Source organism: Salvia splendens, chromosome 14 (genome assembly GCF_004379255.2).
Source record: "Salvia splendens isolate huo1 chromosome 14, SspV2, whole genome shotgun sequence".
Classification (NCBI taxonomy): Eukaryota; Viridiplantae; Streptophyta; class Magnoliopsida; order Lamiales; family Lamiaceae; genus Salvia; species Salvia splendens.
Window position 1 is genome coordinate 23,470,791 of NC_056045.1, and position 70,979 is coordinate 23,541,769.

General features: G+C 36.5%; 6 protein-coding genes, 1 long non-coding RNA gene and 1 pseudogene across 28 annotated transcripts in view; 4 read left to right on the forward strand and 4 right to left on the reverse strand.

The window, feature by feature from the left end:
- Positions 1–2,149: 2,149 nt before the first annotated feature.
- Positions 2,150–4,384, forward strand: LOC121763844. The gene is made up of 3 exons (XR_006042507.1): positions 2,150–2,497; positions 3,179–3,259; positions 4,209–4,384. It is a non-coding gene; the product is annotated as an uncharacterized LOC121763844 (long non-coding RNA).
- An 8,498-nt stretch (positions 4,385–12,882) lies between these two features.
- Positions 12,883–16,307, reverse strand: LOC121764659. 13 transcript variants are annotated; one of them, XR_006042587.1, is made up of 9 exons: positions 15,988–16,307; positions 15,242–15,516; positions 14,827–15,009; positions 14,647–14,747; positions 14,507–14,562; positions 14,291–14,358; positions 14,096–14,215; positions 13,686–13,756; positions 12,883–13,208 (listed from the first exon to the last, which is right to left on the reverse strand). XR_006042587.1 is itself a non-coding variant. In XM_042160680.1 (8 exons), coding segments are annotated over exons 3-8 (339 nt in total). In that variant the 5' UTR covers positions 14,829–15,009; positions 15,242–15,516; positions 15,988–16,307; the 3' UTR covers positions 12,883–13,714. The 13 variants fall into 13 exon arrangements, 3 of the variants coding, with proteins under 3 accessions (XP_042016614.1, XP_042016615.1, XP_042016613.1); XR_006042586.1 differs by having other exon boundaries at positions 13,652–13,756; XR_006042590.1 differs by adding an exon at positions 15,081–15,138 and having other exon boundaries at positions 12,883–13,756.
- A 3,765-nt stretch (positions 16,308–20,072) lies between these two features.
- On the reverse strand, positions 20,073–24,358 carry LOC121765701 (cell division control protein 48 homolog E-like). Its single transcript, XM_042161904.1, has 9 exons — positions 24,199–24,358; positions 23,921–24,083; positions 23,082–23,310; positions 21,939–22,705; positions 21,622–21,843; positions 21,448–21,519; positions 21,058–21,339; positions 20,617–20,976; positions 20,073–20,504 (listed from the first exon to the last, which is right to left on the reverse strand). The coding sequence occupies exons 1-9, from the start codon at positions 24,225–24,227 to the stop codon at positions 20,208–20,210; spliced, it is 2,421 nt and encodes an 806-aa protein (XP_042017838.1). The 5' UTR covers positions 24,228–24,358; the 3' UTR covers positions 20,073–20,207.
- Positions 24,359–24,596: 238 nt separating this feature from the next.
- Positions 24,597–28,490, forward strand: LOC121764377 (ribosome biogenesis regulatory protein homolog). The gene is made up of 9 exons (XM_042160412.1): positions 24,597–24,602; positions 24,943–25,142; positions 25,271–25,421; positions 26,148–26,199; positions 26,314–26,442; positions 26,693–26,810; positions 27,682–27,865; positions 27,958–28,071; positions 28,150–28,490. Exons 1-9 carry the CDS (start codon positions 24,597–24,599, stop codon positions 28,300–28,302), a joined length of 1,107 nt encoding a protein of 368 aa, XP_042016346.1. The 3' UTR covers positions 28,303–28,490.
- A 14,123-nt stretch (positions 28,491–42,613) lies between these two features.
- LOC121765332 (probable sodium/metabolite cotransporter BASS4, chloroplastic) lies at positions 42,614–47,775 on the forward strand. Of its 6 annotated transcripts, none has more exons than XM_042161439.1 (14): positions 42,636–42,892; positions 42,970–43,072; positions 43,308–43,415; positions 43,793–43,860; positions 44,219–44,297; positions 44,706–44,764; positions 44,851–44,940; positions 45,021–45,134; positions 45,517–45,538; positions 45,647–45,714; positions 46,291–46,376; positions 46,941–47,070; positions 47,268–47,369; positions 47,443–47,775. In XM_042161439.1, the coding sequence occupies exons 1-14, from the start codon at positions 42,698–42,700 to the stop codon at positions 47,515–47,517; spliced, it is 1,299 nt and encodes a 432-aa protein (XP_042017373.1). In that variant the 5' UTR covers positions 42,636–42,697; the 3' UTR covers positions 47,518–47,775. The 6 variants fall into 6 exon arrangements, 4 of the variants coding, with proteins under 4 accessions (XP_042017376.1, XP_042017375.1, XP_042017373.1 ...); XM_042161440.1 differs by having other exon boundaries at positions 44,872–44,940; XR_006042819.1 differs by lacking the exon at positions 47,443–47,775 and having other exon boundaries at positions 42,614–42,892; positions 46,549–47,070; positions 47,268–47,286.
- A 1,711-nt stretch (positions 47,776–49,486) lies between these two features.
- On the forward strand, positions 49,487–54,315 carry LOC121763726 (SUPPRESSOR OF GAMMA RESPONSE 1-like). Of its 2 annotated transcripts, none has more exons than XM_042159791.1 (6): positions 49,487–49,680; positions 50,298–50,430; positions 50,976–51,162; positions 51,536–52,026; positions 53,597–53,851; positions 53,942–54,315. In XM_042159791.1, exons 1-6 carry the CDS (start codon positions 49,673–49,675, stop codon positions 54,002–54,004), a joined length of 1,137 nt encoding a protein of 378 aa, XP_042015725.1. In that variant the 5' UTR covers positions 49,487–49,672; the 3' UTR covers positions 54,005–54,315. The 2 variants fall into 2 exon arrangements, with proteins under 2 accessions (XP_042015725.1, XP_042015726.1); XM_042159792.1 differs by having other exon boundaries at positions 53,948–54,315.
- Positions 54,316–57,585: 3,270 nt separating this feature from the next.
- LOC121764582 lies at positions 57,586–58,297 on the reverse strand (annotated as a pseudogene).
- An 8,112-nt stretch (positions 58,298–66,409) lies between these two features.
- The window catches only part of LOC121763601 (TSL-kinase interacting protein 1-like), a 5,341-nt gene continuing 771 nt past the window's right edge, over positions 66,410–70,979 (reverse strand). For all 4 annotated transcript variants that reach the window (XM_042159657.1, XM_042159656.1, XM_042159655.1 and 1 more), the window contains 13 exons: positions 70,791–70,979; positions 70,626–70,708; positions 70,481–70,528; positions 70,292–70,401; positions 69,718–69,802; positions 69,339–69,615; positions 68,860–68,991; positions 68,611–68,762; positions 68,252–68,496; positions 67,782–68,091; positions 67,235–67,630; positions 67,007–67,135; positions 66,410–66,841 (listed from right to left, as the gene is read on the reverse strand). The exon at positions 70,791–70,979 is cut by the window's right edge. In XM_042159657.1, coding sequence (XP_042015591.1) covers positions 66,614–66,841; positions 67,007–67,135; positions 67,235–67,630; positions 67,782–68,091; positions 68,252–68,496; positions 68,611–68,762; positions 68,860–68,991; positions 69,339–69,615; positions 69,718–69,802; positions 70,292–70,401; positions 70,481–70,528; positions 70,626–70,708; positions 70,791–70,911 — 2,316 coding nt within the window. In that variant the 5' untranslated portion in view covers positions 70,912–70,979 and the 3' untranslated portion in view covers positions 66,410–66,613. The remainder of the gene's footprint in view (positions 66,842–67,006; positions 67,136–67,234; positions 67,631–67,781; positions 68,092–68,251; positions 68,497–68,610; positions 68,763–68,859; positions 68,992–69,338; positions 69,616–69,717; positions 69,803–70,291; positions 70,402–70,480; positions 70,529–70,625; positions 70,709–70,790) is intronic.

A 70,979-nucleotide genomic window follows, 5' to 3' on the forward strand; every position in this document is an offset into this window, starting at 1 on the left:
GAATGCGCCGACGCGGTCACGACGGCGATTCCATTTCAGTTTACTCATTGCTATTGTTATGTGTGACATGTTTTCTGAAGCCATGGTTAGAGGTTGAGACCAATTTTTTGTTGAATAAAGTTAAATTAACAAAGCAATGCGGGATTAATTTTGAGGTAATGGGAAAGTTTTTCGACAAAAATAGGGTTGTGATTGGTACCATTTAGCTGAGGTGGCGTGGAGCTCGGTTCTGCAGGTTTCTTTGGGACTGAATCTCATATACTTGACGCCGCTGAGATTGGTGGCATTGACGAGTTTTGAGATGGAATTGCAGCGTTGGGGTTTTGTATCGGCGGCCGCGCCTCGATCGGTACTGATTTTTGAACTTGCAACTTCAAATCAGTGACCGTTTTATGTGAACTTGCAAACGGCACCGTTTTGCAAAAGAGAGAGTGGAAACTGCAAGTAACAATTTTGAGAAGGGCAGGCAAGGGATGACAATTTCGAAGAGAAGTTGATGAGAGAGATTTGAAACAAGAATGATTATTGATTTTGTATGACATTTTTAGCATGATTTTACTTCACTCTTATTAACAAAACACATCACTCTTAGCATGATTTTACTTCACTCTTGTTTACAAAACACATCACTCTTATTCTGATTTTACTTCACTCTTATTCTGATTTTACTTCACTCTCGTTTACAAAACACATCATTCTTATTCTGATTTTACTTCACTCTTGTTTACAAAACACATCACTCTTATTCAGATTTTACTTCACTCTTGTTTACAAAACACATCACTCTTATTCTGATTTTACTTCCCTCTTGTTTACAAAACACATCACTCTTTTACTTCACTCTTGTTTACAAAACACATCACTCTTATTGTGATTTTACTTCACTCTTGTTTACAAAACACATCACTCTTATTCTGATTTTACTTCACTCTTGTTTACAAAACACATCACTCTTAGCATGATTGTACTTCACTCTTGTTTACAAAACACATCACTCTTAGCATGATTTTACTTCACTCTTGTTTACAAAACACATTACTCTTAGCATGATTTTATTTCACTCTTGTTAACAAAACACATCACTATTAGCATGATTTTACTTCACTCTTGTTAACAAAACAAATCACTATTAGCATGATTTTTGTTTACAAAACACATCACTATTAATAATCCATACATACACATAATTCCAAACATAGAATTGAATCAAGAATAAACCAAATACATATATATAAAATTAATTAAATTAATTTTCATGTACTGGGGAGTGAAAAATACTACTACCATCCTTTGTGAAATTAATTATCCAACATACTCAAGAAATCCCTAATGATCACGAAAATCCTCAGCGGATTGGACTCATCCTTGCTCACATCTCCATGAAAATACTCCGTAATCTCCCTGACAAGCCGCAACACTCTGTCTTCATCCCCCTGCAGCTCCCTCAGCTTCCTCTCCCCCTCCTTGAGGAACGCCTTGTTAAAGCGCCGGATGAACGTCTTCCACTTCGGCCCCGCCACTAGCTCCGACCATTCTCTCACCTTCTTAAACGCCTCCACTCCGTCGCTCCACCAGCTCCGGTCGCCGTCGTGGTGTTTGGTCTCCGAAGTGGAAATTCGCTCCCAATTTTTGGTTTTAGGGTGCCGTAGCAAGGGAAAGTCCAGACGCAGCAGCAACGGCGCGGGAAGAATGTAGATTCGTCGAAAGCGTCGGCTGAAACGTCGGATTTCCAGTCCGATTCCGGCGTGGTTGCCTGCAATTGCGACGCCATGAGAATAGAGAGAAGTCGATTCTTCTCTACAGCTTTTACAAAATTACCATAATACCCCCGTCTTGTTATTATGGAGTAAATTTGTGATTGAGGGAACTAATTTCTCCTTAAATTAGAAAATTACATGTATTAATACTAGCCCTTGATTTTCTTGATCTTGTGGCTATGATTTGTTCTCTAGTTATTTGGTTAAGGAGTGTTTGTGTAACGCCCCGAATTTAAAAAAATAAATAAATTAAATTAAATTAGTTCAAATGCGTCGGAAGTCGTAAATAAATTAAATTCTAGAAGTGTGTAGATAGTTTCTTATTATGTGAATTATTTGTTTGTGTGGTGTTTATTAGAGAAAGAATAAAAGAAAAGAAAGAAAGATAATAAAGAATAAGAAAAAGATTTTGGAAATGTGATTAAGATTTGTTAACCATTCTCCCTTCTAGAACTTACGTGACTCTTCCCTTCCACACCAATTTCTTTACATTCAACTCCCACTATTACACACTACACCATAGACCACTCCCTGCGACAAATCACACACCGCCATTTTCAAACACACACACATACTTAGAGACGCACCGTCGCCTCCCTCTGGTGATCGCCCCAGCAACTCTTCTTCCTCTCTGCCGGTCTCCTCCACCCTGCTGCCGCCCTCTCTGCATTGCTGCTGCCCTTCCGGCGACGTCATCGCCGTTTTCCGGCAGCTTTAGGCTAGGCTTGTCTTCCCTTTGTGTAAGCAAGTCCCTCACATTACCAATTTATTCAATTTCTGCTTCAAAATTAAAAGCTAGGGTTCTTAAGTTAGTTTTTCCCCAATTTGGATATTAAGTAATTTTGGCTACGAATTCAATAATACAATTGTTATATAATTGTTTGCTAGTTTTTCCTAAGTCTTTTTTGAGTGAATGGAATATAATTGATGGGTATGATGTTTAAATGTTGAGATAACATGGAATCGTGATTTAGATTGGAACCTTGCTCCACAAACTTGATTTACCTTAGAGAAATTACTTTTCTTACAAAAGATAAATAATGACTTTGAGAAATATGTAAATTTCTGTAAAGTACATCCTGGGGCAGCCTATAGCTAAAAGTGTAAGATGACGATTTTGATGAAGTTTGTTGAAAGATGTTTATGCTCAATTAGTTATGCATATGTAGGATTTTATTCCTACTGTTTGGGCAATGTTAATGGATAAAGGGAGTTCTTATGCTCAACTATTGTAGTTAAGTAAGAACATAAGTTTATAATATTTTGTCTAAATTGGTTACAAATTATTTGTATGGCTTTTAGAATAAAGATAAAAAAATTTACATAAGCTATATGCATTAGCAGATAAAGTTGACTATAAGAGAATGCTTTATGCTTACATTATTGTTGGTGTTTGTGTTGATAAGAATTATTATTGAAAGGTAATCCTCGCCCGAGGGATAGCACGGGCAAGGAGAAGGCAAAGGAGTAAAGTGACCTAGCACGGCATTTTAGATTTTGAGGTAGTATATTCTACATTAAGTCTTAATTCCTGAATTAAGTTTACGTGATTTCATATAGAATATTGTGTGTTAATCGGTGATACATTATGTGATCTATATATTTTGCTTTTGACGTGAATTATGTGAATATTGAATATGGAAGTGTGCATTAAGGTAAATGTGGTATCTGATATATGTTGAAGAGGTGTAAACAAATATGATTACTTGTAATGATGTGTGATCTATCTGTGACGATATCTGATGTGTTGTGTTCTATTGAGAATTGTCTGAAGTAAAGTATATGTATGCGTGACTATGCTTCCCCCCCTTGCTTGAGTGTATTCGGTGGGTACAATTGGCATGCCATAGGACAGCAGCGCTGCATTATCTGTGATCACTCGTCTTCTGGATAACCGAAGCGAGGATCGTCTGTTATCTGATGGGCCCTATCTGATCTGTCTGATCTGCACCCTAATGGGTGGTCTGGGCGGCGTCCCATTGAGGACCATGGCCGCGTCTGTATCTGATTCTGCTTCTGATTCTGGTCCGCGTACCCTAGTCTGTCACTAAGCACTTAAGAGGGCTATATGTGTTTGAATATGTAAAAATGTTGGTAATCTGCATATGTGTTGCATATGTGTTCGTGACTTGGATATTATTATTATTTACTCTGTGTTTTAAATAATTGACGTTATGCAATTTATTTTGTATTCTCATTTTGTGATTCTGAGTACATGACTTGTAAACCTTTTGGGTAAACTCCATGAGATCGAAGATTGACAAATAATTGTTCGTTTCTAATATGAAATATATGTGCATGGATATAATGATGTAGTTTCTGTATCGTTTTCATAATTAATCATGTAAATTTATTGGTTGTACAACATTTACTTAACTCCGGGAATTTAGGCTCTAATGTTGAGTATACTATTGGGTTTATTGAAGCTCACTCCTTTCTTTCCCCCTGCAGATTAGGTGATCAGACTTTCTTTTGCTGTACAGCTGCTCAAGTCGGGTCACTAGCCAAGCTTTTGCGTTGGGTAATTCTTTTGGATTTTATAAATGTGGCATGTATTAGAAGTGTAATGTACCTTGGACGTTATATTACTTCATAAACTTTTGCTAAGCACGTATATTTTGTGAGGAGTGTCCAGGTTGTATGTATGTATATATATATATATATATATATATATATATATATATAGACTTTTGGAGACAGGTTTATGATTTAATTCTAGACGTTATATAACAGTTTTTCCGTTTGCCAAGTAAATGAAAAAAATTCATCTATAAATAAATAAAGAATCAAGGATTTTTTTTTGTTAAGTCGGGATTTGTACCAAAAATGTGACATCACTTATTCGATTATTAAATTAATCGGGTGAGGGGTGTTACAGTTTGTCATAGATCACTACCCTATATATATATATATATATATTTATATATATTTAGTAGTAAATAATAAAATTTAATTAAATATTTTATCAATAAATATTATAGTATTATACATTTAATAGTATTATTATAGAAAACAAGTCTTGTACTAGTATATTAGAATATTTAATGACGTTAAGTTTAAATACAATAATAAATTATAATACACAATATTAAAAACTAGTATTAAACTCTATGTATAATTATAAACTCCAAACTCCTATATTATAAAACATTAGTGATTGTAAAATTATAATTAAAATATAAGAAATATATTATAATTAACAATTTCTTAAAAGAATATATAAAATTAAAATGAATTATCTTAAAAGAATATAAAATTAAAAAGAATATATTTTTAGTGAATGATAGAATTTTATTAACTTTTTATCAACAAATATAATTAAATATATAAATTATGCTAGTAGTAAGTTATTGTTAATAAAAAATTTAATATTTATGTATAAAAATAAATAAGTTCATAGTATTATTTTCAAAAAATAATGCTGCAAAATAATATTATACACAAAGATATATGAATAAACATAAATTTAAAACATATATTTAGTAAATACTCCTAGTATATAATCAAATAGTAGTAAACTTTTAATATAAGTAATCACATATTCTTAATATACATATATACGTATTAAACACGGATTATTAGTTTATATAGATAAAATATTTCGTGTTTAACATATGAAAATAACTTATGTTCATATTGCTACCAATAAGTCCTTGTGGTGTAGTGGTAGAATTGTTGGTAAATTCACCGGGAGGTCTTGAGTTTGACCCCTATCAAGGCCAAAATTTTAGAATAAAATTTTGAAAAGCATTTGAACCGGTTTCCGGTTCCCTGCCAGACCGGTCAGGTCGGCCGGTTTCGGCGGTTCATGGCGGTTGAACATGTCACTGGTTTTATAGTGCTAACCGGATAGGACCACCGACCAGTTCGCGGTTGAACCGGTCGAACCGGCCGGTCCGGTCCGATTTTTAAAACATTGGTTTCATGTTTATCGAGTCAAATATTCTCAACGGAAGAAACACATACTCCCTTCGTCCCAACTTAGTTGAGCAGTTCTATTATTTTTTAGATGTCCAACTTAGTAGTTAACTCATTTCTCCTTTTATGACTATAAAATAAAACATTTTGTTCCTACTTTATTCTCTATCTTGCTTTAGTTCTATCTTTTATCTCTATATTTTATTCTTTCTCTTGTTTTGCTTTATTTTTGTTGCATTTAAATTATTTTTTAGTTTTCGTGCTTAGAGCATCAGCAATGGCGTCCGTCTCGGTAGACGTCCGCCATTGTGCAAGGTCGCGACGGATACGGACGTCCGCTGCGGACACCGGAGTTCCGCGGACGTCCGTAGCGACGTCCGTGCGGACGTCCGCCATTGCGGAGACACGACGGATGCCCACGCGGACGTCCCAATTTATTTAATGGATTTTTTTCCCTATTTGTGTCGAAATTTTAATTCCGGAAATTGTTTAATTTGTGAATTTGTGAATTTTTATTATTGTGGGGAGTCCGTCGGGATGTCATTGGGGATGTCCGCCATTGTGCAGTGGAATGTCCGTATGATGCGGCATCTGCAGTGGAATGTGCGTATGACGTGGCAGAAGGTGTTTTTGGGATGTCAGCGGGGATGTCCACCGGGACATCCGCACCATTGCTTATGCTCTTAATGCTGCAATTAAGTTGGAATAGAATGAGTACATTTTTTTAAGTTATTAGCATTAATTAAGCTAAACTCTTCTTTAAAAGTGAGGCAATAAAAGGCCCAAAAATGCACCCAGCCACGTGGGCACTACATTCTGGTTAAGATATGAGACGTATAAGGTTATCCGCAACGCTGTTACTTATCCGTCCCTTAAATTACTATTCATGGGTCTCACTATACTTTTTTAATCCATCTCTTAAGGGACGGAACCTGCAACCCTCCATCTCTTATCCGTCCCTTAAATTATTATTCATTCAATTTCATTTTTATTTTTATTTCCAACCAAATTCAATTAATAAAAACACACTTCATTAAATAAAATAAATTACAACATAAAATTCGTAAAAAAAAACATAATTTAATAATTTCCTACAAAAATTAAAAATACATAATTTAATAATTTCCTCCGCCAAATTTTGCCCAAATGTGCTCCATTAGATCATCTTGGGGTTGGGCGTGGGCGGAAAAGTCACGTGTCCTTGCCCGAATAGACAACCGTTCTTGTATAGACGGACGCACTCCACTGCGTGGCGGACTACTTGCGGTAGAGCTTCCGGGGGCTTCAGGGTCGAACCAATTTCCCGCCTTGGGTCATTCGTCTTGGACAATCATGTTGTGCAAGATTATGCATGTATACATGATGTCGACCATGCTCTCCATGAACCACGTACGAGCCAGGGCTTTGATAATGTTGAAGCACGCTTGGAGAACCCCGAATGCCCGCTCTACATCCTTCCAAGCAGCCTCCTGCTTATGCGCAAAAAGCGCCTGCTTTGGGTTCACAGGCCTGGTGCACGTCTTCACGAAGGTTGGCCACTTCGGGTAGATGTCGTCGCCAAGATAGTACCCCATTTTATAGCGTCGGTTGTTAGCGGTGAAGTTGATGGTCGACGCTTTAACATCCAAAACTTCGGCGAGGAGGTCGGATTGGTGGAGCACGTTTATGTCGTTGTTCGAGCCGGGGACCCCGAAGTACGCATGCCAGATCCATAGCCGGTAGTCGGCAACGGCCTCGAGTATAACAGTGGGGTGGGTGCCTTTGTGGCCGCTCATGTGCGACCCCCTCCACGCCACCGGGCAATTCTTCCATTGCCAGTGCATGCAATCGACGCTGCCAAGCATCCCAGGGAATCCGTGCACTTCTTCGTGAAGGCAGAACAGGAATTGGCAATCTGTCGTGCTTGGCTTCCGGAGAAATTCGTTGGTGAAGGCTGCCCGGACGCCTTTGCAGAATTGGATCAAACACATTGTCCTAGTGCTTTCTCCAATGTGGAGGTATTCGTCGAACACATCCGCCGTTTGTCCAGTCGCAAGCTGACGGATTGGTGCAGTACATTTCTGCAACGTCGTGGGCTGGGACGGCCGACGACGTCGAACCTTTCTTGGAAGAACTCTTCCCGGGCTGCCAATGTATTTGCGATGTGGAGAAATAGCGGTCGCCGCATGCGGAAACGGCGACGGAAGTAGGTATCTCCCCACACCAGGTTATTGCAGAAGTAGTCGCGGACTAACCTTGCGGCGGCTTCCTCCCGGTTAAGATGGATGTAAGTCCGGGAGCGTCTTTGGGGCGGCGCGGCTTCCTCCGCCTTCCGGCGTCGATCTTCTTCAAGTGATTCTTCCATTATTCGACGCATTTGCTCATATGAATCCATTAGATCGATTAAATTTTGGGGAAGAATAAAAGAGATGATTTGAGATGAAAATTGGAGAGGAAATAGAGATGATTAGATGCGTGTTTGTGTGTGAAATGAGGATGAAATAAGAGTATTTATAGAGTAAAAAAATAAACAAAAAAAGGAAAATGGTCGAAAACGGTAATATTAATATTACCGTTTTCGAATTTTTAATTTTTTTATTTATTAAATTCGATTTTAAAAAAAAATGAATTATTGCGTCAGCGTGACGAAATCCACTCGCGGGCCGGCGAGTGGGCGTCACGCATGGCCCCAGCCCGCGCCACGTCACGGGAGCGCGTGGCGAAACGTCTCGCGCGGCGTCTCGGCGTGACGGGTGATTCGGCGAGCTGGTGATGGGACGGGACGCTGCAACGCGTCCCGCGCCCGTCTCGTCACGGAGGAACGGGACTCGTGCCACCCGCGTAACGCGTTGCGGGTGGCCTAATGGACGATTTCAATTCATTATTAAATGTTGAAAATATGTATTAGATGTCATAATAATGGAATACTGACTAATTTCATGTGATGCTTTTATCAACAGGGCAATTGTTTTCTAACTTTTAGCTTTCACAGTTAAAGAGAGAAATATATGTTCAATTCTCTAATGAATTTTATCATATATTATATTCATACTCCATAATATTGCAATAGATGACGAAACAATGTCCAAATCGGGAATTGCAATTGCAATACTGCTATTAAAATGAATGACGAAACAATTGTGCTTTGTCAAAGGTTTGTTATCATATGTCAAACACTACACTTTTCTAGTCTTTGCAATGTTTGGATCTAATAACAACCTTTCTACATTTTATTTGTCCAGAGCCTTTGTCCTAATGGTAAGAAACTTAGACATTATTGTATGAGGTGCCGAGTTCGAGCCCTTTTGACATTAGTTGTAATTTTGGCAAGAAACTTAGACATTATTGTATGAGGTGCTGAGTTCGAGCCTTTTTGACATTAGTTGTAATTTTCTCTTTTCTATAGTATAGGAGTTTGTAATTTTTTTTGACTTTATTTGTAAATTAAAAAAAAAAACCTTTCTACGCTTTGCATATCTTCCCATTTCATTTCCTTTCTCATACACATTTTATTTGATAGGTACGTGCATCAATGGAAATTGCCTTGTTACATTATCATTTTTAATTTTTTTACTATGAACCTGATTGCTTGATCGAATCCACCAATCCGAAACTAGCTTTCAAAACCATGAAAGGCTAGACTTAAGTGGAAAATTTCTGCTCACATCAAAGTTGTTTGCTTTTACTGGACAACTTTTAAATTCACGTAGTTAAATACTTCATTCGTCTTCTATTATGTGTTCCAATTTTTTATTTTGAGCGGTCTATTAGTTTTCTCATTTCATTTTTTATATTTTTAGTAATGTATCACATATTCCACTAATTCAATTCACTCACATTTAATCATAAAACTAATGTACAAATACAGAACTCATATTTCACTATTTTTTTTCCATTCATTTTCCTTTCGTAAAACTCTTATATAAGGTCAAAATGTGACACATAAGAAAAAGAAAGCTCAGATCGTCTGCGCGTGGCAAAATGCACATCATCCTCCGCTAAGCAGCATGACAGCATCACAAACCGCTATTAATTTTTATCAAGTTAGATTATACTTATTGTTTTATTAGCAATTAGGTGGTGGTAACAAGCACAACATCCGTTCGTTGCTGTGCATTTTCCAACATAAGTGTGTCCAAGCTTAAGGTGAAAGGGAATAATTTTTTTATAGAGAAAAAAAAGCTCCAACCGCTCTAAGATCAGTGAGCAAAGGAACCAAAGTTCATAAAAAAAAACTAGTCCAATAAAGACAAGAACACAAAACAGCTCAAAATCAAAACAAGCAAGCAAAACAAGAAGCAACCGAGTGAAGACTAAGAAGTGCATCCTCCAAACAAAACAAGAAATCCAAAGGTAAAACATTCATCAACCAAAACCACCAAGCAAAAACTGACCAGGAAGTAAGGCGAGCTACATTGCACCTTTATGTTCACCAGAGTTGCTTCTGCGATTATGCCACATCCATCTTCTAGCTTTAAGTAAGTCATTATACATTCGGCCTGGTGAAAAAGGAATTTCTGGACATCATCCTTTAGTCCATGCTCCGAACCTCCAAAGAATGAGTCTCTTTCAATTTCTTAATTCGATTGCATCTTTTGAAAATTACTTTATTTCCAAGCTACTAAATTGACCATATGATCACATAGAATAAGAAACTCCAAAGAGACCATGTGATCCCATAAGAGTATCCACAATAGTTCGGCACAACCACGCCACAACCACATAAACTTGTTCAGCCCAATAAACAGCCACGACACAACCATAAATCACATTATTTTATCAATTGTTGGTATATTTTAATTGGACTAGAATAAAAATAATTGGAATGGAAAAAATGAATTGGGAATAGGTTGTATTTATATACCTAAATAAATTGGGTCGGCGGCGTGCAATAGGTCACCGCGGCTGCGCACCGTCAACCTCCGCCACCGCCACCGCCGCCGCCGCCGCCGCCCCGTCCACGCTGCAAATGCGGCTCCGCCCCCCTTTACAGCTCTACCTCGTCCAACAATAGACCGATGTGCTGCCGCCGCTAGCACGACGACCGCCGCAACTGAGTTACTGTGGACACTCCAAAATAGTGAAATGGAATGACAATAGGAGATCGTATAGAATAGTATAAAATGGAATGACGATAAGGTAAAAAGGTGAGAAACAAAAATGATAATGGTGACACGTGCAACTCTGACAACACTTCGAAACAATTGTTTTGGTAGTCATAGATTCATGTAAGATTCATACAAATGATGTCTTACCCTTTGAAATTTGAAGCTTTCCACACACGTGTGGGGGGGCTGGCGCTACACCCATTCTCTTTCCCAGCTCTATGACAATGCCATTAATTATTTTACATAAGAAAAAATGGAAACAAAAAAAATCACAAAATGTATCTCAATTCATTATGTATTCATACGACCATAATTGTCAAAAAATTCCTTCGCTATGATGGCCGCGGGACTAGTTGATTTATTCAACTATTTCATGATTTGTGTTGGGTAGAAAACAAGTTTACACGATAAATATTGAATGTTATGTTTAGGTAGGAGATGATATCTAAATTTAATTGTATACCATCGAGAAGCTAGCTTATTCAGTTGGGGGAGCGACAGAATAATGATTTAAAAAGAAAAGATTAGCACTTAAAATCTTATTAATTTTGTGTTACCCCTAACATATACTTCGTATTTAGTTGGGGGAGGGACGGAGGAGTATTATTAATTAAGTATGTGATAATTTGATGTAACCCTTAACATATACTCTGTATTTAGTTAACTCGGATCTAGTTTTCACAGCTCGTATCATCTGTAATGTAACAAAAGATATTCTAAAAGTTGTGTGTGAGTTGGCCAAGCGGTAGAGAGAAAAATACTTGATGCCAAGGGTTTCAAGTTCTAATCCTCCGTAGCGCGATCTTTAAATTTATCTTCATTTACATAAAGAAAAAAGATATACTGAAAAAAGATGGAGCAACAACTTAGGGTAACGTTGGTTATACTTAATACTCCATAATTCTCATTTCATGTAAGTGGTGACAAACTCCAATTCTCCTTCTAGACAAGCATGTGCTCAATGTTCAAAGCTTGCCCAACTATTTATGAGTCCTATAAATAAATTATTTTGATCCTAATTTCTGTCACAATTCATGTTGCTCGCTTATAAAAATGGAGGGCCTCAAAACAAACACATATATAGACTTCTCCAAAGTATATACTACTATAAATATTTAAAATGATATTAAATAGTCATAGATCAAGATTTCCACGACCATGGACATGGGCCCTGGACCCTGCTTGTTCATTGGTATTTTATATTTTCACATCATCAGAAATGTGAAGTTTTCTGTCGGTAAGATATGTTTGCTTGTTGAACTTATTCATCCTGCATGTGCGAACGTATTCATTTTTAGAATAATTTTAGGTTTAAGCTATTTTTCAATAAATATCAAGCGAAAATTAATTATCCTTAGCATTACATAAAAATGGTCTATTAATTATAATAAAATTTTGTTAATAAGACTTTGTTTAAATGACAAAGCCGAGGTACCACAAACACTACAAAAAACTCGCCATTTAGTGACGGAAATATCCGTCGCTAATCATCAAATTTCCGTCACTAAACAACGTTAGTGACAGATTACTGACGAAAGGACTCCGTAATTAAAAAGCTTGTCGATAAAAAATTTAGGTAGTGTTCGGTTTCCAAAATAAAATAATACCAAGATATAATCTAGGATTGAGCTGTGAGATTATTTTAGTCATATGTGGTTAGCTATGACTAATTATCCCATGATTATCCATCTATGATTGAGTTTTGGAATTCAATCTCATGAACCAAATACCCTATAAATTTAATTTCGAATACAATCTTGCAAACCGAACACTCACTTAATGATTGATTTTGTCCGCCACTAAATTTAACAACACTACCAACGGAATATGTTGTCACAAAACTGAGTGGGCGTGCCTTTAGATGTCCTAATTAGTGACGGCCTAGTCCGTCACTACAACTGTGCTCCCTAGTCTCATAGTAGTGACCGAATAATCCGTCGCTGGTTAGAGACCGACTACCTCCATCACTAGTATTGTGTTGCATATTTACACATTAGTGACTGCATAATCCGTCACTAATCTAGCATTTGGATCAGAATTTTTATTTAATTAATATTCACCTGAATATTAAAAAAAACCTAAAATCAATAACCAATAAAATTAAATATACAAAATAAACATTAAATTCAAAATTATGATGAATAAGTATAAATGTTAGTAGTTAAAACAAGCCACAAAAGTATGAAATGTATGATGTTCAAAAGAAAAGACAACGTATCAAGTTTGTGATACATGGTTCATATCCCCACAGAACCGTCAGGAGTGTTGCTGGACTGGTGGAACGTCGTCATGAACTGCTTCATCATCTCTTGCATCATCGCATCATCATTTTCCAACTTTGTTCTTTGCTCACGATCAGCATCAAGTTCCTGACTCATTTCTTGTCGTAATTCTTCCCACAATTCTTGGCGCAATTGCTCTCGTATTTCAGCTCGCACAGAAGGATCTAAGCCGGTCGGGGCATGAGCATTCAAGTTAATATAATACTAGTATCAGTAACTAAAATAACATCAGCTCTAAACAACTAGCTAATTCTAACTGCAACAGATCATAAAACTCAACATTATTCTTTTTTTTTCAGATTCCATCCCATGATACATACATTCAACAAAGAGGGATGCAAGGTAGAAATTGTCCTTTGTCATAAAGCTGCAGTTAAAGCCATGGATGACCATGTAGTACTTCTTACACACCATATCTAAGCAATGTAGCTAGTTATTCCCAATTAATTTACTCTTACAAATTGAATAAAAAATAATTTCTTCCAAGAGATCATAATTGATGCACCTAGTAAACAATGCAAATCTTGGACAGGTACAACACATAATCATTTAAGAAAACCAAAGAAAAACAAAGAAAACCACCCTGATAAAATAATAGCCAACTCACCAATATATTGACAAATACAAAATTGAGGCTATACCAATTATGAGGACTTCAGGTGTGCACCATTTAAATCTCTCTCCGATGTATCATAACTACCGATGTGTGAACCTGCACAAACACCCATATCTGATGGTAAGATATAAATCCATAACAACTAAAAACAAAACAACAAATTTCAGCAGCATTACAACATTAAGAATGACAATTCACAAGCATCACCAGCAAACAACATAGCAATTCAGTAGAGCATTTGCTGTATCATTAAATAAATATTAAACACAAATATCATCATCATTAGCCACATCATTAAAACAATTAGCAAATTTTTCCAAGCAAAACTGACTGAAAAATCAACACCATTAACAAATTGTTACAATTCAAAGCAAAGCTACAGAAAAGTTCTATTAAAACGAGTTTTGATTAGAGAGGGTATATTTATATATATACCTGGTGGCAATAATTCCAGTAACCACTGGAATAGCCAACAGGATAGCCCAACCCAACTAGTGCCTCCTACATCGTTGTCGAAGGAGAAGACAGATGGGATAATGCCAAATAACAAATTATCTGTGATAATGAGGTTCCTAAGGAATGGCAAATTATCTTCTTGATTTTTAAGAACAATATAACAACAATACCAACCAAGTGATTTGCACCAAGCTGTAAATTTATGAGGGAAGTGAGGTTTCCAAGTTCCTCTGGTTTGCTACCTGTTTTATCGAACCAAACTATTAAATTAAAAATTTTCAAACAACTAAATTACTGAACATGAGACATAGATTTGTAGAACATATATACCAGTCGACTGATTAGTAGAAAGGATTAGATTTGTCGGGGAAGCGAGTATATCCGACGTACCTGTCAAGTTATTAGATATAATGGTTTTCACTTTATCTTGATGGATATAAGATTTTCTGGAGGGAAGTTAAAAAATGAAAAGAAAGTCATGATATAAACCAACTAATAAGTGGATATTCAATCTGGAAATTGCAACAAACCTTTCAGCAGAAGATTTACTATTCTTCGTTGATTCAAATTGAGGCGTATCATTTGGCAGTTGAGATGCTTTATGAATCGGACATAGCATAACAAAGTTTTCCTGTCATGTGTTAAAAACCACAACATTAATCACATTGTTTTCTCCATTTTTTAGGAAATTGTTGTTAGTTTATACTTACATAATCCCACAGGCATTATGGAGTCAACCTAGCACAAGGAACATGAAAGCTCTTGCCACAACTCTTGTCATAACTCCCGAGAGCAGCTCTATTGATGCCACAACAACAACATATTCTTCGACTTCTAGACAACTTATTTTCAAGGTTGACAATATATCTTCTTCAAAATACACATTGGGTGCCCTACAAAAGATGCACAACCTTATTTTGCTATATATATCAGGAAAATAACAAATTGAACTCTATCAATCTACCTCAATAACTTCCATGACTAATGACTACCCTAACAAAGATGAACAAGTAGATAGTAGCCTGATACAACAAGTTGATGAAGCACATTAGATAAATTTTATCAATCCAACACCATTGTTTCGCAAACTAGACAATTGTGCAGAAATTGTTCTAAATGTCATACCATTCCACACAGTTCTTGTGAGCGTGTATAGCATTCTTTCTTGGATCATCCATTGCCAACGTAGTGAACCATGATAGAAGAAGCAGCACAATGATGATGCTCCAAACGAACTTCAAGTCCAGCACCTTGTCTTCGAAGAGGTTTAGCGTCTGCTTCTTTGATGACGGTGGGAAGTTGAGGTCTGGTAACTTGGTCTGCCTTGCTCTGTTGAGGTTTGTTTTCTGTTGTTGATGATGAGTTCGAGGAATTGCATCTCTGTAGAACACTTTTCCTGACTGGAAATAGACATGAATTAAACAACTGATCAATGCCAGAATCACTAATTTCACTCATAAACAGGTAATTGGACGATCAATTGAACTTTAATTGCAAAGCAAGGGAGAGAGGAAGGTAATGAATGTGCAATTTTAAACCTAAGAGCTTCAATCATGGCAGAAATGCCTCCACAATCCCAAGAAAAATAACGACACATATATTCATCATTACGCCTTCAAAAACACACATAAACGGGAATTGACAGAAATTAAACTCATCTAATGCCTCCATTAATTAGCTCATGAACGATCAAAATCGCAATTGCTCATCAACTCCATAGTTGAGATAATCCAAAACAAAATCACTCTATTCTCCACAAAAATTCAACATACACCAATCGATTACAGTAAAAACAACAATCAATCAAATAATTTCAATCCTCGTAATCCTCCAGCTTAGTAGCGAAAAAACAACGCATAATTAGATTGTACCTTCAGGTCAAGGCGCTTCTCCCAGCCGAGTGAGAAAATAATAGAGAGAGAGAGAGAGAGAGTAATAGAGGCAGAGGTCGAGAGTTCGCCTTTTTGAACTTCTTTCGGCGTTCTTCGTCACAAGCTTCGCACAGGATTGTCGGCGGGTAGCTCAGCGGCGCTAAGCAATGGTCGAGCTCGAGGCGCTGCCGTGCTGGAGGGAGGAAGAAGTGGTGGTGGTGGTGGTGGTGGCGTCCCAATTTTGGAATCTCGGGAGCTCAGCTACAATGGTCGAGAGTTTGGCTGGAATTCAATTTTGAATAGAGCTTGTCAAGGAAGAACGCGCTGCGTTGGGGATGTAATTAATCTTAAATCTAATTCTGTAAATTAATAAAAATTAATTACTAAGAAAATTCAGTGTCAGACTATATCCGCCACAAACTGAATTAAAAAAATCAAATATATTTAATGACGAAATAATTTGACACAAATTAAAATTTTCAAAAAAAAAACTTAAAATACAATAAATTAGTGTCAGAATTATATCCGTCTCTAAATTGATATTATAAAAAATTTGAAATATATTTAATTACAAAAAAATCTGCAAATAATTTAACAATTACAAAAATAAACTAAAAAATAAAATAAATTTTAGTGTCGGACCGAAATACGTCACTAAATCAAAATTTAAAAAGTTTCAAATATATTTATTGACGAAATAGTCGGTCACCAATTAAAAATCACAAAAACAAAAGTAAAAACAAAATAAAATAATTTACTGACGGTATCATCCGTCACTATCATAAAAATAAAATGTTATTATTTTCAGAAACTCATTCTGTCACTAATTCCGCCAATAATTAAAGAAGGATAACTGTCCGTCACTAATTCCGTCAATATATCACGTTTTTTTGGTAGTGAAAACTCTCTCCTACGAGAGGTCTTGAGTTTAATCATGCATGCATACGTGCAATGTAGATTTTGTTAGTATCATCAGCTGCACATTAGTTTGATATTGTCTGATTAAGGTTAAATTCACACAGATTTGTTTTTTTAGTTACTCTTAAATTAATTAGGATTTTGAGAAATACTTATATATTACTTCATCCGTCCTACAAAAGATGTCTCATTTTCTTTTTTAGTTTGTCTTGTTAAAGATGTCACATTTTTATCTATGAAAAAAGTTCTCTCACACTGATATATTAAATTATATTTTCTCTCCCCACTTAAAACAATCAACAAAATCTCCTAACACCATGTGTCATCTGACATCTTTTGTGACGGGTGAAGTATTTTCAACTTCTCTTGTTGTCAGATTTGGTATGAGTTTGCACCCAACAAATATCCTCTTCGATTGAGAACACATTAGAAACTTATCAAGCAGTTGTGTCGACTTCGAGTCATTATGGGGCTGGTCTGAACTTGAGCTCTGATATCAATTGTTATGATTGTCAGGTGCACATATTTTGTCTTTTGGGTCACTTCCAAAATAAGTCCAACTAATTAGAGTTGAGAAATTCTTATATTCCCTCGGTCCTGCAAGAATATGCACTCTTTTTTTTTGGTCCGTCTCAGAGGAATATGTACTTTTAAATTTTTGGAAACTATGTACTCTTGTCCACGAAGGGAGTATATTATATTGTTTCCGAATTCTCATGCTCTCCGATGTAGAATGGATTTGCAACAAAAAAACATCCCTTTAAACCTAGACTACATTAAAAACTTGTCATGGAGTGCAGTTGACACTTCGGGTCATTCCGGAATCGATTGTAACCTGGGTAATTTAGGACTTCATGATCCAAACCTGGGTCATCATATCCTACGGAAAAGAGGTGTTGTCTTCCACAACTTGATTATATGGCTTTGTTTCAGATTTCTGTGTATTTCTTTTTGTAGCTTTTTTCGTGTGATTCTCTTAGATTTTGGTTTTTAGTTGTATTATGTCTGAAAGGTCTTATATTGTACCCGTAATTTTCACATTTTAAGTGGTTTCCTCAATTATTTGACATCACCAATATACATTACGTTTATGTATTAAATAAACTTACACTAACATTAGACTATCAAATAAAAAATTATAGTGATGAACAAGTCGTCTCCAAAAACAAAATGATTATGTCTAGTATGTCGCTGACAGAACGAGCTTTGACGAATTAGAAGAGGCCGAGTGGCCGACACTTCGGGTAATTCCGGATCCGATTCTAATCGGAGTTATTATAGGTTTTAATACCATTTTTTAGTATCATGGACGGTATATATATTAGTTTGTTATTATCCGATTTGAACTAAATCTACACAAATTTGATTTTGAACCATTTCATAAAACTTCAAACTAATTAGGACTGAAAAACAGTAGTATTATGTATGCACCCAACATTTTTACATATTATGTATGCACCCAACATTTTTACATATTATGTAGTGCAAAATTGAAATTGAAAGGATGCAATAACCAAATTTCATAAAGCTGGTGGCCTTATATCTTGCTATTGTACCATAATTTGTCTAATGCATCGTGATTTGATTTGAAATGTTGTAGTTTCGATTGATGCACACACACCACACAGTTGCCACCGTGCCACATCATCCAATTTAACTATCATTTGGTGGACATTGACACGGACAAACATAGTAGATGAGGTGTTTAACTCTTTACCAAACAAAAAGATTTCTTTTTTTAATATCCATTCATCATCATCATCATTTTTTTTATATTTTGTGTGAATCGTTGTTCATAAGTCCCTATCATCACAATGAGACATAGGAAAATATTGTCTCAAATTTAAAATATAGTCTCTAACTAAACAAATTTCTACGTGCACCCTAAATTTTGATAGTATTTGGCGCCACCTAAATTAGGGTTGGCTTAAGTGAAATATTAATTTGTACGTCTGCCCAAAATCTTTTTAATTTATTAAACCACGATATTTTAGTTGATTAGTCTAAGTAGTATTAGTTGGTTTATTCATAATAATTAGAAAGGATATAATACTTTTACTTACCTAATTCTGTAATTAACTACATTGTTCACCTGCGATTTAAATGTAGTTAAATTAAGAATGCATCACTCCGTCATTGTAATTGTAGAGTGCACTATATTTTTTATAGGAAATTCTCTAGTGAAATATTTCTGACTTGTCAACACCTCAATACATAGTATCGAATAGACACGTAGTGAGTAATCAATTCTCTTATGCTATGTATTGCTTTTTTTCGTGATTGTGTGTATGTCACTATCCTATAGAATAGAAGCCAAAAAAGAATAAAATAGTACACACCAAATGAACATATGAAATAACCAAAGTTGACAAGTTGGTGGTATTTCATGTTATTGTACTGTAAATTGTTTAATGTCTGATTTGAACTTGAAGTTGAATTGATGTATATATGTACCACACAATATTGTGGTTGCCAGCTCGCCAAGCCCTTTAACTATCGACCTTAATCAAACCTAAACTAAAATCAATTGACATGGGGTTGGATTAAGCACATACATACAAGAACTAAAATTATTCATATTATTAGCCACATGATTAGTTTATAGAGATACGATCCAAAAATATAGTGATACATTTCTGGTGAATGATGGAAAAGAAAATCGTAAGGTATTTTTGGCTAATAGAGATAGTGATATACTCTCTCCATCCCTCAAGAATATGCACTCTTTCATTTTTTGTCCAACCCGCAAGAATATACACTTTCTAATTTTAGAAAGAATATGCACTCTTTCATTTTTTGTCCACCCCACAAGAATATACACTTTCTAATTTTAGAAAGTCTTTTCTCTCTAATGAAGTGAGACCTATTCTCCACTAATAATATTTTATTTACTACTTCTCTCTTACTTCATTAATTTTACATTAAAACTCGTACTGACCCCAAGTGCATATTCTTTAGGGACGGATGGAGTAATAATCAAATGGCATGACTTAGACAATTGACACTGACTTGGCTGTCTTCAGTTGAGGAACAACCTTCGTTTTTCCAACATTATCTCATTTTACAACACATGTAAATAGGGCAAAGATTAAATGTTGGAATATCATCAAACACATCATGTCAAACTTGTATGTAAAAAGGGCAAAGATTAAATAAGTATTCATATCTACAGAAAGTAAATATTAATTAAATTTGCATACCAGAATATCCCATGATATGAAACAGTGTACTTTAGTAACACAGTTTAACATAGAAAATAAATAACAAAGCGATAGAATAAAAACTTCCAACACAATATAGCTTTAACTGTAAAGATCATCGTCATCAGCTGCAACAGAGCCTGCTGCAAAAGGGTCGGCAGCCCCTGCAGAGACGCTCCTGCTCTGCTCCTCAAATCGGAATTCTGCTCCGAATCCCCTCGACTGCTGCAGGGTCTGAGCAAATGCCTGGTACTTGCGTATGTCGGCGTCACTCACACTCCTCCTAGCAAACTTCATCGATTCCTCGAAGTGTGCAGGTTTGATCTCTGCCACCTCGTCCTCGACATCTTCCTCCATAGCCTCGGGGTTCTCACCTCTCCGTTTCTCCCTCTCGATATCCTGGGAGAAATAAATAGTTGTATTCATAAAAACTTACTTGAGTGATAAATAAGATCTGACAAATTTTTATACTCCTATTTATCATAATCTAAGCATCTCGAGCCAGCCATACCTTTTCGATGTTTTCTCTGATGGCATACTTGACTGCACGCTGACATATCTCAGTGATATCAGCGCCACTGAATCCTTGGGTGTACTTAGCAAGGGCTCTTAGGTCGATGTCTTTGGAGATAGGCGACTTTCTCAAACACGACTTGAAGATTTGGTAGCGCGATTCCTCATCAGGAAGAGGTATGTAGATGAGCTGATCAAGACGTCCAGGGCGGAGGAGGGCAGGATCGATGATGTCGGGCCTGTTGGTGGCACCAATGATGAAGACAGTCTTCTTAGCATTCATTCCGTCCATTTCTGTTAGGAGTTGATTTAACACACGATCAGCAGCGCCACCAGCATCTCCTACACTGCTTCCTCTCTGCAAAAGGCGAGCCGTGTGAGTCACTGAAAAACATCATTATTTAAAGTATGAATACAAAGAACTGCGTAAAACACACACCTGAGTAGCAATGGAGTCCAATTCATCAAAAAATAAGACGCAAGGAGCAGACTGGCGAGCCTTGTCGAAAATCTCTCTCACATTGGCCTCACTCTCTCCAAACCACATAGTGAGCAGTTCAGGCCCCTTGACACTGATGAAGTTTGCCTGGCATTCGTTCGCAATAGCCTTGGCTAGCAAAGTTTTTCCACATCCAGGAGGACCATAGAAAAGAACTCCTTTCGAGGGTGACATTCCAAATTTCTCAAACTTCTCGGGATGCTCAACCGGATATTGAACAGTCTAAATTCACAAGACCATATTAAAAGATTAGTATGGAAGACAATAGTCAAATTGGAATATAGGTTTTGCAAGATCAGAATTATCAATTGTCTTATGAAGAAGACATACCTCTTGTAGCTCCCGCTTGACATTCTCAAGGCCTCCAATGTCTTCCCAGCTAACATTCGGCACTTCAACAACCTATAACATTCAATTCGACAAATTAGTAGAAGAAGAATCACACGACCATTTGAATCAATATTTTGAAAATGCAAACGGGAAGAACCAAAATAAAACCCCTACCGTTTCACGCAGAGCAGAGGGGTTGCTTGTTCCAAGAGCAGTCTGGAAGTGCTCATTGCTGACAGCCATGGAGTTCAGTATCTCGGCATCAATGGAGTCGTCTTCTAAGTCGATAACATCCATCTTTTCCCTAATGCATTGAAGGGCAGCCTCAGTGCACAAAGCAGCTAAATCGGCACCAACGTAGCCATGTGTATTCTTGGAAATTCTTTCCAAATCAACCTGCAATATTAAACAGATGTTACAGATTCATACAAAGTCTATTAAATTAGGAGGTTGTATGAACTCCTATTAAAACTAAAGTTGTCTGAGCTTACATCTTCAGCAAGTTTCATGTTCTTTGTGTGGATACGAAGAACCTCAAGGCGCCCTACTTCATCAGGAACGCCTATGTCTATTTCCCTATCAAACCTCCCAAACCTTCTCAGAGCAGGGTCTATGCTGTTGGGACGGTTAGTAGCACCCATCACAATAACATGAGCGCGAGCCTTGAGTCCATCCATTAACGTCAGGAGTTGGGATACGATTCTCCTTTCTACTTCTCCATGGGTTTTCTCTCTCTTGGGAGCAATGGAGTCGATTTCATCAATAAATATAATAGAAGGTGCATTCTTCTCAGCTTCCTCAAAGGCCTTCCTGAGATTGCTTTCACTTTCTCCTGCCATTTTTGACATAATTTCTGGTCCATTAATACAGAAGAAGAAAGCACCAGTCTCATTGGCCACAGCTCGGGCAATCAAGGTTTTCCCGGATCCAGGAGGGCCATAAAGCAGAATTCCTTTCGGAGGCTTCACTCCAATTGACTTGAAAAGCTGTGGGTGCCTCAGCGGCAGTTCTACCAATTCACGAATCTGAGCCATCTGTTTACGAACACCGCCAACATCATCGTAACCAACCTCATCCAACCTATCCTCATCCTCCCTTTTTACAGGCTCTCCCTCACAAAAGATTTCCGTATCAGGGGCAACAACACAGTATTCCGAAGGATCAGTTTCGACAACCTTGAACTCTACGCTTCTCATTCCTCCCCTCACAAGAAACAAATCACCTTTCCTCACAGGCCGATATGCCTCTAGGAAATATGCTGCAGAGATAAAAAAAGAAGTTAGTTCCGAGAAAGTAAACAAAATCACCACACTTTAACTGACCAATATATTCTAAAGAATAGGGTATCATGGAAATTAACAAGAATGAATTGCTATCTTGATTGTGTTGTTCAGTTTTTCCTAATTCTATAGGACAATTAGGTATGTTTCCATTAAGGGAATAATAACAACTGAAACACAGACCAACATCCCTGAGACACGACAGATAAAATTACCATTACTAATCATATTGTTTAATAAACAGTTTGACTGGGCAGACTACCCAATTCAATTAAATCAATATAATCACAGTCATAAACCCTTCTGAAATAAAACAACACAAAGTCAGAAAATTGAAATCATAACCAAACTCACGTTTCAGAAAAGCATCAAAAAGGTTGCCAGTAACCCCTTCAATGGTGTCATCCACAGGGAGAATGTGGACTCGCTTCCCATACTTCACATCAGGACATAAGTGCACAGAAACTACATCTCCAAGTCTAACTCTGAGATTGTTCCGGACAACCTTATTCATCCGAATCTTTGGTTGCTCGCAGGTATCCTCAGCAAGGGCAATGCAGATGGTATCTTTTCGTTTCTTACCCTTTAATCCAGATTATGACAACAAATCAGTAAAGCAAGGATTCATGGCATTAACATCATAAGCCATAATGCCATATATTGCATAAGTCAAGTAATTCCACAAGAATCAAGACAGAAAACAATAATAAATGAACAACGAAAAATGGCATTAAAACTATCTCCCATAACAAGCAATATCTCACAGGGCATCCTGTAGTATTACTAGAAATCACTCATCTTAAAACAGTAACAATGCAACCATCATATTGTACAAGTATCAGATCAAATTAGGGTTACGGACATCTGCAAATTCTTTTTAAAGAAAAATTTCAACACCATTATTAACAAAGTAAATAAAAACAGATGCAAAACTCAACCATTCAACAAAACAAAGCTCAACAAGTTATTCAACAAATCAACCTTCCACGAACAGAAACAAAAGAAACTCAAGCTTAAAAACCCAAATTTAGCTGAAAACTGTGAATTAGAGAGTTGACAGTAATAACCAAATTTAGATCTCAACTATTGCATCGATAAACATGAAGCACCCTCTCCCAAATCAAATACGCAAAGCTCGAACATCCGGATTTAATATACCCATAAATACTATAGTATGTGAGACGAAAAAAAACCTTGATCAAGATTGTGTCACCGCGGAAAATCTGGAGCTTCTCCATAGTATCAGGGTGAAGAGAAACTACAGAATTATCATCGTTGATGGCCTCATCTACCACCAACCGATTCGCCGCCTTTTTCCTCTCCAAAATCGCAGTGCTAAAATCCTTCTTCGCATTGCTACACATCATGAACCAATTAACAAAAATAAGAAAGGAGTCTAAAAAACCCAGATGAGTTTATCAATCAATCAATGAACATACATCAAAATCCAATAATGCAAGGAAATACTTACGGATCGGAGGACTCTGGTTTGTTGCTCATGGTTGTCGAACTGTGCAGATTACTGAAAAGACGACAATTTGGGGAAGAGTTGGGAGTTAGTTGATGAATTGCAGATATATAGTGAAAATTTGTTCGTTTCGTGTTACAAAAGAAAAGGTTGATTTTTATGTGCAACTCTTTTTCTAGTACTACTCCTTTGGGTAAACCTCACTTCTTATTTCTATTCGTATTCAAATATGTTAAAGCCAGGAAATAATATTTTATTTTTATATATATGTTAATTTGAATAGGATATTAGTAAACAAATTAAATACCATTTTTATTTTTTATGTTAAAAAAAGATAAATATAACTATATCCTTCCAAATACCCCCTCATTAGAATGGTTTTATATGAAGAACATATAAACATGGCAGTTAATTATCTTTTACTTTCTATTTACCTTATTGGGATGCTCTAATATTTTAAGCAAGGAAAGAAAAATTAGTTATAATAGATTTTCAATTTTAGAAATATGTTAATTTAAATTAAGTATTCTAAGATAAAAATAATTATCTTTATTCAAAAAATAGTTTTGATTATGAGAGAGGAACGGAAGCAGTAATATTAGGGGGCCATAAAAAACTGAGCCCACTTAATCTGATTCGTTAGTTGGGCCGACGTTTTGGGCTTGCTAGACATTGATATACATATAGCCATATTTGAATCAGGTTTTCTAGCCCGAATTGTAAATCTGCAAAGGCCCAAGCCCAAAGATCTCATTCCTTCTGGGTTTTGGGGTTTATGCCGTTTCACCACCTCCTCCTACCTCTGCCCTCCAGCATCCTCCTTCCCCCCTTTCTCTCTCACACACAAACAGAGTGACTGAAATGGAGGAAGCACAGTATGAAATCGATTTGGGCAACCTTACGGCCTTTGATCAGCATCATCAATTCGCGTCTCCCCCAACCTCCAGGTTTTTTTTTTCTTCTCCTACTTCTGTTTATTACTATAATTTTGTTTTTCTCTGTGTATGTTGGGTGAAGGGTTGGGATTTTCTCTCCGAGTATCAGTAGTGGATTTTTATGTTTAATTTTGTTATAGGGAGGAGATTGTAAAGGAAACAATTGAACAGGCCACCAAATTGGTTCAAGCAGTTGCAGATGCTCTTTTCAATTTGCCTTCGACGGAGGATCCTGACGGCCCCCTTGTCAAGTTGCCACCACCTACTGCCAAATTTCCCAGAGAAAAACCTGTAAGCCGTCTATTTCTTCATGTATTGAAATGCGGGAAATGATTTAGCTTATTAATTCTTGTTGCGAGGGCGAATTGCCTAGAGGCATGAACCAGTTGTCATATGCTAGATGAACAAGTTGGCGATTGAAGTAATTACTTAAGTGCTTTAAACCTACCCTCTTATACATTATCTTTTGTATGCCAAATGCCAATTGCTAGGTATTGGGTACTATTCCATTTTTGTGTTATAGGGGAATGATCAGCATATATTAAGACACTAGAGGGTTTCTCAATTGGTGATTTTGCTTTAGGACGTGGTGTTATCGCATGGAACCACGATAACTATACTTATATAGTATTTGGATGAAACTATGACAATGTTGCTTAGGGCATCATCTTACCCTTGTTTATAAAATATATGGATTCTGTGGTGGCTCATAATGGCCACTGCTTGGTGTGGTAGTGACTAGTGAACTGACAGGAAAATTTTGGACCTCCTGGATATTGAGGACATGAATATTTCTGTTGCATCAGATAATGGCAACCAATTGTCTGCTCTGGAGATCATAATGGAAAATTTTCACAAAGTACTCATTATTTTAGTTGTCCCGTGACCTTGGAAAAATTTTATAACTCGGAAAAGAAATGAAACATGCTTCATTTTCATCTGCTTCATGCTATAATTTATTTTTTGGGATTGATTTTTGTGATTTACTGTAAAATTTTTGTTTTATTATATTTTCAGCTTCCGAAGCCTAGACCTCCTACACAGTGGGAAGTGTTTGCCCAACAGAAAGGTATGGTTTGTTTTTTATAACAAGAATGAAATATTTTCTTTACTTTTGATAATTGCTGACCTTGACCTGTTGGAAAATATTGGGTTCTAACTGTTCTTTTGGAATATTAATTAGGTATTCAAAAGCGGAAGAAAGAGAAAATGGCCTATGATGAGCAAACCGGTACCTGGAAGAGGCTCCATGGTTATGATCGTGTTAATGATGACAATGATATACCAATCATTGACGCCAAGGCTACTGATGGTAAATATCAATTCCCTTCTTTTTTTTCAAGCTAAAATGCTTTAAGAATTGCCTAAGAAACCCTTTTTTTTTTCTTTTTGCTAGTTTTTTCGCTTGGTTGAACTAGGGGACCACAATTGATACTAAACCTGTTTAGTTAAAAATTAAGGATTTGTATGTAAATATGGTTATTTTCTATCCTGACAATACGATAATATTAGCATATAAATCTTCTCCTCAGTCTTTAGTAATAAGTCTTTCCTTTTCCCAGAACCTGGAACCGATCCTTTTGCTGAGAGACGTAAAGAGAAGAAAAGCAGAGTTGACAAACAGGAGGGTAATCGATTGAAGAACCTGAAAAATGCTCAGAAAGCAGGTGCCTTGCCAAGGTTATCTTTTGACCTCCTTTAGATACAGGGATTGTAACATTCTGCTTATCTATTGGGCAGTAATTTTTGGCATGGATTTGATTGGAATTTGGAAATCACATCCATTGCAAATAATTATCATATACTCCATGAATATTATAATCTATTAATTTTGCAGTACTGACATTTCTCAGTTATCTTTAGAAACAACTAAAGTTCTTTTTACCTAACACTCAGTTGAGGGTTCTACTCTAGGATATAGAATCACATTATTGATGGTGACTGATATAAATGGGCAATAGGTACTTTCGTGTTTCCAATAAGAGGAAGGGTGTTTGGTTTTATCGTAGCAGAAAAATCCATGGTTCTTCTTGTCTTGATTAGTTGACTAACACTGCTTTTATGGAAGAAGGTAATGCCACAAATATACACCGCTTTATTTTACAGACTGAGCTGAGATTACTAGTCTCTTATACATGTCCATATTTAAGGATCTGATGCTGGAATGTTTTGGCAAAGTCTCCGCTCATGAGAGCTTCTAGTGACTGGAATGACAATTGAATGACTTATTATTTTTCTGACTGAACAATAAACCATGATCTCACTCCTTCCTACCTTTACTTTTATGCTATAATAATGCCTAGTCATTACAGAATTAGGATAGCCAGATTCAACAGTGCTTCTCTCACCAGCTTCTTGATTGCTCAACATTTTCCATTTAGTGATGATATCATTCATATTTTTTTCTCGACCTTTGGTTGTGCTTCTCGTTTGGTCTAGTTCTCTTCGATATTAATGTACTCGTGCTCTTTATATGACAAAATCCCGTCAGCTTTGCCAGTTGGTTCAGTTTTATAGCAATGCTTAATCCAAATGGCTATATAATTTGCAGTCATATTCAACTTGCTGCGACCGCCTTACCTATAACAGGAACGCAATCACAGCCTAAGAAAGTTAGCAAAGATGTGTTACAAAATGTCGCTGGCATGGCAGCAACTGCAACAGCGAGCGGTGGGAAATTTGACAAGAAATTGCCAGGGGAAAAGCCTCTGAAGCATGAAAAGAAATATAGGAAGGTCTGTCTTATCACCCATTCCTTTAGCTTCACTTCTTATGATGTTCAACGATAACGGGCTCATTGCTTTTCCTACTATTATCGGTTTTGCAGTACCTACCTGCTGTGGAAGGATCAGGAATGGGAACCATCGAAAAACAGCAGACTGAGAATGTCTTGAACAGGTTGATGTCCAAGCACTCTCACCAGATACTCAACGTAGAAAAGGTGAGTCTCCATTTAGTTCCGAATCTCATTTTCCACAACTGTACAAATTTCATTCACCATTCAATCTGTCGAATATAGGCTGTGAACATGTACAACGTGAAAAGAGAGAAGCACCAAAGGAGACAAGGTGGGCAATCGTCAAACTCAGGCAAGTTTAAGGCGAACAAGAAATCTTTCAAGAAAACGTCGAATAAAGGCCACTCTTCCTCAAGTAAAGGAAAATCAAAATGATGCTCTCATCTGTCTTGATCATATGGGGATCGTGGAATTTTGGTTAGGCACTAGTCAATTATATTAAGCTGGACATGGCAAACGCTCGCATCCCTTGTTTCAAAAAAAATGTTTTAGAGGAATGTATTACTTCTGATCTATTGTACTATCAAAATTTGCTGTTTTCTAGGAGTAGTATTTTGTGTCTCTATCTGTGATGGTTGGGAGTATACAACTGCAGTTACATGCTGTATTTCCCAAAATTTTACTACTTTTGCGAGAGTATGATAATATCATAGATTTATTATATGCATAGGTACTTTGACTAATATTTAGGCCATAATCTCCACAACGGTTTAATTCTAAGAGAGACCTCCATCAAAAAAATTCTTTTAAGCTCTAAATTTAATTGTAAACGAGCATTAATTAATATAAACAAGTCTAAAATCTCAAAGTGGTCTTCTACATTTGATCAAAAACAAAAAAAGTACTCTTATATATTAATGTGTTACCTTATTAACCACTTTAAACCTAACAACAAAAGTTGATTTAAATAAAAAGAAATTCACTTTGATTGACTCACGAATTTGATTAATTAGAATAATAATTAATTCACTAATTTGAATAAATATGAATGAACAATTTTGGACTTTATTCTTTAAACAAATCAGCATATCATCTTATTTTACAAAATCTTAAACCAATCAACAAATCATCGTATTCAATAAAATTTGAGTTTGAGCTCGTTTAATAAATTCTTTTCGAACAAAAGTGACATCAATCTCTTCCATATATATATATATATATATATATATATATATAATCAAACAAAATAAAATAAATATCATTTTACAATATTGGAAATTCTAACTACTTGATCTGAGGTGTTATTATTCTTGCTTTTGTTTCTTAATTCCATGATTGTTATGATTTTGGAGCCAATGTTCTTTACATGCAAAAATGTTGTTTGCTATTGCATCGGTTCAATTTAATTCAATGTCTATTTCCTGGGTTCAATTTAATTCAAGTGATTTTAATTTTGATTCGTTCTTGTGGGTTTTTGTGTCGCTACGGTCTTCTTCACATAAACCCTAATCGCCTTATATACCACCAAACCCTAACATCTACAACCAAAAATACATTGAAATATCTATAACGAGCATTAAGGCACTATATTTAAGAAGACAAAGTGAGAATTACATTGCAATATCTACAATGAACATTATATCGCAATATATTTAACAAGACAAAATGAGTGTGTGGTGGAGATTTTGGACAAAATTTTAAATATGTAATTACTTAACTTCTCAACTTCAACAAAAATGTGTACAATACAACCCCATATATATAGGAATTTTTACTTTCTAGAATTTTTTACTCAATTTTTTAAACTTCTATTTATATAAAAAAATTCTATAAATATCTACATGTTTTTACTATATAATTCTGTGTAAAATGTACTACATAGTACTATCTAATATTTCCATTATAAAATATCTTCACAAAAATAAAGTTTTTTTTTTATTCCAACATGTTCAAATCTTTCCAAAGTTGTTCGGATCAAATTCTCGAGATCAATTTTGATGTCAATAACATTTGAGACCCATCTGTCCTTGCTATCTATATATACAGTTAAGAATGTATAGGCTCTTTAGAAACATATAGATAAAGAGAATATGACTAATGTTATTACGTATCAAACAAAAGAACTCATCCCAAAACTGTTGGGGTTTGTATACTAAAAGATGATTCAAGCGTACATGTCTTTGTACAGTCAGCTTGTGCATGTATACGAGAAACGCCACGTCCACTTGTTTACCTAATTATGAGAATAAATAATATTATATAATAGTTTATTTATTGAAATATAATAAACAAGTGTAAGACTTCTTACTAAGAAGGTCAAAGTAGGAAAATTCGATGAATCCTCATGAGTTTTTCAGTCGGGGACTTGGCCAGATCCAGTAAGAAGAAAAACGTATTCACAACCTAGATAGGCTTTGGCTACCTATTGGTATGGTTGCGGTGTTTGTGATAATTCTCTCTTACCTAAGAAGAGATTAGTAACACCGGTGTGGTAAAGGATTGAAAGGATCTAATACGAAATGTATTCTTTATTACTATCTACTGAAAGAATATATTTCAGAAATTTTAGTATTTTCTAGTCTATGAAATTAATATCAATATTGTTTATTTAATCAGACGCCATTTTGACTTATCAATATGAGAGAGTTTGTATGTAACTCAAACATGATATCTTGGGTGGTAGTAATTGAATAACATGAAGGTATTGGAATATTATTTCATAGAATTCGCGTGCCCAGTGCGGTATATTAAATCCCCAAGAGGTGTTTGAAAAATGAATTTATTATTCAGAAATCTGCGCAATTAGAATTTATTTCCACGAATAATAAATAAAGTTTCAAACTAGAAAAACTCTTTGGAGAATTAATTTTAATTCAAGTCACGTAGCAGACGAAAGAATTAAATTGATGGATTAAGATAATCTTAAACACGGGAAATATTATAAAATAAAATGGACCTAAGTTATTTGTAATTTGACGATTTAGATGAGAGTGCAATATTAGTCTTTAGTGGAACAAAATAATATTCCATTGATAATATATTAAATCATGTGTCATTTGATTTAATTAGATATTTATCTAATGGGTGAGCCCAACATCTATTTCATTTCATGGATCCCCATCCTAGCCCAATAAGTCCAAGCTTATAAATAGTGAAGAGATGGGAAACCCTAGCACACCACAACACAACACACAACACTCCAAACCCTAACCCTAGCCGCCTAAAGTCGGCGCTTCTCTCTCTCCCTCTTGGCCTCAGTTTTTGTGCCTAGCACGTGGGAGAATTAGTGTTTTAGTTTTTATTCTTGTGCTATCCTAATTCATAGGATTAGATCAAGACAATTTCGTGTTTGTGATTGGTTTTCCCTAGATCTCATATCACTTTTATTTGATTGTTCGAGATCCGCCCACACGAATGAATAATCAAGGACGTGGGAATAGTATGGAAGATTCGTGGTCGATAAATCAAGGATCTCCGGATGGTGCAACAAGCAACGTCAATCCTATGATGGACCATGAGGTAACAATTATATATATACGTCAAATTGCATGTCTACGTGTTTATTTGATGTATTACTCTATAGATCTAAGTTAATTGCATGAAATTGGAATCGAATGCATAATCACCTAAATAGATCCGTAAGGACCTCTTCATTTTCCCTGCCTTCCGCTGCGGTAGTCCCAACAAAAACACTAGCATGTTAGGAGACCCTATTTAGTAGTAGTATATAAATCATATGATAGTTGCTCTAACAACCAGTGTGAGACATTGATTCCGTAACAATCAATCCCCTATAAGAGCTAACGTCCTCATTAATCACAGCTGGTTTTTTGTCAGACTACCGCTCAGAGTCTGCCACAAAAGTACTCATTGGTCACGACGGTCTTTCGTAGGCCACCACTACCAGTTGTTTGGACTCTCAATAAAAGTATCAATATTTCAGAACAAACGGGAGAAATTATCCCAAAAGACTAGCTTTTAGTTTAAGTGGAGACAACTCATTTAGTTTATAAATAAATCCTACACTAGTTGCTCTCAAGAATGATATGAGACATTAAATCCGTACAAGAGGCTCTTAAGAGACATATACATAGGGAGAATATGACCAGTGTCATCCATAGTTTTAAACGGGCTAAGAAAAACGGGTTTGGATTTTGATCGAAGAGATAAGGCAAAAGGGAAAGAGACCTTGGATTGGGTTTAGGGCTTAATTTCAAAGTGTAAATTTAATAGCCTAACTCACTAAAACAAATATTAACAAATTGTTTGTTTAATTAATTTTATTTGTTTTTGATAAATTTATTTTAGTAAAAATCTTGCATCCTAAATTATATTATGTGCAAAGTAGATATATATACCATACTTGTGTAAAGGTCAAAATTGGTCTAAATATATTGCCAAAATACGAAGTTGGCCCAAAATATTTAATTTTTGAAAATCGACTCTTAAACAAATGAACTCGGAGACTCGGAGTGGTCCTTTTTTGCCAGTTCCATTAAAAACTGACGGTCAACGCCCGATTAGTGATATTTTTACTCGATTAGTGTACTAATACACAATTAATTAAAATAAAATAAATTTAAAAAAATCCATAATAGACTTTCTCTTTCTTCTCTCACATCTCTATCGATTATTTATTTTATTTTAATTAATTATGTATTAGTATACTAACTAGGTCAAAATATCAATAATTGGCGTTGACCGTTAGTTTTTAACGAAATCGTCAAAAAGGACCATCCCGACGATAATTTCATTTTTTTAGGAGTCAATTTTAAAAAAATGAATGTTTTGGACCAATTTTAACCTTTACTCTATATACTTTTATATCACAATTTATCATTTACAAAAGTATACTCTCTATGTGGAATATATATTTATAAAGTTATAATCGAGAGCTATACTTTTAGTCTTTGGATATCGTACTAATATCACCCACAACCTTTATTCTTTAAAAAATATTATTAGACGTCTCTAGACATTGATATTATATCACTGAATTTAAAGAACTTTTGCATTTTTAAAAACTTTTTTAGATCAAAATACCTTCAAGCTTGAAGAGTTATTTATTTAGGTCTTTTTTGTAAAAGAGAACTTCCGATTTGTCTGTACTTGGTTCATTTTATCTTGTAGTATTTCTCCAAAGAGAATTCATCAAATTATGTGGCATATAATTATTTGGCACGACATATACATGAACAAAATGAATGACTCAAAGTGGCGGTTCACATTCTCACAAAAAAAGACATATAAATGGCTCTTATAGTTTAGGAGTATTTTAGTTTCAAAAAAGTCTTATGAAATGCAAAAGTTTCCGACGATATTATATAAATATCTGAGAATGTCTGACGATATTTTTAAACAATAGGGAACATGGATGATATTAGTTAGGGGTGCTTAAACGGTTCCCCGGTTCTCGGTTAACCAGAATCGGAACCGGCCGGTTAATTGAGGAACTGGGAACCAAAAAATCAGTTTCAGTATTGATTCCAACTTTTTATATAAAATTGGGTCCGGTTCTAACTGTGATGCTTTGAATCTATAATTATTTCCTCAATTCATATTTTATGAACTACTATTACGAGTAGAACATCATAAGTTTGTTTTTAATTCATAAAAGAACCATACAAATATAATATCATTTCATATGATAGATATTTAACTTTATAACAAATTTATATAACAATTCATTTAATATGCTTGTGAATGATTTATTAATTGTTCCGTATTAAATAAAAAAGTCACAACAAAATCAATTAGTATTGGAAATTCCATTAAATATTTATTAGCAAAAAAGGAAAATGAAATTCAATTTTAAAACTCCTTTTTAAAAAATGCTAAATTTTAGAACTCCTTTTTTATAAACGAATTGCCAACATAAACTAGTCCGACCTACTACACTTGGCATCACTCTTACCCTATATATTTTTTAAAAAAATTAACTCCTATATAAGGGAAGAAATTACAAATAAACTCCTATACTAGATAGGAGGAAATTACAACTCACTCTTACCCTATATGAATATTATTGTATTGTTGGTTTGTATTTTTTGTGTACTATTTATTTGAATTTTTAGGTATTATTTTTTTTGTTATATTTCCAGATGTTGGATTATTATTTTATTAGTATTGAATTATTTAAAATTATAAATAAATTCTGATTAAAGTTACACATCGGTTCCAGTTCCGAACCGGAACCGTCCGGTTCCAAACCGAAACCGGTTGGTTCCTGTCCCGATTCTGGTTCTAGGGTTTATAGAAAATTGAAACCGGTTAACCGGTCAACCAGTTCGATTAGAACAGGAACCGGCCAAATAAGCATGCCTAATATTAGTACAATCTCATTACTTTGGATTATACTTTTTCAATCACATTAACCCCACATGGCCGAAGAATGCATTTAAATGCTAACTTTTCTTAAAAATGTCAATACGATCACATTAAAATGTCAACACATATTTGTGTTGACATTTTAATAAACTGTCTTGACATTTAAATATCAGACTTAAAATTAAAAAGCATTTTAATTCTGTGAAAATATGAATTAACTGTTGAGTTATAACTGCAGGAGCAAGTTTACTTTGCAATAATTTAAGATTGCATTGGTGAGACACTTCCTAGTCGAGCTTCATTTCATTGCAATATAGTGACCCTATACACTAAAAACCCAAACCTTGAAACCTAAATCATAAACCCTTAACTTTAAAATATACTCATCGTGACCTACAAATGAGTCAAATATCAATAAAATTCTCTCTCCGCCCCAGTTCATTTTTACTTTGAATGACCACTTTCTTATATTAATGGACATTATAAACACTCTCATATCATTCATATAAAAAATATTAACATACAATAATAATAATCATCATTAATAAAGAGTCATTGAAATATGGATATAGAGTAGCTAAGTATGCAAGACGTAAAAAAAGTTTATAAGATGATAATAATATAATAATTCATAAATTTTGGAAAAGTTCTTTGTAAAAAATATTAATAGTGAAATCACAAATATCATCAACCTAGTTAATATATATTGCTTGCAATAATGGTACATGAAAATTATTTTTAAGACTAAGCCCGACACTTAAAACTCTCTAAACCCAAGCCTAAAAAATAGATACAGATTAAATAGTAAAACAATTTTAACCAAAACTAAATACAATGTCATAATTTTCCAAAATATTTCATTTATTAAAAGAAGCCAATGAATTTCAATAGCCAAACTGATTTATCATTATTATAATCGAATCCCAGATGCCAGATGGCTAAAATACAAAATCTAAAATCAATATAGAAAATTATGGAAATTCAAAACCCTAAAATGACTAGTAGTCATACAATAATTTTGTAGCATTAAATAATCGAGCCAAATACTAATTTTTCTATTTAATGGATATAGAAAATTATGGAAACTCAACTCTAAAACAGCAAGAAAACCAAATAGTATTACGTATGATGTCTCAACACAGGAATAAAATATGTTTTAAGATTACCAAAAATATACTATAAAGAAATGATAAGAAATCGCATACTCAATAAAACACAAACACCATATTGATTTCATGGACCATGAATACACTATTAGAATCCTATTAGTGTTGAGAAACAACACATAAAAACACCACACCTTCATTAGCACCCTTTTTATGCTGCATGTAAATTGGCAGCTTGGTGAACTAAATCAAGAATTGTTATGGACAATTGACGGAAATGCTTTGGGTTTACAACTTCTGCAGTTTAAGCATAATCCATAAAAAACAGATAAAATGCTAAAGTAGCATACATAAACATAGAATATTAAAATTGAGAAACGGAAATTAAAGAACGAATGATTTATTCCATTGTGATGACGGATAGCTCTCAAACATCAAGCATGGTGAGTGCCTAGGGATTCAAGAGAAAAAAGATATATAGGGATGGCTGAATATTAAGTGTCGTCAATATTTGGGATGAGAATTGTGCATTTAAATGAATAATAATTGTGAGAATTAATGTACGGGCCACAATTTTCTTATTATTAGGGTGTTACTGTTTTTTTTTTCAAAACTTTTGAGTTGATTGAATAGCAAGAGTTGAACAAATATTTAATGCAAATTCTAAAGTGGAGATAATTATATTTATAGTACTACTTATTTGCACATAGTAGCCATAGTTATTATTTATAAAAAGTAACGACAATTGCGGTTATTTTTTAAAACGCCAAGTTAGTATATAATGATGTCATTAAGGAAATGAAACCAATACAATTATCATATTGATGCTTTGAAAACGCCGTTTTATTATCGATTACTTTCAATCCAAATTCCATTAATATTTCTCAGCTACCTAAATTGTCCTAAAAAAACATCTCTCATTTACCAAATTGCCCTCAAAACTCAACCTTTATATTAGTATAGATCTCTCAAAGACTAAAAGTATACTACTCTCTCCGTCTCACTTTAGGAGTCCCGATTTACTATTTCTAGGTGGCCTACTTTAGGAGTCCTGATTAAAATATTCTATAAATGGTAATAAGGCTCACATTTCATAAACCTTTTTTCACTCACATTTTATTATAAAATTAATATATACTAAAATACGACTCACTTTCCACTATCTTTTTCACCAATTTTTCTTTACACTTTAAAATTTGCGTCAAATTCAAATAAGACTCCTAACGTGTGAGGGATGGAGTGCAATATACAATATAGTATTCGATTTGAGCAATAGTCAAATTAATTTCACTGTTTGAACCATGTAAATGGTTAATTTTATACAATGATTAGTGGATGAATCAATTAACGGTGAAATTGTGGTAACCTACAACATGATATAACAGTTACACACAACAAATCAGGCATAGCCCACAGATACAACTAAACAACCACATTCAGTTTCCACTGAGTTTTTCGGATGCGTGGGGCACTTTACTACTACAATAACGAAAATGTATTCACTTTGTTATTTCTTCTATCTATGGGAAAAACGTCATCCTCATCGGCGTCTTATTAAGTAAAAACGCGTGTTTTACATTTTCTTTTTGAATTTGTGATAATACAACATTTATTGTAACACGCCTATTCCATTGGAGTGTTTTATGAAGAAAACGCCTACCTTGTTGGCGTTTTTAAGCAAATATCGAAAAAAATAAATCATACTCCCTCCGTCTCATATTACTTGCACTGATGCTTTTCGGCTCGTCACAAACTCTTTACACTATTTATAGTTTAAGTTAGAATTAATGCATTTGATTAATATGTTAGTTTAAGTTAAGAGCTCCTTTATTAAGTGATGTCTCATTACACTTAAAATTCTAATTTAATTATACTAAAAAATCAATCCCAAATTTACGGCTTAAAATGAAAAGTGTGAGTAACATGAGACGGAGGGAGTATTTATAATTGATACACGTTGACCTCATTGGCGTGTTTACAAGATTTTCATTAAAAAAAATTTAATAAAAGCCAGTGACATTGGTGTTTCTTAAAATAATTTTTAAAATAAAATACAAATTGTAAAACGCAAATGTCAATGACGTGTTTTGAGTAAAACGCCAACCTAGTTGGCGTGTTATCGTGGACACAGATATCAGTCCAGTCTCTCCCCAAAATGACGAACCCTAATGCTTTACCCATCCCAAATGTGAAAAACCATCAAGCTGCGCGAAACCCTTGCCCGGGTCGACACAACCGGCGATTTGAGCGAGAAGATTTTGATTTTGGCCTATTCTTCCACTCATTAGTCCTCCTATTCGGTTAGTATACATAATTTTTGACCAATATTTGATGGATTGTTATGATAGTATATATTGTAGTGTACTTAATTATAAAAATATTGATGGTATATAAAGTTTCTTCTACATAATGATGAATGTAAAAATAATACATATTTATTTCTGTGCTACAGTATTGCAGATAGTATGATGAAGTGTGTCATTTATATTGGGGTGGAAAGATAATTCCCGACCAGTTATTTCATATGATCCTCATTTCTCATCAGGATTCATTATGTTGGATGAAAGTATTTCCTACGATAAGCTTGTGGATACAATTTGTGAAAGGATGGGTATAAGCATATTTGAAAACAAAGTTCAAATAATATGGAAACGTACCATATGCGTTGGATCCGTAGTCACGTTTATAGGTACTTTACTAGAAGAAGTATGCATGTCATTAATGTTCAGTGAGAGTATTGCTACAGGAGGTCAAATTGAATTATTTGTTAAGTATTAGCCGATTACTCAACAAAATAGTCATCATGTCATAAGTTATGATGTTAGTACGTCTACGAGAGCCAAAGAACCAAGTTTCGCTGGAACATATGCACTTGCAACACAAGATTTCGCAGTGACAATTGTTATGTGGTTGATGATATTATAGGTCCTGATAAAACCGACTTTATTGATCCACAATCACCTTATGATTCAGAAGATGTAAGCATTGTTAGTACAGACTCAAATGGTGATCCGTTTGATGATGAACAATTTGTTGATTCAAGGCCATCCATTCCAGTTGGAGAAACAGTAGTTGAAGAAACAGTGGTTGGAGAAACAGTGGTTGGGGGAAGAGTAGTTCCACAGTTCCCACAGCGTGGAATGAATTATTTTCGCACCTTACCATGTACATATGATAGTTTTGATCCAAAGAACTTTGAGGCTGCTGATCCTAGTGTGCATTATTGGAGTGAAAAAGATCCTAGCAATGTCGGCTTGCATACTAAATTTGGAACGAAGTTGGAATTGAAGACGACCGTGACTTTTTCGCATTTGGAAAAAATCGGACAATATACGGTTGCTGAAAGTAAAGGAAAGAGATGGCATGCGGTTTGTAAGTGGCCACAAGGAAATCCGAAGGATACCTCATTACCGAAATATTTGTGGGAGTGTCGAGCAACATTGAGAAAGCATGATGAACACCGGAAAATTAGAGTGTGGAGCACTGCTCATACTTGTATGGGGGATCGCAATTATGATGGACACACTAATCTTTCGTCGTCCATGATATCATTGAGTGTTCGACATCAGATAGAAAACGATTCTGCCTACAAGGTAAAAGCTATTGTGGCGGATATTGAAAATAGATTTCATGTGAAAATTAGTTATAAGAAAGCATGGTATGCTCGGAGGACAGCTATTGAGCTTGTATATGGTGGATGAGAGTGTTCGTTCAAAGTTTTACCGTCTTATTTGAATGAAATGCAAAGACAAAATCCTGGTACAATTGTCGAATGCTTGCATGATGACAGATTAAGCCGCAGTATGAACAAGGTATTCAAGTCCGTATTTTGGGCTTTTGGACCAGCCGTGGAGGCTTTTCAACTATGCAAGCCATTTTTAACAATTGATGGAACTCATCTACGTGGACGATGTCGAGGTAAAATTCTTATTGCCGTTGGATTTGATGCTAATAAGAAATGTTTGCCTGTTGCATATGCCATTGTTGATGAGGAAACCAAAGAAAGTTGGAATTGATTTATGGAACACATAAGACTTCATGTAGCAAAACATGAAATATGTGTAATTTCTGATAGGCATGTGAGAATCTAGATGCAATGAATTCTCCCTTATGGAAAGAAGATCCTAAAGGTCATCACAGGTTTTGCTTGATACATGTTAGAAAGAATGTTCTGCAGAATCACAAAGGTATCATGGTTAAAAGATTGGTTTGGAAAATGGGTATTGCTACCAAAAAGTGCAAGTTTAAGAAAAGACGTCGTTTACTTCGAGACGTCAACAACAAGGCTTTGAGGTACCTTGATACCGTGGATTTAGAAAAATGGAATTTGGAGCATGACAAACACAAAAGATGGGGTGAGATGACCACTAATATGGTAGAATCTTACAACAATGTTTTGAGAGGCGCAAGGGAACTCCCAATCAAAGCTTGCATTGATATGACATTTTGGAGGACAACAGAATGGTTCAATCAGCGGTCAATTGCATCAAGACAGTGTGCGACACCACTTACCCCGTGGGCGCATGGAAAGGTGTGAAAAAATGAAGCAAAATGTCAGTTACATAATGTGAGAGCATCAAACACAATTCAAGGGATTTATGTGGTTCGAACAAGACGTCGAATTGGTGGAAAGGGTGGTAACAAGTGGAAGGTGTTGTACTTGGAGTCGAACTGCAAATGTAAAAAGTGGCAGATATGGAGACTTCCGCGTTCACATGCAGCGGCAGTAGCGCGGTTTAGAAATGACAACATGATATCGCTTGTTAATTCCGTATACCACACAGGTGTTTGGTTACACTAATATTCTGGGGTGTTCAATCCACTCAGACACCCAGATTATTGGGACGTGCCTGAATGGGACTTTATAGTGTTCACGAACTCAGTTAATGCCTCGAAGTCGCGGTCGATACCGTACAAGTAGGATTCCTAATCAGATGGATGTCCGTGAAGCTGACCAGCCACGAGCCCGACGTCGTTGTAAAAAATGCCTCGAAGTCGCGGTCGTTGCCGTACAGCTTGATCGGCTTTTTAAGGCAGTACATTTCCAGACCCTTTTTTTCATAAACCAATCTTACATTTCATAAACTAAACCTGTACTCATTATATTGCTTATTCAAAATATTGCAAATATTCCTACTCATTATATAGCCTATTCAAAATATAAATACAATAAAAAGAGGAGTTGTAAAATTATCAAATATAAAGACTTAGTCCTAAATAAAAGATTACAGTGTTCACAAACACAAAGATCAATTTAATAAGCAAATAAAAATATATCTAGTTTAGTTCAATCGTGTTGCCTTCGCCGCATAAACAGGCCCCGGATCCCCTTACTGATTCTGGAAGTAGGGAGTCTAGAGGGAGGAGTATCTTGCACAACAACATTATCTAAATCCACCCCGAAAAAGTCATCTCGCACAGAAGACCGAGGTGGAGAATGGTAGTCATCACTGAGACCAATATCTTCACCTGTACCACCAGTGTGACTGACAGAATGACGACCTCGAATTGCAGATCTAGGTGGAGGTGGAGGCACAAAGTCTTCATCAGAATCATCTACCAAATGAGCATCCATCCTTGAAGATGACGACTCTCCACAAGCAGTTTAACGCGGTGATCAGATGGTGGTCAATGTCCTTTGGCTTACCACACCTCAATATGCCGTCAAAGCCCATCTCGTCTATTATCTCCAAAACACGGGAATGTATGGGAATATCCCAAATAATTCATTAATATCTTCTACATCTTACCTTTTCTGATTCAACTCCTACCCATATATTTTGAGAGACGTGTTGTCTCTGACGATACAATACAGAAGGGTCCTCAGGACCACATAAGAGTCTTCGACGAGAAGTTGATGATGTTGCCATAATTCACCTACACAACATTCACAATTCAAATTAAACAATATCACAAAATGGAACACCAATATCAAATAATGCATAATAGCTCGTGCCTGTCAATTTGCATGATTCCCACATAAACATAATGTACCAAAAAATGCATTAATTAGCAACTAAAGAAACTAATTAGCAATCAGTTGTCAAAGCAGCCTATATAACCATCTAATCACCTCAAATTTAAACCTAAGATCATAATTTCCCACCTATACAATATTCACAATTCACCTACACAACATTACACAAATTCACCTACACGTCATTACACAAAATTGTAACACAATCACCTACACAACATTACACAAAATTGAATTAGAAGAACATTTGGAGCCTCGAGACATTTGCTTCCTTGTTGTCACTAATTTTTTAAGCCCAAATTTAACATCCAAACCCAATATCAAATAATGTAACACCTAAACCCAAATAATGCAACACCAATTTAAAACCCACTTAAACCCAATCAAGTTGCCCAATTTTTAAGCTAGAACAACACTACCTAGTTTGGTTTTTAATCAAATTTATAGCCTCGAGACATTTGGTTTTTAATCAAGTTGCCCAATTTTTAAGCTAGAACATTTGGAGCCTCGAGACATTTGCTTCCTTGTTGTCACCAATTTTTTAAACCCAAATTTATCACCCAAACCCAATATCAAATAATGTAACACCTAAACCCAAATAATGCAACACCAATTTAAAACTCACTTAAACCCAATCAAGTTGCCCAATTTTTAAGTTAGAACAACACTACCTAGTTTGATTTTTAATCAAATTTATACTCTAACTAAACACCAATATCTCCACTATTAATCAATAATAATACCATTCAAACAAGCCACTACGCTAAATAATAATGCAACGCAAAATTTCAACTCAATTTACAATCCATTACAACCCATAAATAACTACCAAACAATTACTCTAATATTGTAAAAAATAAGCATACTAACCGAAAAATATATCAAATAGGTGGAAGAATGACACCGATTCACTCCTTGTTGATGCAATTGATGGAGGAAGGGCGAAATCACCGAGAAGCCGCCGGCCGCTGTGTGTGTTGTGTGTGGGTTTCGCGATTTGGGAGAGGAGAATACGATATTACACATTCTGTCAAGACACGCCAATGATATTGGCGTTTCTAATTTTAGTTTTATTTTTTTAAAATTAAATCTTTTAAAACGCCAACGTGATCGGCGTGTACAAATTATAAATATTGAATTATTTTATCCGATATTCGCATAAAAATGCCATCGAAGTTGGCGTTTTCTTCATAGAACACGCCAACGGAATAGGCGTGTTACAATAAATGCTGTATTATCACAAATTCAAAAAGAAAATGTAAAACGTCAACCACGTAGGCGTTTTTACTTAATAAGACACCGATGAGGATGACGTTTTTCCCATAGATGAAAAAATTACAGAGTGAGTACATTTTCATTATTGTAACATCAAAGTGCCCCATTGCATCCGAAAAACTTCCGTTTCCACACCATTCCCACTATGGCGCGAGCACTCCAAGCCCTTATCCCCAATCATCCGGTCACAGGAATTCCATATTTCCGGTATCTGAGTCAGATTTCCTCCCATGATTTGCCCCCCTTTCCCCATCGCAAGGCCAATGTAGCACCTCTTCTTTGGGAGCTCCGTTCAGTTCACAGAATCCGCAGTATTAGAGCAAGTGCCAAGTCCCTTGAGGTTACTATAATTCCTCGTTTCTCTGCAATTATCATTGAAAAAAAAATTCAGTACTGTAATGGTTTGGTGTGTTACAGGGAAATGAAGAAGGAGAAGGAGAAAAGCGGCTTCCAGAAGTTGCGAGTCCAAATTGGACCAAATCATTAGCTAAGATTGCTTCTGATAATTTCCTACCTTTAGGTATGATTGGTGTTGTTTATAACCGTTCTTATCTATCTTTATCATCATCGATATTATCTGGTTAGGCTGACCATCCAAATTGGACAAACAATAGTGGTTGTATCAATAACTTCTTCAATTATCTTTTTTAGCTTGAGTTGTGGTGTTATTGCACGGAAATTGTGTGATATATATTGAACAATTCACTGTGGTATTCAACTTGCAATCTAATGTATTCGTCTAATTGTGCTTGCAGCTCTTATATGTGGAGTATTATTGGGACTTGCAAATCCTGGCCCCGGTTGTCTTGCTGATAAACTTTGTGTGTCAAAAATTAGTACTTTTGGGATATTTGTAATTTCAGGTCAGGTTTCTCATGTATTGAATACCTTCTGACATTGTTCTTGAATATTTTGTGATTTACTACCTTTGTCCTGCATTAACTGTCACATTTACTTTTCTGCACTCGTTTTGTAAAAATGATAGTAAATAGTTAAAGTGGAGAAATAGTAAAGTAAGAAAGAGAATAATGTAAAGAATACTCTTCTCTACCTTATTCTCTCTCTCTTATTTTACTATTTCTCGACTTTAACTATTTATTATCATTTTTACAAAACGAGTGCAGAAAAGTAAATGCGATAGTTAATGCGGGACGGAGGTAGTAATATATACCTTTCCCACCTTGACTTTCCATAATTTTTTATAGCTTGGTTTAGTTTAGTTTTTTTTTTCATATTACAGGACTGACGCTGCGCAGTGATGAAATTGGCGCTGCTACTGAAGCATGGCCAGTTGGACTGTTTGGGCTGGTATGAGCTTGCATTCTTCCATACACCATTTTATCCTCTTTAATTTGTCATTTTATCTCATGGCAAACTAACTCCAATCAGCTTCTGTTCTTTATAATTTACGTTTAGTATATATTAGCTATGCTGTTATGAAAGATTTTTAAATCCCACTATGATGTTGTCTTAATATCATACCTTGAGTGGATGTTAACTTAGATTTTAACTTGAAATCCTAGACTTATACATATTCGGAATGCCCTTTGTGAGATTATAATTGTATATTAATTCTTTATGAATTTCGATGTGTTGAAACACTAGCGGTCTTGCCTCTCAAGTTCCTTAGGTAAGAACTCACTTTCTACTTTTTGTTGTAATGCAGGCTTCAATTTTATTTTTTACTCCCTTGTTCTCGAAGATCATATTGATGCTCAATCTCCAGCCACAGGAATTTGTTACAGGTTTGAACTACGCTCTGCTTTGCCTTGACATTGTATGAGTCCACTTGTTGTATCGATAACCAGAAAATGAGGTTTTTGGGTCAAGTTTCTTTTCTGAGAAGCTTAGGAGTAGCATAATTGTCATACTAAATAGATAGATTTATTCGTTCAATGTCATAAACTATATCCATTTCTATTTAGAGGGATCAATATTTAAGAAGAAAAGTCTGGATGTCATTTTTACTAGAAACTAAGAATATATATCCTGAGACATGTAATGGATATTTGGTTTAATTTTAGGAGTGAAGTGAGGAGGGAAAATAGGAAACATACAGCCCTAATCTTCACTGACTAGAGGGGACAACTTTTTTGTTTCTATCTATCACCACTTTCCCTGTTTATGTCTGATGAGATTTCTGATTCTCACAGGACTTGCTATATTTTGCTGTATGCCTACAACTCTATCTAGTGGAGTGGCTTTGACACGGGTAACTGAATGTTATAAATTCTCAGAAGATGTCTGCTAATGGTTTCGCAGGCCAGAAAGAAAATGTTGCTGTTAGCTTGACTGCAGGTTTTATTTGACAAAACACAGCTAGCTGGAGGGAACTCTGCTCTTGCACTTGCGATGACCTTGGTATCAAATCTATTGGGAATTCTAATTGTAAGTTCTAGTCTTCCATTCTTGGACTTGTTAACTATTCTTGCTGCAAAGAAAGGACTGAAATCTTTGTTGCATAACAGATACCTTATGCTATCTCAAAACTCATAGCTACGGGAGTTGGGGTAGCTATTCCAACTGAAAAGTTGTTAAAAAGCCTTGTTCTCACGCTTTTAGTTCCTCTAATCTTGGGAAAGGTGAAGCTTTACTGTATTTACTAGTTTTATTAATCTATATTTGCACCCTAATTCACTCCATTTATGTTTTCCAATCTGATAAAGATAAGGACATACTTTCTCCAATATTTGCTGCAAAATAGTGCTAGCATATAGGATTATAGGATAAGAAAATGTAAAAAAGGTAAAAATCCTCAAGGCATAACTAGAAAGCTAACATTTGAATATTTACCTAAATTCTGTAATGTTAGGCATGTTCCAATGAGAAAGTAATTTAACTTTGCCAGATATATATTCTTGCTAATTTTTTTTCCTCTTTTTTTCCAATTAGAACTAACCTGATGCCTTTGAGGTTTGCATTTACTGATTACTTACATGATACATCTGTCACTCCAATCAACAGGTTGCTCGAGAACTCTCAAAAGGTGAGACACCTCTACACCCTCTTGGTGTTTTAATAGGACGGCTGGCGAAAAACTGATGTTTTATCTGTGAATGCATTTTCTCCTCATTGTTTTACCAACATCTTGCAGGTATAGCAGACTTTGTAGATGGAAACCGTAAGCTTTTGGCAGCGATCAGTGCAATTTTCCTTAGTTCTGTAAGATGCACAATTTTGATTTGTTCTCACATTTAAATTATGTTATTGTTGTCAGTTTTAAAAACCAAATAAATTTGGGCACCACTTCTATCTTTAGTGACACCAATTGGATATTATTATATAATCTCATTGTTATCACTTATCAGTTAGTGTCAAGATTTTGTTAAGTTAATCTGAGAAAATTCCTTTTAGGGAGATGTTTAAATTTACTTCTAAAATGTCGTAAATTAGCTGATTATGCTAGCAGTATTTCATAAAACAACCCAGTGAGCAGCAACTGACTCACTGTGTTGCGGTCTGAAGTGGTCAGTTCGTCGGTTTAGGTCTATAGTCCTCCAAGAACTCAGCTCGAAGAGTGCTAGGTTACAAGTTACGACCCATCTCTTAGTTTGCTGGTCGATTCTTAGTGTACAAGTTTTCATAAATAAACATGACTACCTGTTTCTTCCATTCTTCTTTTTCTTCAACAATCTGATATTGATTGACTATTTTAGAAATGTGGTTTTTGGCCAATATATTGTTCGGAGAAGTCTTTTACTATTTCATATTTGCTCCTGATCGTTGCCCCTCATGAAGGCCCCTTGGATTCAAGTCAGCAGATCGAGGTCCCTTCTTTTGATGGTGAAGCCTGGAGTTTTCCTTGTAGCTGTTGTCCTGGGAGTGTATGTATATCTTCTTACTGCAATTAACTCTTCTCTTATATGCTTTGTGCTGTCTCTGAAAGAGATTATAAGTAAGAACTCTTACATGTGCTGTATGTTGTCCAAGCACATAATATGTTAAGAAACTTATCAAAACCTTCGCTTGTCTGAGAAATTTTGAAATTATTTGAAGGCCATCTTGTAGAACTGCAATTCTGGAAGGCTTAGGTCGTTATTATGACGAGGATCGAACTGAGAGATCAAGCATTACACAATTTCTATAAGTGGATGCGTATATTTATTCTATGGGGTACTGAGCAGGTTCTTGTTAAAGCCAATTTCAAAATATCATGTTTCTTAGTACCAACAACAAATTCCATGTCTAAAAGTGTCTTCATTTCTCACATCTTTTGTGCTATTCTTGGCCTTCCATGGTAAGTTGGATTGCAAACGCTTGGATTGATGTTGTTTAAAGTCCCTTTTCTCTAGTTGCTCTTTTTCCTCAAATACTAGTAAGGTGATTCTGATATATCATAGGGAGTTATAGCCTCTGCATCAACTAATTACCTTCCTAACATTTTGCAGGATTCTTCACCTCGCCTTATTTTCTTTTAATGCTTTGTTAATCCCGAGTCTTTCGCTTATAACTGGAGGTAGTAAGTCGCCTTTCACCAAGAAAGAGAATACAAGTGCTCTTCTATTAGTAGCCAGCCAGGTGAGATGCGCTTTGTAGTTAATTTTTTTTATTAATTGATCACAAGTAGCAATTGACATTAATTTCTTATTTAACGCATCCAAACATTTAAACAGGAAGGATAAAAGAAGCATAATAGTATAACACAATGAAGAATTTAAATTACTCACATTTTGCTACTGTAATATGATATGCCTTCATGTTGTATACTTTTGCAGAAAACCTTGCCGGTGATGATAGCAGTTGTTGAGCAGCTTGGTGGTGCCTTAGGTGCATCTGGCTTACTAGTCCTTCCATGTGTGGCAGCCCACCTTAACCAGGTGAACAAAGTTTTCTCATCCTCTCTTAGTCTTATCGTATTTGCTTCAGCTTACAAGGATCATCGTGTTGTAGATTATCATCGACTCCTTTATCGTGAGCCTCTGGAAACAAAAGGAGAGCTCATTTGAAAATGCCAAGATAGCATAGACTCGACATACGCTTATGAGAAGTATAAGTGAGAAATGGAAATACATGTATAAAACACCAGTAGGAGGCCAGCATCGTCCACAGACATCACATTCGTAGTCGCTTCCCGATCCTCTGAAAATTGATCCAAGTCTTGGTTGCTTTAGATATTACTGTAATGTGGTGACTCGTGACAAAATGGTACCGGAATGTTTCAACTTTTGAGAGAAATGATGGATATTTCACTTTAAAGAAGAACTACTCCCTGTTGTATTTTCATTGCGAATTTACCATATTCCATTCACGCACCCAAATGTGGATCTTATCGTATCACATGTAGGGGATTGTTATATTGCTAACTCAATACTTAATTGCTAACTACAATTAAATAATAGTATATTTAAATCAAGGGCTTAGATCATTAGCCTGAAATGTCAATAGATCAATAAAAAACGGTAATTAGGGTAATAAGGTCAATTTACAATAAATTAGTTTTAACTAACTTTTGAAAAATATCATAAAACTTTAAAACGCATATAACTTTCTCAATTTAAATTATTTTTTCGCACAACATATATCAAATTAAAGATAATTTCATAAGGATTCTAACGAAATCTCACTTGCATATGTTCCGATGTCAAAATTTGAAAAATATTTCAGAAATTTTCAATTTTTCGTTCAACAACAAATGTCAACATAGTATATAAAATATGTCAATATAATACGTGTAGAATGTCATTTTTAAAGCAATGTGTTGACATAAGCAATGCGTTGACATTCTCAGAGCATTGTGTTGATATCTTTAAAACACTATATTGACATTTTCATCCAAAACCCTAATTTGGTAGTTTTTTATCTCGACAAGATGTGGTACGTGTATTGCTGAATTTAAATCTTGACAAGTTGCAATAACTCACATTGCCGAATTTAAATCTCGGCAAGTTGCAATAACTCGCATTGCTGAATTTAAATCTCTACAGGTTGTATCGAATTGATGAAGAAGAAAAATCCAATTTAATTGGAAAAATCAACATATGAAATTCTATTCGAACGAGGAAAAGTTTGACAAATGCACGTGTCGTGCACGCTTCACTAACTGTGCAATTTATGATAACTACAATATTTAAAATGTTAATTACTATGTATTAAGCTAAATATTGATTTCCAAAATAGATTGACATCAGTTAACACTTAACATTCCAGAATGTTCTAATCATATAAGAGTGCAAAAAAATTTAATTCATGAAAATTCGAAAATAATAAAATCCGAAAACATTGAAATGACATTTTCACCCCTCAGTCTCCAATGGCCAAATTACATCGAGACCGCACCTTTTCAACTTCGTTGCCTAAAACCATCTTATCAACTGACATCAGATTTTATTACTAGCTTCGGCACCAAATTGCAATAACTCGCATTGCTAAATTTAAATCTCAGCTATTTGTACCGAATTGATGAAGAAGAAAATACAATTTAAATGGAAAAATCAACACATGAATCTATTCGAATGAGGAAAAGTTAGGCAAATGCACGTGCCACGCACGCTTCACTAACTCTGCAATTTATGGCTTTAATTACAAAATTTGAAATGTTAATTCCTATGTATGTACAGTCTATTAAACAAAATGGAGTATTATTTTACAAAATAGATTGATATCAGTTAACATCCACGAATAGTCTGATTATACAAGAATTAAAAAAACATAAAAATTCAAAAGTAATAATAAAATTTGGAAACAGTAAAAGTCATTTTCACCCCTCAATCTCCAATGGCCAAATAATCATCGAGATTGCAACTTTTCGACTTCGTTGCCTAAAAGGCTAAAACCGTCTTATCAAAGATTTATTACTTGGACACCAAGTCTGTTTTTGGCAACCAACATGCATCTCAAGGATCGGAGTCAGCTTCAGTTTAACATGGCCACATTCGAACCAAGCTCCAAACTCCCTTAAACGCCAAGAATCCTCCCCGAAACCCAGGTTCGGAAACTCCGAGCCTCTAGTAATGGGTTTTCCCGCTATTTAACACTCGCTTACTTAACCGAGTGTAGAACAGAGGAAAGTCTTCATCACTCACTTCGCAACTTACAAATGAGAATGCATTTTATCATCTGAGAGTTGTTACTTAACCGGTTTTGATTTAATATCTGACAATTTTTGCTCTTAGATTCTTGAATGGATAGGTAAAAATTCAATCTTGGAACCAATTGAATGTTCATCCAGCTCTAAACTTTTCTGGATCTAGCTCTGATTACTTAATTGAGGCAAAAATACCATCTTTATATGTATATGCGTGTGTGTGTGATAGGGACAGAGAGATTGCTCGTTTCCAAGAATTGATTTTTTTGAGGAAGAACGAAACCTTTTTCACGCAGGCTTGGGTGTCTCTCTCTCTGTTTCAATTGATGGGGTGTTTGATTTATTCTTTTTTTTTCATTCCGTTTCTGGTTATGTAAGACTTTTAAAGATGGTATTTTTCTTTCTTGTTTGTGCAAAAATGATGTTATTGATGTGAAATCAAGTTAAATGAAGAAAGGAATACTTAGTTCAGATATAGCCTTTTTTGGCATAAGATTAAAATCAGTGCCAACTTCTTGAATTTAAGATTATGAGTAAAGTGGTGTTTCTTGATGTTCATAATGGAGGGAAAATGAATCTTGACAAGAATAAGAATTCTTTCATTAAATGTTTACTAGTTTTGTTGCTCATATTCTTCCCAATCAGAACAGACAGATGGTTGATTTAGGTTAGGTGGTTTTGTAGTATGAGTTTGTTGACAGTGTTGAGTGATGTGATGCAGGTCGTGGCTTGTTGATGGTCGAAGTCTCGCGAGGAAGGTGATCAATGCAGGTCTCCCTGCTTCTTGTCGGATCAAGGATTGTGGGGCGAATACCCGATGCCCCAAGTGCCACCATCTGATAGACAACAGTGATGTAAGGAACTTCATTTTTACTCTTTCATCGGGTAGTTGTGTGTTCAATCCTGTTTTCGAGCGTGTTGTGTGCTAAGCTATGGAGTTTATATCGCATCTTCTTTGATTTGTAGTAATGAGAGATTGAACTTCATGACTTGTTCTTTCAATCTAATAGACAACAGTGATGTTAGATACTTAATTTTCACCCATTCATCCTGTTTCGAGTTTATATTGCTTCATCTTGGATTTGTAGTATTGAGCAATGAGAGATTGAGTTTCATGTTCGGATTTCATCCAATAGACAATAGTGGTGTAAGAAGCTTCATTTTCACCCGTTCGTGTAGTAGTCGTGTAGTGTCTCTGTTCGATTCTGTTTCGAGTTTGCATTGCTTCTTCTTGGATTTTTACTAATGAGTAATGAGAGATTGAGTTCCATGACTTGTTCTTTCAGATTTCATCTAGTAGTCGTGTAGCCTTTCTGTTTGATCCTGTTTTCGAGCATGCTGTGGAATTGATTGTACTAATGAGTAATTAGAGATTGAGTTTGATGACTTGTTCTTACAGTTTCCACATGAATGGCCGGGCTTTCCTGCTGGTGTGAAATTTGATCCATCTGATGCAGAGCTGCTGGATCATTTGGCTGCAAAACGAGGCGTGTGGAAATCGGAGCCCCACTTGTTCATCGATGAGTTCATCCCAACTTTGGAAGGAGAAGGGGGAATATGTTACACTCATCCGCAAAATCTTCCCGGTGAGTTAAGTTAGGCCTATAACTCTTTTGGTAATGTGACATATTCATGTCTCAAATTTATTTTTTTGCTTTAGGAGACTAGGCGAAAAATGTAATGCCTTGCTTCTCGTTTCTTTCAACTCCATCAACAACGAGAAAACAGTAATGCAACGTGTAACGCGTCTTACTGTATGGAAAACCATCCTCATTCTTGTTTGTGTAGAAACTTTGAGCTTATCAGAATATTCAGATCGTTTTTATAATGAGTCATACATTTGATGGTGTAGTGTGTTGAGTTGAGTACTGTCGAGCTATATTCGTGCATCTATAGATTTCAAATCGGGCGTGCGATTAGAAAACTCGTAGGCTCTGATGAATTGATGAATGTTTGCAGGAGCCAAGATGGATGGAAGCAGTGCTCATTACTTTTATAGAATTGCCAACGCATACGCTAGTGGCAGGAGGAAGCGTCGTAGAATTGGGGATCAAGAAAGTGCACGCGTGCGTTGGCACAAGACGGGCAAAACCAAGCCGGTGATGCAAAGTGGGATCCATAGAGGTTTTAAGAAGATCATGGTTCTTTACGAGACGTCTAAGAGGGGATGCAAGGCCGATAAGTGCAATTGGGTGATGCATCAGTACCATCTCGGGAGTGACAAGGACGAGAAAGAGGGAGAATATGTGGTCTCGAAGATCTTTCACCAGCCCGAGAAGGAGAGTGAGAAGGTTGGAAGTCTTACTTTGGTGAAGGAAGAATCGGATGTTCATGTAAAGGCAGTTCATGTGATCCCGATGACGCCTAAGATGACCACTCCCGACCCTCCTTGTCAGGACCAAACTCCGTATTCGGACTCGGACGATTATTTCCTTCAGTCACTACTTCAGGTTGGCAAACTCTTCTAGCACTGCTTCTTTATACTCCCCATGTTCTGCTAAAAATGAAACGTTTTTCTTTTTAGGTTGTCCCATTCAAACCGAAATGTTTTCTAGAATGAAAACAACATAATCTCTACCTTTTCATCTTTCTTACTTTATTCTATTCTCATTAACTCACAAAACAACACTACATAAAATCTCGTGCCGAAAAGCAAATGTTTCATTTCTAATGGGAACGGAGGGAGTATCTTGTGACATTGTTCATTTTTATTGAAGTTGTAGAAATTGTAAGGCTTTGTTTGTAAAATGGAATGAGAGTTTGAAATTTGAATTGAGCCTTTAATTCCAAATCCAGAGTTTGATATAATAAAATACTTTTATTTTTACACACAATGAATACACATACTATGCACACACATAACACACACCAATCAAAAATATGTACACGCATTGCGCGCACACACACTGCCACTGGCGGATCCAGGTGGGGTCGGGCGGGGTCGGCCGACCCCACCACCTGCCACGGAGTGCACCGGAAAGCTACTTTCTTCGGCCTCCGACCCTACAGCGTTCACGTCTCCGCCCCCTCCTCACGTCCTCACGCTGTGTGAGATGATGAGGAGACTGATCAGAGAGAAAGGAAGGAAGTGAGGCAGCCGGATGGGTAGACTGTTGTCGAGAACGAAGGAGTTGGAGGGGAAGATTCCTTCCGCGGTTTTTGTTTTCGAAGAGAAAGAGGAATGGTATTGGCGATGTCATTATTGTTTTCTCATCCCTATATTCACTCGTGAAATAGAATAAACCGGCATCAATAAATTTAACTAAGTTTAAAAGATTAAATATCTTAAATATGTTATCTAATTGTAAAATGGGCTTTGAAATATTTTCTTTATTTGAAGTAATTCTTAGAAGTCCATTAAAAATATTTTCTCATCTTATCAATTAATGTTAAATAGTAGTAGTAGTAATATTTTTTTACAGTATATCAAAATCAATTTATCTATATTAACCACCTATTTATATAAAGTAAATATTTCTTAATTTCTTCTACTCTTAGTTTTATATTTTAAATTTTCAACCTTATTATTCATATTCAATTTTTTAAATCTTTAAAAATTTGGTATGTTACAGAAAAATTATGCTGTGTATGTCATTTTTTTTTGTCAAAATACGTAATATAACATAATTGTTCTCTCTTACTTTATTATTTATTTGCATCTTTGTTTTATCTAAGATCATATTTTATTCTTTCTTCAGTTAGCTCCATAAACGTCTTTTTCTTAAATTTTGTATCCAAAAGAAGAGTCTCACTTATAACGGGACGAAGAAAGTGGAGTATGTTGTTTTAAGAATATCGATACTCGCATGAATTATTTATATTAAAAAATATATTTATAAAAATAATTAATTTAAACAATTATTTTAAATAAATATTTACTATCTTGTTCGACCCCACGATAATTTGTTCCTGGATCCGCCATTGCACTGCACACATACACTTTTACTACTCACTCTTGCATTGATAATACATGATGTTTTTACTCATTCATCCACACACGTTTATTGTTTCGTTGCCCAGGAAACCGAGCATCTCAACGAACCATATCACTCTTCCTATAGTTCCCGGTTAGAAGAAGTTGAGTTCATCACTTGCTTGGCGGGAAACACCGAAGCTGATGATTTCAATCGACCGAACTCCCTATCCTGCAACGAGATATTCGACTCTAAAGATGCATCTGGTGACATAAACGCCGTGCACAACAGAGACACCACCGGTTGCTGTGGAATAGGCGAGCTTGAGAACTTAGACCTCGACGTTGCGCCAGATTTCAACGTAAGCCCATCCTCCGCATCTATAAATCTGTAACATCATGTCTTTTATCTCACTATTCATAGGTTTTGTATGTCCTTTCTTATCCCTCAGTCACAGGAGTTGCAGTTCTCGTCCCAAGACAGCGTATTTGATTCGTTGGACCGACTGTATTAGGACTCGAAACGTCCCATTTTTGCACCTCTCGTGGTCCCCTCATACGAGCAATAAGATTTCGACTAAAAGCTAGAGTTGATCGCAAAGAGAGAAGAAGAACGTGAGCCTAATGAGACGTAGATTCAGGTTTGTCGAACTCCCATCGGTATCAGCTTTGGAGGTGTGATATATTAGTTACTAAACTATGTATATATAAATGTCAAACAATGTTGTTTGTAATATTATTTGGCTTTTGTCATGCACATATTGTTGGTTTGTTATGGTGGACACTGAAAATGTTTTTTGGTTGAAGTGTAGTATTGTTGTATTTCTGTTATGTATATGTAGAATGGTTAGAGCCTTTTAATTTTAGTTTATTTTGGTATAATTATGCCTTTCATTTCAGTTTAGGGAGACTCGAGTACCTATTCAATTAGTTTATGTGATATATTTCTGTAATTTTCATTTCTCTGTGTTCTTTTGGTGTTTAATAGACAATCAAAGATTTTCACTCTTTTATTTGTGTTCTTTTATGTTAATGGATTTTAATCTAACAGATTAGATTTCAATGTATGTCATATGGATTTTATTTGTGTGCTTGTGTGAAATGTACTATTCTGTACATGTGTAAAATTTTTTTTTCTATTGTGGTGTTTAACGGCATCAATAACCCCGGCCCGGTTTTAGGCCTCAAGTCCCCTCCACGTCATCATTCCTCTACAGTTTCCAGGCCCCAACTGCTCTAACCCTGCAGGCCACAACCCGGGCCGCAACTAATAAATGACACTATTCACAACTTCAACATATTTAATTCGTAAATGCAATTCGTTGAACAATTGAAACCGGGAAAATGCATTGTTCATTAGAAATTAACATTACATTTCCTAGACGAAGCAAATTAAAAATACTAGAAACCCGGGCCACAACTACTACTTCTTCATTTGGGCGCGAAGGTAGGCGATCATCTCACGGTGCAACTCGAGTTCGAACTCCGACATCGTCGAGGTATCCCTCAATGTCAACTCCGTCAGCTGGCTCATCCGCCATGTAATACTCATCTCCGACAAAGAGTTGGACATCTTATCCAGAGACGGATTGATCGGCGGTGGCACCATGGCGGAGTTGCTCGCAGTTGCCTTCCCCTTTGCTTTCCTCTTTGCCGCCTTTGTTCCCATCGGGCGGCTCTGAATGCTAGGAGAGGAGCCGAAGACGTCGTCGTCCGTCACGTTGAGGTCGATCGACGGACCTCCTTCGCTTGAAGAGTAGTTTCCGGAGGCAGAAACTTTGGATCTCTTCGCCGCCCCAGTTGCCGTCGGCTCGGCACCGCTGGTGTACTTCGGGCTCTTCTCGACGAGCTTCCAAACGTCGAAGTACTTGAAGGCCTTCTTCCCGTCAGCGAAGAATACCTCCTTCACCTTCTCGACGAGGTCCGCCTCGCTATGCCCGCTCGGCCACATCCGGACTACGTTGGACCACTTTCCATTCCACTTGCTCATATCCGCCTGGATCCGACCCCAATGCTTGCGCAGCTTCACGTAGCTACGCTCGATCGACCCTTTAGGACGCCCAGCGTTATACCTCTCAGCAATCCGCTCCCAGAAAACCTTGTCGAACAGCTGGTTGCCGATGATAGGATCCTCGACGACGTCGATGTAGTTCCTCGCAAGCCACATTGTCTCTTGCGGACTGTACTTCTTCGGCCCATCCTCCTCGCCGACCTTGCCCTTGCCCCGCCCTTGAGCGGGCTCCATCTCACTGATCTCGAACTCTTCGGTGTTGACCGGCGATGTTACGTCGACGTTGCTACCGACTCCCGGACTAGGCGTCGGCTGCGATGGTGGCGACGCCGGCATGTACCAATTGTTCGAGTTAACGAACTCGTCCATCTGACGTTTATCGATGTTGAACCTCTCCATTGACGCCGAAACAAAGGGTATAATAGAGGATTGAAATGGATAATGCACGTAAGAATGATGGACGATAGTCTCGTATTTATAGACACAAAATCGAAAAATAATAATAATAATAATAATAATTTTTGGGGACTTGCGGCCAGGCTCGAAGATCATGCAACGCTGGGCCGGGACTCGCGGGATGCGGCCCGTGACGCATTAACGCTGGCCAGGCCGGGCCGCGGGACCGTCACCGAGCCGCAAATGCGGCCTCGGGACCGGCCTGGGCCGTGACTCACCTCCATCCAACGCTTGGGACGGGCCGGGACTCGCAATTTGCGGCCCGGCCCGACGCGTTATTTATGCTCTAAGTAATGCCCCTAGAATTCAGAAATAGTAACTGATAATAATTGAGACACATCAAGAATAAATTTTTAATCAAACTATCTTATTAGAATGAATCATTAAAGTTAGTAAAATAATCATGAAACATCCTAATTTTGTTCTCTCATTAATATGTTCACCGCCCCTGTTTTCTTGAGTCTCTCAATTTTAACTTTTTGTCATGGCCGCTAAGAAACTAGAATCGGACATAATAATTAAGAGATTAGGGAGTATTTTAGAAACAAGGAAAGAATTTTTATTTTTAAAAAACGGAAAAGTAGTCTTAGCTATTTTGGGGGAGTAGTTCTTAGCTTAATTCATTATAAATGCAACAAATTAAAATGCCATATATTCAACAGTTTAAATTTATTTGCGGCCCGGCCCGACGCGTTATTGATGCTCTAAGTAATGCCCCTAAAAAAAATTATCACTTGTTCTTAATTCGTTTATTCAATATTTTAAAGCTATATAGTTATTATGATTATTATTATTATCTTTTTTTAAAAAAAATATTAGAGTTTTTAGCTCAAATCACTATAACTTGCAACAAAATAAAATTTGATATGTGATATATCAATACAAATTGAGTTTACAGTTTTGAATTTAAGAATTTCATGATTTTAATTCTCAACTTCATAAAACATTAATTTTTTAAAAATTCATAAATTTTAAAATGTAATAGTCAAATCTCGATAAAATAAAACAAATCAAATGTACTTAACTCATTTGCTTAATACTCCCTCCGTCCCGGGCTACTCGCTCATTTCCTTTTCGGCTCGGAGATTAAGGAATGAGTGTATAGGAAAGTCAAAAATGACGGCTGTAGGTGAAATTTTTTACTAAAAATGGAAAGAGTGCAAGTAACTTGGGACGCCCAAAAAGGAAATAAGTGCGAGTAGTGCGGGACGGAGGGAGTATTTAAACATATACTTCACCTGTCCTATAAAAATAATCTTCTTTTTCTATTTTGGTATGTCCGACAAAAGTAGCCTCTTTCCATTTTTTGTAAGTCTTTTCTCTTTTATAAGGTGAGTATCATTCTCCACTAACAATACTTCAATCATTTAATTTTTCTACATCTCTCCTACTTTATCAATTTTGCATTAAAACTCGTGTTATACCTAAAATCTCAATTTTTTGGGACGGAGAAAGTATATTTAATATTTTCTTTGTGTCTTTATAAAAAAGTAATATTATTTTTCTTAGCTTAACTCACAATAATATTCGAAAAATTAAAATTTAATATATGATACACTAATACTAATTGTATTTACATATTTTATTTTAAAATTTTATAAGTTAATTTAAATTCTTTACATTCTAAAATACAAATTTGAATACTAATTGTATTTACATATTTTATTTTAAAAAATTTATAATTTAATTTAAATTCTTTACATTCTAAAATACTAATGTCAAATTCTTAGTTTTTTGCAGATAATCACATATCATTGCCATCATTTGTCTCTATGTGCGTTGTAATTACGAAATCTTTGTAAAGCTCCAACAAGTTCCCTTCAATCACCTTCAGTTGGATCACTTTTTTCTCTTCATCAATTAACTGGATCACTTCTTTTGCTTTTTTCGCTTTTCCATCTGCATCACTTCTTTTGCTCTCTCTTCTCTTCATCAACGTTTTTTATTTTTAATCTTTCTATTGGTGTGAAATGGTACATAATCCTTCACTTATAAGTTGACATGGGACTAAAAAAATTAGGTCAATTTATCTGAATTTAGTATGTGCATCGTAATCAAATAAAAGATGTATATGTATGAATAAATACCATGGACGTAATCCCAGCAAATGATAGATAGAACCAACATGACCAAATTCACCCTCTTGAAGATCACATCCTTTCACTATTTCAGGGCTAATTGTGGAAATTCCATGTGGTCTGTGCCTTGCAAGTGCATGGAATACATCTCCACCGGCTTTGAATTCTATTACTGCAACCAATTTGCCGTGTAATCCCATCTCAACTAAGCATGTGAAGAGAAGGCTACGCACATATTCTTTGCAATCTTTCCTTTATATAGGCGATGGCTCACCTGATTATCCCAATTCTATTATTTTAGTCTAAGTTTCTAAATTTTTCCCTTTATTTATTTATATAAAAACATTACTTTTTGTAATCGGACTCTGTATAAAGCTTTATGGGGTCCCTTGTAAAGTTTATTTTAATTATTTTCTAGTTATTCATCATTGCGTCTTTTTTTTTAATAATTACTCCCTATTAATCATTTTGAGCTACATGATGGCACAAATGAGATATGCTGTCATTTTTCAAATATTTAATCTCCTCTCTTCTCTTCTATCCTCCAAAAATATACTTCGTCCCAAGATATTAGACTCTTATACCACTTTGGGATGTCCAAACATACTTGAGTCATTTCCATTTATGGTAAAAATTTACTTTATTACCAACCTCATTTACACCACTAAACAACACCTCATAGATTTTTGTGCCAAAAGAAATGAGTCTAATATTGTGGGACGGGGGGAGTAAAAGAAAAAAAAATATTAAAATGGAAGAGTAAAAGAAATAAAAATAGAAAATATAAATAAAATAGAAGAGATAAATATAAAAAAAATAAGTAATAAATTGAAATTAATTATTTTTAGTATATGACTAATTTTGGCATAAGACTATTTTTTGGATAGTGCAGCATATGATCCATCTCCTTTTAGAGGAAAAAACATAAATTGAAGTGTCTATTTTTATTATGGAACATTTTTATTATGAGACGAATCAAAATAGCAAAAGTAGTTTATTTTTATGTTGAGTATAATTTTAAAGAAATAATACTTTATCTGTCCCATAGAAATAGGCCAAAATTCCTATTTCGTAAGTTTCATACAAATAGTCCATATCCATTTATGAAAACCTTTTTTTATCCTTTTTACTTTATCATTTATGGACCCCATCATTCATTATATTATTTCAAACATTTTTCTCCTTCTCTTTTACTTTACTAGTTATGCATTAAAACTCATGTCATTCCTAATTAGCCTATTTCTATTAGAACAGAGGGAGTAAATCGCAAGTTTAGACAATTAATTCTGTGTATAGCAAAATAATATTGAATTAAGTCACAACTTCGTATAGTTTATCATCAAAAATTGATAAGAAAATGTCGTTTTTGTCTTTTTTGATGATTAGCTTTATGAAGCCGTGACTTAATTCCATATTGATTGTGCTATACATAGCATTAATGGTTTAAGCTTGCGATTTTTTTTGTTTTTAAAAATTATAGACCCCATGCATTTTATAAAAATAAAATATGAATGTATTGATTTAGTTAAATGATAAGTCACTTATCTAAAATGGAATAAAATAATGAGGCTTTACGTCACGGAAAACCTAAATTGACACTAAAAATCGAGGACGGATGGAGTATTCGTATCTCTCAATTAGGCCATCCACAATAGAAATAGCCCAGCAATAGCCCAGCCATAGCCTAGCCACTGCCACATCATCAGCACTAAAAATCCTTCTGCCACATCATCAAAACAAGCAAATAGCCCAGCAATAGCCCAGCCATAGCCTAGCCACATACTATCCACATCACTATTAACAAATATATACAAAATGCAATAATTAACAATAACGCAATATACGAAATTTAATTTACGAGATATATACGGGAAAATTCACTAATATTAATAAAATTTAAAAAGTACATAATTAAAAAAATTACATAATTAAAAAAAATTACATTAATTAAATTTACAAATGAAAATTTAAAATAACATTACAACTTAAAGTTAAAAAATAAAAAAAAGACATAATTAAAATCTTAAAAAAATAAAAATGACATAATTTAAAATACAATTTTATAGAAAATCCTTGAATGAGATTGTCTCACATCGAAAGTGGAACATAAAACATTCAAGGATATCTCTCTATAAAAGAGAAACATCCTTGAATGAGATTGTCCCACATCGAAAGTGGAACATAAAACATTCAAGGATATCTCTTTATAAAAGAGAAACATCCTTGAATGAGATTGTCCCACATCGAAAGTGGAGCATAAAACATTCAAGGATATCTCTCTATAAAAGAGAAACATCCTTGAATGAGTTTGTCCCACATCGAAAGTGGAGCATAAAACATTCAAGGATATCTCTCTATAAAAGAGAAACATCCTTGAATGAGTTTGTCCCACATCGAAAGTGGAGCATAAAACATTCAAGGATATCTCTCTATAAAAGAGAAACATCCTTGAATGAGTTTGTCCCACATCGAAAGTGGAACATAAAACATTCAAGGATATCTCTCTATAAAAGAGAAACATCCTTGAATGAGATTGTCCCACATCGAAAGTGGAACATAAAACATTCAAGGATATCTCTCTATAAAAGAGAAACATCCTTGAATGAGTTTGTCCCACATCGAAAGTGGAACATAAAACATTCATGGATATCTCTCTATAAAAGAGAAACATCCTTGAATGAGTTTGTCCCACATCGAAAGTGGAACATAAAACATTCAAGGATGTCTCTATAAAATAGAGGCAACCAAGAATGAGTTTGTCCCACATCGAAAGTGGAACATAAAACATTCAAGGATGTCTCTATAAAAGAGAGACAACCAAGAATGAGTTTCATAAATTCGCAAGCCCATTAAATATATATGGGCTATTACGAATTTCTAGTATAAATTTATTTATAAAAATTGATTTTTATATATAGAAAACAATTTTTATAAATAAATAATATTTTTTTATATTTGATTTTTTTTTAAAATTCGAATTTCAAAAATTCGAATTTAAAAAAAAAAAATCGCGCTGGGCGATCCGGGCGCTGCAATAGCGCCGAACGGACCGCCCAGCGCCACGCGACCGCCCAGCGCTGCGCGGTTTCTCTCTCCAATCGCCCGCTGGGCGGCTGCAATAGATCGCCCAGCGAACCGCCCAGCGCCGACGCTCGGCTGGGCGGTCGCTGGGCGCCTATTGTGGATGGTCTTAAGCTGGACTAGCATATACAATACACGTGGGCGATTATTTATCAGGTGTTATGAGTTATACAGTGTAGTCTGTGTCACGTAAAACATGAGGCAATTTCTTAGTCAAACAAAGTGTGGTGATAATTTGATTACTTTTGATTACTTTTACTTTTACTTTTACTTTTACTTTTACTTTTTACTTTTTACTTTTTACTTTTTACTTTTTACTTTTTACTTTTTCTGGGACAGATGCTTATGAAGTTGGCAAAATCGTTGATGGCGAAAATGGCCTACTAATTACCTAGCATATCTTGTCTCCAGCTGTGGACCTAGCATATTTTTATCAGGGCTAAATCCACTCAAATTTATTTACCTATTATTTTGTTTTCCTGTAAAATCAGTCACTAATTTATTACTCCCTCCATCCACTGTTAAATGTCTCATTTTTTTTCTTTTTCCTCTATCCACCAATAAATATTTCATTTCACTTTTACTATATTTAGTAAGTGGACATTACATTCCACTAACTCATTCCACTCATATTTTATTATAAAATCAATATATAAAAGTTGGCCCCACATTCCACTAACTTTTCTACCCACTTAGGTCATCCGCAACGCTGTCACTTATTGGTCCCTTAAATTACTATTCATGTGCCCCACTGTACTTTTTTACTCCATCTCTCAACTAAGGGACGGAACCTGCAACCCTCCATCTCTTATCCGTCCCTTAAATTACTATTCATTCAATTTCATTTTTTATTTTTATTTCCAACAAATTCAATTAATAAAAACACACTTCATTAAAAATAAAATAAAATTACAACATAAAATAAAAATACAACTTAGAATTCAAAAAAATAAAAAAAACACATAATTAAAATCCTAAAAAAATAAAAATTACATAATTTAAAATACAATTTTATAGAAAATAAAAAAACTACTCCGCCGGCGAATCATCCCCCGAAGGCGGTGGAGGTGCACTGAAGCCACCTGGAGGCGGAATACCAAGTTGTTTTGCCATAAACTCAATTCCGGCAAGATAGGCTTGGTATTTGGGAGGCGTCATGCGGGAAGTGTCCGCCATTGTGGCGGTCATGTACATGGACATTAGGGAGTTCGAGGGTGCCCCCGAGCCCGAGCCCGTCTCGCTTGATTCGGCTCGGCCCCTCCTCCCTCTAGCCGCCTTCGCCGCATTTCTTCCTTGCGGCCGACGGCGCCCACGGGAGGACCCTCCCGGCATCGTCTGCCGTGCCCTCAACCTCCTGCGAGGCTAACTCTTGTGCGGCGCTGCCCGAACCGCTCTCACTAGACGAGTATTGGTCACCCGCCGTGTGCTTCTTGCGCTTCGAGGTCGAGCCCGAGCTGGACCGGACACCGTCGGCCCACCTTTCCTCGTCCTTGACAACCTCCTAAACATCGACATAATTGAATTGTTTGGCGATGTTGTCGTAGTAGACTCGCAAAGCCGACCTCAGAATGTCGGCTCTCGTGGCTCCGCTTTGGTAATGAGCCGCTTCACTCTTGTAGATGGCGCAGAATTTTTTGACCTCTCTGTCGACTCGGTCAAAGTGAGCGCAGAGCATCTTCTATGTGCGGCGGCGGGACCCCTTCGGCTTAATCTCGTGGTAGGCCTCGGTGACCTTTTCCCAGAAGCACTTCCGGGGTTGTTGATTCCTGACAATGGAATCGTACGAGACGCTGATCTAGGCGTTGTACACCGCCAGCGTTTCTTTGGGGTTGTACGGATGCCGGCCTAGATCCTCCTCGTCCGCCTCCGCCTCCGCCCTGGAGCTTCCACCGCCTCGGCCTCCTCCACCTTCTCGACTTCCTCCTCCGCCTCGGCCTTCTTCCGGAGTAGGTTCAATGGAATAATCCTCCCGAATCTGGGATAATCCTTGCGAATACCTCGGTGCGGAGGGACGAGCTTATGCATCCACATCAAAATGAGGTGGTTGGTACCCCTCGGCGTCGACGAACCCTGGGTGCCCGGCGTCGACGAACCGGATCCACCACCCAGGACATTGTACTTGTCCCCCAGTCGCTGAACGCGTTGATGTCGAACCCGCCGGAGCCGCCACCGCCAGAGTTTCCGTCGCCGGACATTTTGTGATGAGAGGTTAGATGAAAATTGGAGAGGAAATGGAGATGATTTGGGAAGAATAGATGTGTATTTGTGTGTGAAATGAGGAAGAATTAGGAGTATTTATAGAGTAAAAAAATAAAAAATAAATTTTATAAAAAATGGTAATATAACGGTAATATTACCGATTTTTGTTTTTTAATTTTTTTTAATTCGAATTTAAAAAAAATAATTTATTGCGTCAGCGTGACGATGCCCACTCGCGGGTCGGCGAATGGGCGTCACGCATGGCGCCGGAGCGCGCCACGTCGCCCTGGAGCGTGGCGAGACGTCTCACCATCCGTCACGGCAGGACGGAACGTGTGTCGGGCTGGGGACGAGACGGGGCGATCCAACGCGTCACGCATCCGTCTCGTCCCTTAGAGCATCCGCAATGGGCGGACGATGGCACGCCCGATGGCGCGCATCGTCCGTGCCATCCATCGTCCGCACCCATTGTGGGTGCGCGCCATAGGGCGCGGACGATAGTCGCGCCCTATACTTCGGTCGCGGAGGATAGCGCGGACGATGGCCATCGTCCGCGCCATTGTGGAGGTCGCGGACGATCGACCGTGGACGATGGCACGCGGTTTCGTTTTTTTATAAATACCGTTCATTTGTAACATTTCATTTCACGCGATTTCATTTTCGAAACTTACATTTACATAATTACTACGAAATGGATTCAAGCCCCAATAGTCTTACGTTTAGCGCAGGGGCGCATTGGCCGGGTACAGAACCCGGTGATTATCGCTCGTTCGATACCAACACCCATTACGATCCCAATTTCAGTACGGAATCGTATGGGTTGTCTGACATGGAGCCGTCTCCGCACCGCCCAACCGCAGCGGCCGATCCCGACCCCGCCGCGACAGCTTCCGCCCCAGCCAGAAAGAAGCGGAACCGGCAGCGGGCGCAGAAGTTGCCGCCTCCCGGTGATTGCGATGAGTACGCCCCCGGCCGTACGAACTACAACGACGACGAAACTCTCACTTTGGCCCGGTGTTGGGTAGATATATCGGAAGATCCGATATTCGCGAACAACCAGCGACAGATCGCGTACTGGGAACGCATCGCGGACCTCTACAATTCGGTCAAGCCGCCGACCGCGTACAAGCGCAAGCGTGAGCAACTCCGCAAGCACTGGGATCAAGTCAAGAAGCAAGTGAACTTGTACGCGGCGGAGTTCGAGAAGTTCACGCGGTCACAGGTGAGCGGCGAGAGCGCGAGCGACGTGCGCACTAAAGCGATGTTGTCGTACCGGTCGATGTTCGGCGATTTCAAGCACGAGGCCATCTGGGCGCTCTTGAGGGAGAAGAAGAAGTTCCAAGGTGGAATTCTGCACACTGATGCGCCGAAGAGGACGAAGGTCACCGAAGTTGGTGACTACACGAGCAGCGGCAGCGGCAGTCACCCGGTTGACCTCAACCAGACGTACGTGGATGAAGGGAGTTCCGGCACACCGGTGTCCTTCCGGCGTCCTCCCGGCGTCAAGGCTGCGAAGGCCAAGGGGAAGGCGACCGCGACCTCATCGTCGACCGCTGCAACCCAAGCTCCGGTCCCGGTAGAGCTCCCGACCCAGACGGCCACCGCGTTTGAGTCGTTAGCAACAGCGTCGATGGCAAGGACGATGTTGCAGACGCACATGGCCCTCAAGAAGTGTACCGACCTCGACGAAGCCGAATATCTCCGGGCGTTACTCGATGAGCTGCGTCGGAAGTTGGGAATTGGTCCGACTTAGTTTTTTTTTATTATTAGTTCAATGATGTAACTTTTTTTTTATTAAAACTTCGTCGTTTGTTATTTAGACCGTTTTTTATTTACTCGTTACTTGTTATTTGAAAACAGTTAAATTAATTAAACCAAACAATAAAATGATGATGTGGCGCGCCTTAGGACGCCCCATTGCAGGTGGGGAGGTAGGAGGATAAAACTGCTGACGTGGCGCGCCATAGGGCGCGCCTTAGGGCGCCCCATTGCTAATGCTCTTAGTGACGGATTACAGGTCACCCACGTGACGCGTTGCGGGGTGGCCTTACTACATAAAGTTAAACAATTTCTCAAAACACATGCCGGTCAAATATGAGACATTTAATCACGGACGGAGGCAGTAACTTATTGTCTTTCCTTAAATTCTCAAAAAACATACTACTACTACTATATATTTTTGTTTCTCTAAAATCAATGAGTTATTTTAATTTAGTGAAACATACTACTACTATATATTTTTGTTTCTCTAAAATCAATGAGTTATTTTAATTTATTCACTAAATGTATGTTCTTACATTCTCGAAATACAAATTATATACTTGGAGTATATTTTTTGCTTCTGGTAAAATTAGAGAATTATTTTAATTTATTCACGATATGTCTTTCCTTGTATTCTTAAAACAATTACATATATATTTGTCTCCTCTAATTAAAATCAATGGTGGAACTAGAATTTTAACACTCTGGGACCAAATCTTTGTTAACAATTGTGGAATATTTTTCGGTGTCATCGAAATCGTAACCAGCTCTGACATTGATTATAGAAGATATGAGAGAAACAAGAGATTGACACGATAATTGTTGTTAATATATAACTGAAATCAACAGAAATATTAACAGTAGAAAATGTGAGAGAAACTAGAGATATATACACTAATATTCGTAGACTAAAGAAGAATCGAATTGAATTGCACTAGCAATTGGATACGAATAAATTATAATTATGCTATATATAGAGATAAAAACTTTAAATTATTAGGGGCATACGGACTTTCATCCTGTTTAAAATGGTCCGAACCAAAACGAACCATTTTGACCTTATTGTTATGAACATGGTTAAGCAGATTTTTTATATTTCGTATTGACTTCATAAATGATTATAACAAAACATATAAACAAGTATTATCGTAAGTTGTGTGTGTGAGTTGGTCAAGCGGTAGAGAGGTTAATAATGCAAGTTTTATCACGGTCAATATATTGCGCAGTATCCAAATGGCACTGATAGAGTTGTCTATATAATGGTGTACCCAAGACTATAGTGTAATTGTGGTATCAAGGGGTAAAAAACCTATCTAACTGAGCTAAAACATTCATTTTTAGATTACAATGGATCAACATAATTACTAACTAACAAGAAGGTTGTAAAGTCACAAGGTAAAAAATTATTCTCCGAGCAACATGCCACTGAGTCCTGAATTCTACAGATATTATGAGATTTCTATACAGCGGCATATAACCTAACAACACAAGCTTTAGATTACAGTTGTTATGTTTTACTTTTCGTCTCTGAAACAGTTCTAAACTTCACTGCCGATTTTGAGATCCGAGAAGGAAGTGTTTTGGTTAGTTTCTGCTTTCGGTGCAGCTTCTTTCTTCTCCGAGCCAAAGAAAGAGCAGCTCTGGAATGCGTCCAGACTGTTAGCTATCAGGCGGTTCAAACCACCGAGGCTATCGCTAAGAATTAGATCGTTGCTTTGGTATCTACAGGAGGGTATGTCCAAGTCTAACGGTCCTAAAGAGTCAGGCTGTAGCATGGAAACATCTTGAATTAGATCATACGCACTTAGACATCATAGTAAAACTAACTGGGATCCTCTCTATAGCCAAGTTATTAGAAGATATGAGATTAAAAACTAGTACAAAACAAAATAAGAACAGTGGATATCATAAAAATATCATAAAAAGCTTACCCAATATATATCTGTGAGCCCAGAGAAATCCTTAGTGGAGTTTTCTATAGGATTATCAGATTCACATTCATCCACGAGGTCTTCACAAGCGCGGTTGTTATTAGTCACCATTTCTGCTCCAGGCAATTCCTGCAGGATGAGCAATTGTGTTACCACGAACCCTTTTGAACAGGTTAGTGCTATTATTGTGTACAGATAGCCTGATAGAATGGTGGTTCAAAATCAAACCTCAACTTCACTGTGAGAGACAGAAGGTCTGGTTATAGTAGGTTGTTTACGGGTGTCTTTGAAACCATTCACACTTGCATTGTGGTTTTCATGAAAGAAAGCACTAGTTTTCTGGAAAGAAAAGGCATCACATGTTTCTTCAGAATCAAAGATGGAAGGTGCATGAGATGCAAGGCCCTGCTGGTGGACTTTGGTTTGATGTTTAAAAATGTGAGCAGCAATTGCAGCATCAAAAGAGTCGCAACTGAATGGAATCTGCTGACAGTTTAAACCTAGAGATCCTGGAATGTCACTGCAGTTAGCATCTGTGTTTGGAGTTGACTCAGAGAGCAGCTCTCCCATACTAATGTTCGTAAGACTGTCAGCCCATTCCCCAGCAGACATGGGAATATCCTTCTGCGATAAAAATAGATTCCAGAATCATTAATTCAGCATCATAGTTTACTTACAGGATGAACAGGCAGAATACAGATAGTTAAAAATTTGCAAGACTTCGCTCCTAGTATAAGCATCCCAATCATGAACAAGAAAGAACGTGAAGACATACCGTGTTCTCAACTTGCCTAGTATGTGTTAAATCTCCACTTGCATTTCTTGGTGATAATGCAACTGCAGTGCTATTCGAGTATCTTGAGGTACTAACACTGGATACAGGGATATCACACGCAACTGTTATAGTTGGAGTAGATTCGGAGGGAGTCAGAGTGATAATTGGTTCAACAGAGGCAGTCTGGTAATCGGACAAACTGCTTAGGTTCTTAGTTTCAGTATTCTGCTTTCTTGCCTCATCAATTTTAGCATAGGAAAGTGCTTGAGCAGTTGCAGATTCAATCTCGGCTTTTGAAAACCAACCATATCTTGCACAACAAGCAAAATCTGTTACACTGTGTCCATTCGGCAGCTAGTACAGTTCTTCCTCAAGCCGAATGCTCAAATGACAAATCAAATCAAATGGACCATGTACAGTTTTTCTAAAGCTACCACAATTCCTCACAGGGAGAAAGGAATAAAGAATACCTGAGGCGGAATACTGGAGGGCTTCCGATTAGGTAATATACATCAGTTGCACACAGAGTAGATTCCTTACTCCACTTCTGATACCCCACTAGGTTTTCTTTCTGTGCCCAGTAAGGAAAAAGCATTAGCTCTTGATCTAAGTCTAACAACCTTGAGTTTCCCCATTTGCGATTCAGATGTTCCACCACAGATGATATTTTCTTCCGTGTACTCAAAGTAAGCTCCAGATAAGGGTTATGATGATTCTGCAAAATTAAATACAGTTTGGACTTTCTTAGTCATCCTAATTGCTCGGAACCTTTGTTGACACTATTCAAAATGAACCGCAGTATTAAGAAGCAGATGCCTTTCAACTTTACCCTCTCCAAGTCTTTTTGAGTAAGTTCATCAATTGGAAACAACTGGAGCTTAAGCTTTGCAGGGTTCTGACTGTTGTCTTCATTGAGCGTGCTTCGTGCAGATGTTTGTAGAGAGCGTGCCATTTCCTCAACAAGTTGAGCATTACCGTGACCTGAAAATACATAGAAATCAGATAGGCAATTTCAATTAGGTCATTTCTTATAATTCACACCCTTATATTACTATATTCAGGAATAAGACTACAGAACCTGGTGTTTCCTGATATTCAGTCTCTTTATCCGTATCCACCCGTTCCAATTGTTCAGCAGCATCAGCCACCAATGAAACTCCAGCAATGGCAGCTTTCTCCCATCTTTTATATGCAGCAACTGATGCAAGGCCTGCAGAGCAGATTTTGCAAAGTAGATATGCAGTTAACAAACTGGAACAATTAAAGGAAAGGCAAAAACTAAGACATCAGGCCTATGGCCAATTCTCTGTCCAGAAATCTCGCATTAAAAAGCTGCATGCACACAACAAGATCCAAGCATTGCACTGAGCTTGTTAAACAGGAAACTGATATCTTATCATGCAAACTTCAAAATGTATGATTCTAGTAACAGAAAATAAGCCAGCTTACAGAGGTGTGTGAAAGCAAATATAGGCACAATTGGAATGATGAACAGTAGAAAACTAAGAGACGAAAATGCAGATAGCATTGTTGGAACCAATGAATTTGTCCAGTTACCATTTTTCCGCCGATGTTTCACTGTCTTCACAGCAGCTTGGTCTCCTTTGCAGTTGGTACGGCTCATTCCTATATTGGCATGCCGCTTAAACAAAGACCCCTTTCCAGTTCCAACTTTCTCAATGTTCTGGTTGTCAAGAAGAACCACTTTTACAGCACGGTTGTCATGCCCAGATGCTCTGACCTGATTTGTGATGTTTGGTACAGAAGTGTTATTTTCTCCAGTAGATAGTCGTTTTTTAGTATTCTTTTTCCGGTCCCTCAAAAGTTGGTTCTCCTGCATGGTAAAGTTTTGATTAATCAAAATTATTAGTACAAACATATCCACATTCCAGAATTTATTTCATAAACAAAGAAGGATCACCAGTCTTAAACTAACCAGAGTCTCCACAAATATCTTAAATCTTCTAGGTTTTAGGTGAAGCTTAGAAGCTTTACAGCTGTACCTTTCCAACAATGACCACCTGCAACCAAAGTGAGCAGTTTGGAGATTGACATTTAGAGAGAGAGAAATAAAGAAAGAGGGGAATGGGTGACACAACCAGAAAAGAGAGATAATAAATAAAAACCAAATAAAGCTCACAAGTAGAAAGTCATGTGTCAAGGGAGGGGGTGCAAAAACAGCTCGAGGTTTTCATGTAACAGAAATAACATCTGCAGTTTGTTCATCGAGCAGAACTAAAGCACTTGTAATAAGCTTTGTTACATCATTCAGGTGAGTATCGAGTATCACTCCCCTCCAAAAAAATGAGAACATGAAACATTAAGTATCATGCAAAGAACCACAAATTGGTAGACAATCAGGAAAACTACTTCCAACGACACATTTAACTAAACCTGTAAATTAACTTATTGTGAATTAAAATTGACACAATAAAGAGAAGTCCTCCAAAACATGTTTGTATTTGTATGCACGTAATGTGGAAAGCAGACTACAAAAAAATCATATTTACCATCGAAGCATTGCAGTGTTAGTGTCTTTTGAGTCTTTGGCGTCAAGGCAAAGTTCTGGGCCTAGCAACTTGTTCATGCGCCTGACAAGTCGATAGTAGTAATGCCTGACCTGAAGGCCATCAATCAAAATGAGATGAAAAGTTGGATATGATATGAATTTCAGTCAAGATGTATTTCCACTAAGTCACCTGATCCTTGTTTTTGCTCTGGACACGTGAAGTGATTTTCTCAAAATTCTGCAGGAAAAAGCATTTGCATTGTCAGAATACATCCATTGGAAGAAAAAACATTTATTTCCAAATCAATTTAGGTAAATGGGAATCGTTTATTTGCCTTGCCAACTTGACGTAATGCAGCAAAAAAGCTTTCTTCTTCCTGACGGGTCCAAGCAGCCCATTGTCTTGTCGGTTTTTTCACTATACAAATAAAAGTCAATCAGCATAGGCATTTTTCCTTTGATTCTGTATCTAATAAGCTGAAAAAATGATTAAACAGTACCAGGCATCTGCGGAACAGCTTGCTCCTGTGAGGATGATGGCATGTCAGAATTTCCATCCTTATTTCCAAGATTATCAGGACAAAGACAAAGTTCACAGTCCAATGAAGCCGGTGTCACCATTTTAATATTTTTCTCATCACACAAATGCTAAGCCTTCAAGCATATTCAGATTGTGAGTCTAGTATGAT

Bases quoted from the DNA above. Each gene is read 5' to 3' on its own strand.
- LOC121764659 (XM_042160679.1), bottom strand. From the start codon at position 14,735: ATGCTATGTCCGATTCATAAAGCATCTCAACTGCCAAATGATACGCCT. The intron at 14,359-14,446 runs GTATATATGTTC...TCGATAAAACAG, and splicing joins TTCTACTAATCAGTCGACTG to GTAGCAAACCAGAGGAACTT. The intron at 13,757-14,095 runs GTATATATATAA...GTGTTTGTGCAG, and splicing joins ACTGGAATTATTGCCACCAG to GTTCACACATCGGTAGTTAT.
- LOC121763726 (XM_042159791.1), top strand. The intron at 51,163-51,535 runs GTGAGTTAAGTT...GAATGTTTGCAG, and splicing joins TCATCCGCAAAATCTTCCCG to GAGCCAAGATGGATGGAAGC. The intron at 52,027-53,596 runs GTTGGCAAACTC...TTCGTTGCCCAG, and splicing joins TCCTTCAGTCACTACTTCAG to GAAACCGAGCATCTCAACGA.
- LOC121765701 (XM_042161904.1), bottom strand. From the start codon at position 24,227: ATGAGCAACAAACCAGAGTCCTCCGATCC. The intron at 24,084-24,198 runs GTAAGTATTTCC...CATGATGTGTAG, and splicing joins AAACCAGAGTCCTCCGATCC to CAATGCGAAGAAGGATTTTA. The intron at 20,505-20,616 runs GTATGGCTGGCT...TATTTCTCCCAG, and splicing joins TCAGAGAAAACATCGAAAAG to GATATCGAGAGGGAGAAACG.
- LOC121764377 (XM_042160412.1), top strand. The intron at 26,200-26,313 runs GTATGGTTTGTT...AATATTAATTAG, and splicing joins AGTGTTTGCCCAACAGAAAG to GTATTCAAAAGCGGAAGAAA. The intron at 28,072-28,149 runs GTGAGTCTCCAT...TGTCGAATATAG, and splicing joins AGATACTCAACGTAGAAAAG to GCTGTGAACATGTACAACGT.
- LOC121765332 (XM_042161439.1), top strand. From the start codon at position 42,698: ATGGCGCGAGCACTCCAAGCCCTTATCCCCAATCATCCGGTCACAGGA. The intron at 45,715-46,290 runs GTAAGATGCACA...CCCCTCATGAAG, and splicing joins GTGCAATTTTCCTTAGTTCT to GCCCCTTGGATTCAAGTCAG. The intron at 47,071-47,267 runs GTGAGATGCGCT...ATACTTTTGCAG, and splicing joins TTCTATTAGTAGCCAGCCAG to AAAACCTTGCCGGTGATGAT.